This window comes from Triturus cristatus, chromosome 2_1 (genome assembly GCF_964204655.1).
Source record: "Triturus cristatus chromosome 2_1, aTriCri1.1, whole genome shotgun sequence".
Classification (NCBI taxonomy): domain Eukaryota; kingdom Metazoa; phylum Chordata; class Amphibia; order Caudata; family Salamandridae; genus Triturus; species Triturus cristatus.
Genome location: NC_140581.1, coordinates 667,664,500 through 667,736,588, shown reverse-complemented (window position 1 = coordinate 667,736,588; position 72,089 = coordinate 667,664,500). Strand labels below are relative to the sequence as shown.

The 72,089-nt window shown below is 44.5% G+C and overlaps 1 long non-coding RNA gene across 1 annotated transcript; it reads left to right on the top strand.

Annotated features, from left to right (window-relative positions):
• The first annotated feature begins 26,553 nt into the window (after positions 1–26,553).
• LOC146865731 (uncharacterized) lies at positions 26,554–68,128 on the top strand. Its single transcript, XR_014976689.1, has 3 exons — positions 26,554–26,650; positions 65,111–65,149; positions 65,248–68,128. It is a non-coding gene; the product is annotated as an uncharacterized LOC146865731 (long non-coding RNA).
• Positions 68,129–72,089: the final 3,961 nt, after the last annotated feature.

The window sequence follows — 72,089 nt, the reverse complement described above, 5'->3', positions numbered from 1 at the left end:
GGTGTACTGTGTGACCTGAGATCCATGCTTAAAAGAATAGAGCAGCAGATAAGTTCACTAGATAGAGAAGTATTGGAGAGGCCTGATCAGATGCAGCAAGGCTGCAGATTTCGGCTACTGACTGAATTCAATGAGAGTGTGTAAATGCGCTACAGCACGCCAATATGGCGAGGGTGAATGACCTGGCCGTACTCTGGCGAGACTACTGAGACCTGCGACAGGGCAGACATGTATTGCAGCGTTTCATTCCGCGCAAGGGTGGCTACACAATGGCACCCCGGATATTCGAGGTGAATTTCTGAGGTATTATTCCCAGTTATACACATCGCGTTTACCGCACGGGGATGAGAAACAGAAGTCATATTTGGCTGAAGTGGCCTTAGAGTGGCTAGATAATGCCATGTGGCAATTTCTGGCGGAGCCCTTCTCGACTGAGGAAAGCATAAGTGCTATCGATGCCATGACTGGCAAGACAGCTCTTGGTTTAGATGGATACACTGGAAACTTCTGTAAAGCTTATAAGGCTATACTCGCTCCACATCTCCTGGAAGTTTATAATGAGGCCCTAGAGCGACGGGTACTAACTCCAACCCTTTGCGAAGCCGTGGTCATTTTGCTCCCAAAGCCTGGTAAAGACCCGCTTAGCTGCGGCTCCTTTAGGCAGCTATCGCTATTAATTCTAGATTATGAGATACTGGCCAAAATGATTGCTTACGTCTAGCATTACTGCTCGACTGGATAATCTCACCGGTGCAATCAGGTTTTGTACCACACAGGTCCACCGCTTTGAACCTCCATACACTGTTCGCTACTATCAACAGGATAGACCCCGAGGTACAAGTGGCGGCTGTACTTTTGGACACGGAGAAGGCCTTTGATTCTCTCGAGTGGCCCTTTTTCCTAGAGGTCATGAGGAAGATGGGTATTCCAAAGGGGTTTGTAGACCTTACATCCCTACTCTATGTCTCGCCCACGGTTAGAATCTGTCTGAATGGCATACCCTCCTCTCAATTCACATTGACGCGTCGCACCTGGCAGGGATGTCCACTTTCTTCATTATTATTTATTATAGCCCTTGACCCCCTCGTTCGACAACTATAAGAAAAGCATTTACATAGAGGTCAACAATTTAACACTAGACCACTACTCATTATATGCGGATGGCGTCATACTGTATGTACGCAGGCCACAGGACAATTTAGTTCCCCTTATCAGGGAAATTATTTGGTTTGATGGACATTCCGGGCTAGGTATTAGTTGGAGCACTTTGGCAGTCTTTCCGTTGACACCCTGCACAGGCAGCTGGAAGTGTGAGTATCCGTGGGCTTGATACAGCGATACCACCAGATATTTGGGGATTAATATTCACTTAGAAGCTGAACAAATGATCCGCTTAAACTATGGCCCGCAATACATATGCTTGAACAGCAGGTTGAGCTCTGGATTAGGCTTCCCATCTCGCTGCCTGGTAGAGTGGCAATTATAAAGATGATGGTAGTCCCCATATTTTTATATCTATTTCAAAACATACCCATCCCCCTCCCCAACAGTTTTTTTCAAGCACTTTGTTCTCATCTAATCAGGCTTCCATGGGGTGGTAAGAAAGCGTGGGTCAGCTGGGATACCTTGACACTACCCTACAAGAGGGGGGTTTTGGGGGTTCCAAAACTACATATCTATTATTTGGTGGTGCAATGTAGTTTTTCGCGATCATGGTATCATCCTGATGCACGGCTGCCCTACTCAAGGTTAGAAGCAGACCTAGTGCACCCTACACCATTAAATGCTATTCTGCCTAAAGGCTTCCCCAGAGACCCGCAAGATATTCAGACTGTTTCTGCAACCTGCTGGGCTTGGAAGAAGTTAGCGCAAATGACAGGGGGATGGTCCCTTTATTCCTCGGCAATACCTCTTGTTAAAAACCCATGGCTACCCCTCACTGAAGAAAAGCATGTACAGCGCACGCTCACCACTTATTCCTTAGACACCAGTGGAGACCTTTTCCCAGGGGGGCGCGTCTTTCACAGTGCAGAGGATGCAAGATTCAGCGAAGCACCCTACATGGACAAATTTGTCCTCAACAGGCTCCGATGTGCGTTGAGAGAGCAAGTTGCAGAATTTCTCCTAGAACCAGAAACCTATTTGCCTCTGACGATTCTGATTACCAGTGTCGAGGGAGATCATCTAATTTCGAGCCTATATAAGGCATTTATGAGACTCGTCCCCGCCAAAGATACTAAAATAGGGAATGCTTGGGAACTGGACATAGGGCACCCAATTGATGATTCTTAATGGTCCTTTTGTGGCACACAGATTAAAGAAGTGTCTCTAAATAGCAGGCATTAGTTGCTCCACTTTCAGTTTCTGTGGAGAGGATATCTGCCACCAGCCAAACTTAATTCTATCGACCCCTCAAAACCACAGATATGTCCCAAATGCGGAGCACCTTATGCGGACTTTGCCCACAACGTGGACCTGTGTAAAAATAGGGACCTATTAGACTGCAGTGTATGCTATCCTTACTATCATGACTGGCTTAACCTTACACCCTACTCCAGAGGTAGCCTTATTGGGGTATGTCCGCAACATTCCCAAGCAGTTACGCAGATACACATCCATTGCGCTACTACTAGCAAAAAGAGAAAAAGTTCTATGCTGGGGAAGTAAGTTCGACCCGACCACTAAGGCATGGTTAAATAGTCTCATCTAATGCAACACAAATAGTGACTTATATGCAACCACATTACCCAGAACATCCAGACCTAAAAATATTTGGGACCCCTTGAAATCCTATTTATTAGGGATTGAGAACTCCACCTCATCATAACCGTCACCAGGAACAGTCCCTTCAGGAGTGGGATGATCCCCTCCACTCGACCTCACAAACAGGAGGCTTACATACCTTTTGACATACAATCCGAAGAGGGGTTGCATGAATGTATATGGAGGTAGAGTGGTGCTATTGAAAATGGTAAAGAACCTGCCGTAATGTGTATTATACAATACGTATCATAAACATTGTATTATGAACATGTACCTGATGCTTGTTTGAATATGACAAAATGGTAAATAAAGTTTAAAAAAAAAACTATCTTGCCCTGTGTGTCTTTCATGCTTTTAATTCTCTGTGCTGCATCTTTGGAGCGGAGTCTTTTTGCAAGACATCGCCCAGTGGCCTCCCCAAAGTCATAATTCTCCTCCTTAATTTCTATTAAATAGATATCTCCTTGCTCCAATATAAATTGATTTTAGCTTTACTACGAGCAACCTCAGTTTGTAGCAGAGTGACATCTGCTTCAGTCTGTATTCCCCGCATAAGATTTTCTTGCGCTGACCTGAGTTTCCCATGTAAATATTGAATCTCCATCCTCAGTTGTCTCTGTTTGTGCAGTCCCAACCTCAGGACCTCTCCCTGAACCCGGCTTTAAGGCATCCCAAACATAAGCATGTGAGGTCGAATTGCGATTGATTCCTAAAATTGCAGAATCCACTCATTCATATGATTAGTGAATGTTGTGTCTTTTAGGAGCTGACGATCAAACGAGAAAGATCTTAGAGGGGAAACAGTGTTACTAATCAGGATGTCTATGACCAGTGGACCGTGGTCTGCTATAATTCTTGGGTAAGCCTGTATTTTAGCCCCCGAAAGTAATGCCTCTGAGATAAAAAAATAATCTAGCTGCACTAGTTTATTATGAGGGTGAGAATAAACACTGAAGCCAGGGTCTGGGCCCCATAATGTGGGCCATGTATCGATCAGCCCATGGTCCTTCATCATGTGATATAGTGCCCTAAAATCGTTAGGTTTCCTGCCCTTATAGAACTTCCAACCTTTCCGCAGATCCTGGCAGCCCAGATGTATATTAAAGTCACCACACAGAATCAATGGGTTAGGCCATGATGCTTGCTCTAGATTGAGTCGCTCAAATACTATTGCCTCGTCCTAATTGGACCTATAGACTGAGTACTTGGTAAACATAAATGTCCCCCTTAAACATTCAATGACACCAACCAACCATTCTTGTCTACAAGTGTTCTACCTGTGTCCTGGATTCCACGATTAGCCAAAATGGCTACCCCCCGATTCGTGGTAGACTGTGTGCAGGCCAATAATGAGTAGCCTACTTTATTCAAGATCTTCCGTTTACTCCGAGGTATATGTGTTTCTTGTAAGCATACCAGGTTGGGCTGGATCACACGTAATTCTGCAGCCACCTGTTGCCGCTTCCCATTAATATTTTACTCACATACATTAAAGGAAAATATGCGCAGTCTAGATGGTAACATCTTATCCCCATCATAGATTGCTAGATCTCTCTAATTACTATATCTGCCACAAAGTTTCGCACATCTGCGTACCTCTATCTTCCACTTGCTATGAATTGCATTTTTTTTTCCACCCAACCCCCTTCCTCCTGCCACCCAGTGCACCCTAATCCCCCATCTAAACCCTCCCCCTCCCCCGCCCCATCTCCCCACCCCATCTTTGTGATGCTGACAAGCAGCCTCGTACCAACCCCCCACCCAACTTGGAATGAGGCAATAGGACCAATGGTCCTGGTGATAAGTAACCAATACAACCCAGAGGTCCTCCCCTGGCACAAGTAGCTTAAAATATCCACCTGCATAGTGAACCACAGTCCCTTAGTAAACAAGCATTGGCATAGCCAATAGGTCTCGCCTTTGGGGACCTTATAAGTGTTTAGCCACGCATCACCTTATCCTGGGTGCTGTGCCCCAGGGATTGAAGAGCTATGCCAAGAGCACATGCTGGTATTGTCAGGCCACACTAATAGCATGAAAAGTTTAAAAAAATAATAGTCCCAGAAAAAAAATACATGTCTTGGCCGCCCTTATCATGACAGTGGGCATATTGGAAACGCGAGTGGTAATAGGGGAAACCAGTGTTTCTTCTGTAGTGAGATTGTACATTAAATAAGAAACCACTGGGTTCTAGATGCAGGTGGAACTGTAGTAAGGACTCCCTTAATACGTACATACATTGTTAAGTTAGCATAACCACGTCAGAAGTTAGAAAGCCATCTTGCTGCTTTTGCACACGACACTGCGTTCACATGTTATTGCTTAAACGAACTGCTGACTCGAGTTTTGCCTCACACGAGAGCAATCTGTTGTTACCATCCCGAGCTCTGCGAAGCGACCTTGGTCTGCACACGATGTGACAAACAGTCTGAGTTGTTAGACAATGCATGTTTTCCACTCTAGGTTGATCGACCCACTATTTAGTCATAACACACGAGCAGCTGCACATACCTGAAAGTTGGTGCTTTTAATATCACGGACATCATGTTTATTATTCAGACCGAAGACGAGCCTTCCTGCGAGAAGACTCCTGATGCTCCTGTGATGTGATTTCACTAAGCTGATCTTTGAGGTATGGGGTCCCCTATTCAAGCCTAAGAGACCTTCTGTTAGTCTAATAATAATATTAGCTTCTTAGTAAAGGGAAGGTGGTAGTATCCACTGTCATTATAACATGATCACCCCTTTTATATTCTATGGAATTGTAACTATGCTGATGGTTTTGATTTTAATCATTTGTCTGCTTGTATTAGCCAAAGTACTGCATATTAGGACACGTGGTCTATAAAAATAAACTCTTTTTATTTTCACCGTGTCTCTGTTGATTCTTGTTGTGGACTGATGTGAGAATAATATACGAACAGGTATTTCCGATTCCCACCATTCCTGAGTATGTACTGAGTCGCTTGTTCTGGGTTGTCTTTTCATTGGGACCGCCGAGCTAAATCTCGGATAACGAATGGGACACTTATGCTAGCCGGATACTGGGTTCTGGGTTCTGAGGTGAGTTTCTGGTACACCACAACTCACTGAGGTCCTGGGGTTCTACACATAGTTCTGTGTATAAGCAGAATCCCTGCAACATGGCGCACCTAACGTTTGGTCTATGAGTTGAAACGCCTTAGTAGTGCTCGCGTTTGTCCACAACACCCTCATTCTTGTTTCCGGATAACAAGTCTGACGGATTTAAAACCTACCTAGGTCTATTGATATAGGTTCTTTCAAGCTTGATAACTAAAAAGGTTATTGAACCCTTGTGCTACTGATAGTTTCGAGTGTGTGTTGTCCTAATGTCGGTGGATATTGCGGCGCATAGCCGTGCAGCTCTGAAACGTCATTTGACGCAGTATGGGGTGCCGGACACTGGTATGAACGTCATCTTTGTGGTGGGAGCCGATGCGGCTCATCCCTATGAGTTGTTCTACTCTTGGGTGACGATTCCGGCGGTGGGGGATGATGACACCTTTCATTCTTACACTGCCGCTGCCGTGCCAGCGAACTATACGCCGTATAGGACACAGGAAATACCAATATCTGCTTGGCAGCATCTTATTTGGTTTAATGGCGCCCTTCCCCATGTGGTTATACCGCCGAGAATGGGCCCTTTATCAATTGCAGGGGCCACTTGGCCGGTACTAGCCGGATTTACGCCTCATCCCCGTTACCTCACGGTGACGGTAGCTGAGTTGCGTGTACTACACACTGCCCTGATTACGGTATATAGGGCGTTAGTGCAGTATGTGTCGCGCAATATGCAGGCGGGGGCACCTGCTGTTGCGGGACAGCCTACTGATCATCACGCGGTGGTCATTAGTCCTGTTATGGTTAATTCTGTTATGGGCAAGCGCCCCCAAAATAGGGATGATTTCCCCTTTTGGCTTGCTGAAAAATTTGACCAAATAGAAGCGGTTTACCCGAATACTACTCCTGTGGAGAAACACAGGATCCTCACCATTAGTTTGCCTAAAGACTTGGTCCCCCACATAGATGATTGTGTAAATTGGGGCAAGGTCTTTGCAGCGACGTACGCGCAGTGCTTTGGCACTCCGTCTATGTTGCAGCTGCCCTCCGTTATTAAAAGAGTTCAAGAGAACCATGGTGCGGAGTCTGCGATAGAGTTAGGGATGCGGCTCCTCGGTCAATTTGACCTGGTGGCTACCATGATAATTGGAAACCTAAAGGGTGATGCTTTGCATTTCCAGGTTCGTAATGAACTGAAGCGAGTTGCTGAGGAGGACAAGCCGCAGGAATTTGCGAAAATAATCGCGGAGGCATATCGGGATTTGGGTCGTAGCTCTTTAGGAGTTAAGCCTGTCATAAAGAATCCCGATCTAAAGCAGCAGGGTAAGGCAGAAACGTCTGGTAAGGAAGAACGACCCATTTTTCCAAAACAAAAATGGCAGTTTAAACAACAGGGAAAGCAGCAGCAACAGAAACAGGGCTCTCGGCCTGCCTCTCCCGTACAGTCAAGTAGTGAACGCACTTATGATCTGCGCGATCGTGCTGCTATTAAGTCTCCTGATAGATTTCAGGTTTCTGAACAGCGCTCTCCTCGTTCTTCACAGGAAACATCGGCTACACAGTCCGGTGGCGGAGGCGGTGGCAAAGGTCGGGGTGCTCCACAACAGCGTGACCAGCCCCGACAGACTGAGGGTAAAGGCAAGCAGGACGAATTTGCACGACAAAGACCTCCGTTTCAGAAGAAGAAAGTGGCGGCTCTGACGGCAAGGTATGCCTCAGATAGTGCGGACACAGCTTCGGAACCGGACATGGGCGCTGACGCTCCTGGACAGCGCAGCGGAAATTACCATAGTCCGTCAAGCTCTGCGTCCATTTCTGGCGGTGACAGCAACTGATATCTCGGTTACTGTTGAAACAGCTGACACCAGAGTGGCTCCCCCTGACAGACTTTATGAAATAGTCTTATTAATTGAGGGTGACATACAACGTACAATAAAAGGGATTTTTTGGGATAATCTGACCACCACCTATGATATCCTCCTAGCGGAGGCAGATTGGCCCCCAGCTTTCATTTTAGAGGCTCCTAGAGGGGAGGAAGTAATCCTCCCGTCCTTTGCGCACACAGTGCCTAAGGACCAAGCTGAAGTGTATGCTGGGGAGTGGGCGCTTGCGCTTGCGCCGGCGGTGTATCGTACTCAGGTGGGATGGGACAGATTGTCCCCCTGCCATGAGATTCCATTGCGGTCTATGCCCCAGCCCCAACCTCAATATCCTATGCGTCGTGAAGCGAGACCCCACGTCGCGGCAATCCTTGAACAATTGGAATATCAGGGTGTTATTGAAACATGTGTGTCCCCTATGAATAACCCTTTATTCACTGTAACGAAGCCTGACGGCTCGTACCGTTTAGTTTTGGATTACCGGCACCTAAACTCCCATTGCCGGATCTGCGCGGTACAAAATACACATAGCTCGGCTTTGGTCGACAGTCTCGTGCGTAAAAGATTTCGAAAGAACGACAATTGACATTTCCAATGGCTTTTTTAGTCACAACCTGTCCACACTGAGTAGCCAGTGGACAGCGTTTACTTCGGGCGGCAAACAAAAACAGTTTACAGATTAGCCATGGGTTACAAAAATAGCCCTGGCGTCTTCTCTGCTCGCGTGGTTTCTCTCTTAGAAAGAATAGACCCCGACGCATACTCCTATGTTGACGATATCTATCTTACGGATGATGAGCTGATGCCGCATCTGTCTCGAGTCGACAATATTATCGTGAGTTTTGCTGACTATGGCTACAAATTCAATTTTGCGAAGTCACACATCGCAGAATATACGGTGTTGTTTTTGGGCTACGAGCTCAACAATGAAGGTAAGGGGTTAGCCCCCCACTTTCTGGAAAAGTGTGCACGCTTAAGTGCTCCTACGACACTGAAGAAATTACAATCTCTGCTGGGTTTTCTGAATTTCAGCCGTACGTACATTCCTGATTATGCCCAGCGTATCAAGCCGCTTTACGCCTTGGTACAACCTTCGTTTTCGAAATCTAGCTGGCAGCTAGAACACTCTGCAATTTTACAGTTTTTACAGGCTGACCTTCTTGCTTCACAATACTTGCTGACACGTGATAACCGCACTAACATGGTAATAAGAATAGTACCAGGCGCCGTGGGGTTCACGTATTCGACGTTTAATGAGGGCGACACAGTCCCCATTGCGTACAAATCCCACTTGTACACCTCTGCTGAATTACGTTTTTCCACGGTCGAAAAAGTTCTGACTGCTGTGCAGATGGCGATCCTCAAGGAACGCGCACTGTCGCATGGGAAACAGATTCTGGTTGTAACACCATATCCTGCCTTAGAGGCAGTGACTAAAGCAAGTGTACCAAATTCTAAAGCTTTGCATCCGCGGTGGATACAATGGGCCACAACACTGACGTCGCCAGATGTCACTTACATCTTTGATGCCTCATTACAGACTCAAGAGTACTTGCAGTATGAATTCGTTCATCCGGCACCTCTGTCTTTGCGCCCGCTCGAAGAATACCATTGTGTCATATACACTGACGGGTCTGCGCAACCCGCTATTGGATCGAAGCACGCTTATTCAGCGGCTTGCGCAATTGTCGTAGGTACATTCGTAAATGGTGAATTCCAATCTGATGCAGTGCATACGCAGTCATTGGGTGATTGTACCGCACAATTGGCGGAGCTTCGGGCTCTGGTGCTTGCACTGGAGTTTGCTGATCCCCGAGTCACTACTCTTATATTGAGTGACTCCTTCTACTGTGTCCAGTCCTACAATGACAATTTACACTTCTGGTCTCAGAATGATTACCGCGACACTAAAGGTAGCACAATTAAGCATAAAACGCTTTGGGTTCGGGTGGCAGACTTTAAAGACCGTCTCCCTCTCGTGAGTGTTATTCACACTCTTGGTCACCAGCGGCTTGGTGTCCATGCTGTCGGCAACAGCTTAGCTGACGAGGCAGCGAAAACAGCAGTGGCTACATACTTAGTGGCAGCAGTTACAAGATCCAAAAGTAAGATTGATGATGACATCTTGGCAGCTATTGCTGCTACAGAGAAGGGAGGTGATTACCCGAAGGGTTTTCCCTCTCGGTATATTTATCATTTAAGTCCTGATAACGTCCCATTAGTGAGGATTAACGACGTTGGTGATAGAATTATTCCCAACGCGGACTGCAGACCAGCACTGATCTTGGCTGCGCACGAGGGGTTGGCGTCAGCCCACGCCGGTGTGTCAGCTACAATATCTCTGCTACAACAACGTTACTGGTGGTTTGGTTTATATAAACAAGCGCGCGCTTATGTTCTTGATTGTGACATTTGCCAACAGATTAAACCTTCTACTGTTGCGCGCCCACCACAGACACAGCTGTACATCTCTAATAAGCCATTTGGTTGTGTTTATTTAGATCACTGCGGTCCTTTTTCTTCTGATACTGCGTACAAGTACATCTTGGTTGCAGTGGATTCGTGCACACGTTTTCTATGGGTATGGCCACAAAGGAGTGCTGACTCGCGGACTGTCATCAGGGATTTGCGTGTCTTTGTGGGAACTTTTGCGTGTGGTACCTTCCATTCTGATCAGGGCCCTGCGTTCGCCTCTAAGGCTTACAAGGAGGCTATGAAAAATTTGGGGGTCCTTGTCAAATTTTCGTCTCCCTACCGACCTGAGGGTAATAGTGTGGTGGAGCGAATGAACCGTGACTTAAAGCAATCATTGACAGCACGTGTTTTAGGCACGGGCCGGAACTAGCTAGCCCATTTGTATAACGTCCAACGTGCACTAAATAATCTCCCTAGAAGGTCTCTGGGTGGGCGGACCCCGTACATGATGCTCTTCGGAATCAGAATGTTTGTTCCAGACCTTGATGGTCTAGACATTGCGGCGTCGACCGCACCCTTTGACGTAGATGATCACTGTGCTGTTTTGCAGACTCTACAAGAAGCCAGAGACTCTCTTTCGAAAGAACATTTGCCCTCCACATCTGAGGCTGAGGTTCAGATTCCGGTAGTCGGCTGGCTACCCCGAGTTGGAGATCTGGTCCGTGAGAAGGTGGAGAACAAGAAGGAGTTCGGCCCCTCTTATCGTGCACCAGTTCCAGTGCAGGGTACAAGAACAGTCATTTTACCTCCACTTCCTGGTCGCAAAGAAAACAGGTACATCTCTATTGACAATGTCAAACTTCAGCGAGTGGCCGATACTTCTTAGTATGACTCCGGCAGTTTCATGCCAGACGATGCAAAGACATTCAATGTTGGTTCCTGCTTCTACCACCTTGTCTGATGTTGCCATCGAGATGCATTCAGTTACTGATCCCTTGCTACTACCACCGGCTGGTGGTTTGCCCGAAGAGACTGAGTATGCTTATCCTACACGTGGACCCTCGCCTGTCTTACAATCTACAGCGCTTGGCCAGTCCCGTTTTTCCTTTGACACTAACTCTTTGCCCTCAACTCCCCCATCAAACATTGCTGTTTTTGTAAGTTGGTTTAAGAAACATTTTTTGATAGCCCCTTGGACATACATCTGGTTGATGCTTTTTGGTATTTTTTTGTTCATGTCCATTGGATTTGTTGTAGTTTTCTTTCGTTTGGTGGATGGCCATTATCTCAAAGAGAGATCGACAATTAGACTTATCAATGGAACTTTGGCCCCCCACTCCTCATCCCACATCATGAAAAGGGACGAGACTTTTGTGAATATTACTGCCTGGCCCGTCATGGATGGAATCGCATGGGATGCAGTTAAATTTCAAATTCATGGGCCTACAGAGGTCATTAATGTGCCTAATGTATTTCGTGTTTCTATGGGTGATGTAGTTAAACAGAACATACGTTCTGATGATTGGGATGTACACGCCATTGAAGCACTGTTTTCGGATTTGAAATATTATGCCGCCTTTGATGCAGAGGATTTGTATGTCAATGCGGCTAATTATGCAGAACAGTATTGTTTTCAACATTATGGCAATCACTTCCTGCATAAAGCAAATACGTTTAGAAATTTTGTAAATTTTACACAGTGGGAACACTGTCCCACCCCCTCGTTTGGCAGTTCACATACATTAGTTGATAAGTTTACTTATTTTACTGATTTCGGTGTTTCAGCCCCGGCATCCTTTTATTTTAAAGTTAAGCCTGAGTCTGCCTCCAAGGTTAGACTGACACACACCAAATTGCTATATTCTAAGTCCTTTATGGATGAGTTGTCAATCAAAGGTTATGATCTATGGAAGGCTACTATTGATCTTAAGTCGGTTTGGGGTTCCAAACCGTGGCAGGTTCAGGGAACTGAAGCTTTACACCGTGCCTGTCTAGTACCAAATCATATGTTGTTTTTAAATGCAACCATCTTCCAAACCACCTGTTTCGGACTGGCCACTTCTAAAAAACTAAATTCGCCTTCTGTGCCGGATCTGGGTGCTTACCCAAATTGGAATAATCACACAGATCTGTCCCTTCCTGCTTTGCAGTTATTAGTTTCTAATTCATCTTTTAATATTTCGAAATTTAATAGTGAGGGATGGTTAATTTGGCAAAGCAGTTCTGATACCTGTCAACGCCGTTTTCTAGGACTGAAACCGGGGTATACTCAAGATCGCGTGGACCCCCGGTTTGAGTCGTCACATACAGTAACTACATACTCTGTAGGGAAATTATGTCAGTCCTGGCTGCGACATTCCACCTTGGCATCTGTCAAAGTTCATTTATCAAAGTTACATGACAAAATAGATTTGAATGATTTTGTTAAAGGTCCTGTGGGTGGCAGATCCAAGAGATGGGCGTATGCTATTTACAACGAAGTATGGAAACTGTCGCAAATTGAGGCAGCTTCAAGATTGAGAGCTATTGATCAGGCTAATATGGAAAAAGTATTAGCAGTTATTGATAACAGCATTAACACTCTTTCTTCTCGCATTTATACATTAGATAATATTGTTTCTTCAATTGTGGATATTGTGCAGGATGATATGTCTGTGTTATATCATGGTCAAAACCAGTTGCGTTCTGTTATGCAGTTTGCATGGACATTACAAACATTGAAGGCAGGGAAGGTCCCTTGGGACTATCTGAATACAACATCGCTATTTCTTCCCTTTAACCTTACTGACAAACAGCAGTTCATGTCCATGAAGGATGCTACATATTCCTTGCTACATATTGAAAAATTGGAGCCGTTACCTTTCTCTGTAGCGGAAGTCGACTCCGCTGTGTGGCTCTTACACGGATTGATAACTCTACCGTTCGCACTTTTTAAGTTTACCTCTTGTATGAAACACTATGCTCTGGGTAGATATGAACAGCTGGGTACCGCTTTCATACATGAAGTCTGGTCCCTCCCCTTTACGTATAGATGTACAAGGGACGGTACTGAGGTTTATCTGAAGGGTGAAGAATGTACAACGTCACCTGATCATTCTGTTGTATGTAGGCACATTCAATTACACGGAGCTTGTAATGTACACGCTCCGAATTTGGCCTGCGTCCTCAAAGGTATCCCGGTACCGGTGATTACGCCATCTTTCACGCTGCTTGCAAACGGTAGTTATTTAATTTTAAACAATGAAGCTTGCTGCGGGATGTTAGTAGGGATCCCGTATATAGTAACTGTATCACAGAGGGTTGTCTGCTGCAATAACGTCCTGTTTCCACCCCGCATGGGAGGCTGGATGCTTCCATCTGGCCTTCGATTCCAAACTTGAAAGCAGAGTTCAACAAGATGAGCAGAATAAGAGCGCTATTGTCCCAAAAGGAGGTGCCATTGACTTCCTCCCGGGAAACATTTGTCCTTCACGTAGCAAATACGCGCACCGAGGTACAGGCGCTTTTGAATACTGACCTCCCCCTGCATTTTGGAGCTTTGATCCAAACAATTTTCAATGCCTCGTCCACGATTGGCCTGGCTCATTTTTTTAAACTTGTGGGCTCGGGCCTCGTGACCTCTTTCCAAACTATTTTTGGTGTGATTCCGGCATTTTTTCATTCTATTTTCTCCAGCGTCTTTGGAGGTGTCCCGTTAATTCTGGCTCTAGTGGCAGGTGTGCTACTTTTACTTTTCATCTTGCGGAATGGCTGCTCTTTCTGTGCCACACGACAGCCTGTCCCGTCTGCAGCTTCTTCGTGACAGGATGCTTGATTACTATGGTGTCCTGCCGTTGGCGACTTTGAGCCTGGCATATGGATTATCCTTCCGGCATTCCTACTTCACCTGCGTGCAACCTGTCTTCAACTGCCTAGATTGTCCCTTTGAATGGCCTATGGATTTGTGCTTAACCAACATGGTGTCTCCGGACCCGGATTTTGATCGACTGATGAGGCCCTTAGTGTCTCACGAGTCTGCCTGTTCTGGTGTTCGGATTATGGCCTGCGGTGCGGCGCATGGTATCCTGGGTAATTGTGACATCGTGAGAGTGGCATATGACTTCTTGGATATGAGTTATTTGGAAGTACACGCTGGTTGCCCTCTGATGGTGCTAGAGGCTCCGCTAATAGAAGAACCCGTATGTTCCTTTTCTTTACTTAACTGGATGGCTGAAACCTTCAGTGGCCGTGCCAATGATTTTCTGCTGGAAGCAGTGGCCACATATGCTGCATGTACTTTCATGGATTGAGTGAACTATCGTCCGCTGTGTTTTCCTCACGTGTCTTGAACTGTCCCTGTACGTCTGCACTTCTGCCCGGTGAGGCGTTTTTTCATTTTTTCACCCCCCACGGCACGTTTGAGGTTTTTTGTTTTTTCTTTCCATTTTTGGTTTTTTCCTGTTCGGACTTTGCCTGAACTGATCAATGTTTTTTAAATTGGATACGCCTTGTTCTGCTCTGTTGCGCTTGAACTCTGCGTTCTCTCTTTTCTTGCATACTAAGTAGTGCTTCGATCAAGGGGGCATGTAGTAAGGACTCCCTTAATACGTACATACATTGTTAAGTTAGCATAACCACGTCAGAAGTTAGAAAGCCATCTTGCTGCTTTTGCACACGACACTGCGTTCACATGTTATTGCTTAAACGAACTGCTGACTCGAGTTTTGCCTCACACGAGAGCAATCTGTTGTTACCATCCCGAGCTCTGCGAAGCGACCTTGGTCTGCACACGATGTGACAAACAGTCTGAGTTGTTAGACAATGCATGTTTTCCACTCTAGGTTGATCGACCCACTATTTAGTCATAACACACGAGCAGCTGCACATACCTGAAAGTTGGTGCTTTTAATATCACGGACATCATGTTTATTATTCAGACCGAAGACGAGCCTTCCTGCGAGAAGACTCCTGATGCTCCTGTGATGTGATTTCACTAAGCTGATCTTTGAGGTATGGGGTCCCCTATTCAAGCCTAAGAGACCTTCTGTTAGTCTAATAATAATATTAGCTTCTTAGTAAAGGGAAGGTGGTAGTATCCACTGTCATTATAACATGATCACCCCTTTTATATTCTATGGAATTGTAACTATGCTGATGGTTTTGATTTTAATCATTTGTCTGCTTGTATTAGCCAAAGTACTGCACATTAGGACACGTGGTCTATAAAAATAAACTCTTTTTATTTTCACCGTGTCTCTGTTGATTCTTGTTGTGGACTGATGTGAGAATAATATACGTACAGGTATTTCCGATTCCCACCATTCCTGAGTATGTACTGAGTCGCTTGTTCTGGGTTGTCTTTTCATTGGGACCGCCGAGCTAAATCTCGGATAACGAATGGGACACTTATGCTAGCCGGATACTGGGTTCTGGGTTCTGAGGTGAGTTTCTGGTACACCACAACTCACTGAGGTCCTGGGGTTCTACGCATAGTTCTGTGTATAAGCAGAATCCCTGCAACAGAACTCAACGGATCTGTTTGCAGCAGGCTTTAAATATTTAACAGGTTCCTGAGCTTGGACCAGGACCTCAAACATTGTGAATTACAGACCTTGAAATTATGACTACTGGTCACACACTTCACTTTTCCAAGCCCCTCATACAATCCAGCTGAGTATCTGCAGTTTTATGAACTATGGGCAAAATTTGCCAGGGTTAAAGTGAAAACAAGTTTTTTACGATTCCCTAGGAATGTGCGAAACTGCTTAATATTTTTCAAGAAATTCGATATACATTTCACAAAATAACACTTTTTGAGCGAAGATGTTTGTCAGTGCCTTGCATCATTTTCCACGCGAGTGCACTGTTTGGTTGTAATACATAAGGCATTAACACACTTGTAAAGACCTGAAAGTAATTTATATCAGAGATGCAGGATGACTTAATCACACGATTGCTATTTATTTACTGTGCTTCAATAAAACTAGGATTATTACTTACCTTAATAAACTGTTGTTTTCCCGCGCAGATTTGCAGTAGGCATATTAACCCACTGAGCTATCTTACTGGAACTAGCATGGCAGAGACAACAGAAGTCCAGGAGGCTTAGCATACATTAATAGCTGGAGGTTCTTCAGTGTATGGGTTTCAGCTGTTTCCCAGATAGGGGGCAATTAGTATGATATTTCAGTCTAAAGCCAGGTTTAGCCTTACGTGCGTAAGAGGTTGGGAAAATGGAGTACAAAATTGGATAATATAGAGCACATATTTGCAGCACACAAAAACAGAAGCTCAAAATAAAAAGCTATATAAGAACAGTTATTTTGATTATTACAGTACAATACATCAAGAAGAGCACAAATCAAATGAACGAAAGTGGGCAGGTTATGGTTTGAAATAAGTCAAAGACTTTCCCTCCCTGTAGCCCACAATAATCGAGTAGCCCTCCACAAGACCTCAGTACAGTCCAAACAGTTGAACATAATAGCCTGCCATTACATAACCCACACCAAAAACGTGTATTTTCCCCACCATCTTTCTGAATTTTACCTTAGACTCAGACTTAACATCTAGCCTCTCTCAGCAGACGAGCCCAAAGTGAAAGCGACGGTGATATTAAATAAATAAAGGTGCTTAGCCGTGCCGTGTTGGGAGGCGGGAGAGATCTGAAAGCGCCCGTGATGCTAAATAAATGAAGGCGCTTTCCCAGGCTGTGTTGGGAGGTGGGAGGGGCCTGAAAGCACCGGTGATATTAAATAAATAAAGGCGCTTTGTCATGGTGTGTTGTGAGGCGGGAGGGATCTGAAAGCACCAGCGATGTAAATAAAGGCACTTCACCATGCTGAGGTGGGAGGGGTGGTCTAAGTTAATAAGGAACCAAGTGCTGGCACACATGGTCTCAAATATCCTGCCTTGTTGCGATAGGTGCTCATAATGCGGACATATTCAAAAAAATCTTCACCTTGTCAAGAAGTTTCTGTCCTCTCCTTCTGGAAAAAGCAGCAAGGACAATCGCGTGTGTTAAAAAGCAATGACTCATGAGGTTTTGTTTCCTCTCCTCACTCTCGTTCCTCCTGTGTCCAGCTTCGACACAGTGCGACAGGGTAAGGGCATTGCCTGCTTGGGCTCTTTTGGGCCTGGAAACGGATTAGGGCCAGGAACACTGCGTCGCCCTTCATTTTACATAAGTAATCTGTTGGGAATAAGTGCCCCTCTATGCATCCCATAGCTGCACACTGCTGGATAGTTGATCATGGGTACAGGACATAAGTATGAGGAAAGTAGTACTCGTCTGCTCCGGGACATGCACTCTTAATGCCGAGAGACGGAGTGTGTGTCTATTCCAAAAGATGCACCATCAATTCCTCTCCACTGAAACACCAAACAGCGCAGCTACTGCTAGTGACAACCTAAAACCAAGGACTGTTTGAGTTTAACCCTTCTTGTGCGAAAGTAAAGTGAGGAAGCGTATACTCAGGCACAGCCTTACCCGTCATTATGGGGGACAGCACAAGTCCACCGACGCTTCGCTCTTCTGAACTTAAGCAAAGCAGTGAGCTTAGCCAACCGAAAAGCAAAACCATGAAGGTGGCTGAGGTGACATGAAGTACCACCGACACTGTTTCTGACTGTACATGTCAAATCACTAGCAGCCAATCAGGGGGCAGCTCGGCGCTTTCTGACAAGCGGGAGGTGGTGGGTAACGTAACGCCAAGAACACTGCTGGATGCCAATCAATAGCAGCCCCGAAATGGAAGCCGTGTTCCCCCAAACCCATCCCCCTTGTTATAAAGAGCTGACGACCGCCAAGTTAGTCAAAGTCCCGGAAGCGAGGTGGCCTCTTCGGAGGCAGCATTGACGTATTGATGGGGACAGGAAGAGACTGTTGGCGAGACAGCTTCTGGAGGTTAATGGGCGCGCACGCACTCCTGTGCTTCATCATCCACAGCCGGACAGACTTTATCGGAAAGTTGGAGATGGAAGTACAAAATCGTAGGAGCTGCAAATAAGAAAATTGTGTTTGGGTATTAGCAGAACATTACATTTTTTTACACTCAAGATACAGTCAAAAGGTGGCAAAAAGTAAATTTATTCCATAAGTGCTATAGCGGGAAAGTTGGAGATGAAGCAAAAGTGCAAGATAAGCAGTTAAGAAGGGAAAATAAAACAAGTGGCCGTGCGGCCGAAAGTGATCGCGATTGTGATAAAACCTCAAAGCGGCCGCTAAAGTGAAAGTAATCGCGGGTCAAGCACGGTGCGCGCGCCCGCGCACATGCACTGTAGCTCTAGGCTGGCCTGGTAGCACTTTTTGGAGCCCTCTCAATAAGTCTCGCCAGACCAGCGCATGCGCTGGGTCAGGCGAGACCTAAAAACGACTTAAGAAAATAGTATCTAAGAAGACATAGATAAACCAAAAAGCCAAATACAGATATAAAAAACACAAAAACAGAGAACATATGTCTCCCCTTAATTCCTATGAGATAAACTGTAGATATTCTTTCGCCTTCACTTCTGAGGTAAAAAATGGAGTACGCTCCTTATATATCACCTTCAACGTAGCCGGGTTAAGCAGAAATGCTTGCGCCCCTTGCCCTGATTTAAGGGGATAAACTGTATTAATTGCCATCGATTTTCCACAAAAGTCTGGTCTCACAAAGAATTCTGACCCCTTCTCCATCCTCTTTTTATCAGGGCATGCATGTTCGTACACTGCTTGGCGAGCCAGAAAGTTATTAACAGATATCAAAATTGCTCTGGGTCTGGTGGTATTTTTTCCTGGCTTTACACATTGTGCAAATTGAAATCTGTGCTCTCTTTGTATCTCTTGCTTCCAATCCCACTTTGAAAGCTCAGGGAAAGCCTCAGAAAAAAGGTCGACAACAAACTTACGTGTATCTTGACCTTCCATGCCCTCAGCAACCCCCAAGATTTTCAAATTATTACGCTGGAGGCAATTGTCATGATCTGTTAATTTCCTTTGTGTGTCCTCTTTGGATGCTTGTATTGACTCTGTAATTGCCTTTTGAGCTGCTAGCTCATCCTCTAAGTTAGAAATTCGTGCTTCTGCCTCGTTGAACCTTTCCGCTAATTTGGAGCAGGATTTCGCAATGCGTTGGATCGAGTTTTGTAACTTACGGCATTCACCTTGGGTCCGCTGACTATCCGCACGGGTTTCTTCTCTGTGAGCTATGATGGTTTCATAGATCACCGCCAGCGAGATATCTTCAGGTTTTTCCACTGTGCATTCGGTTGGCTGTTTGATTACACCCCCCTTGTCTTCCCTTATTTCGGCCGAGAATGAGTAGTCCCATATCAGGGTGTCACTCACCCCATCATGAGTAGCATCTTCGCCATGCTCAAACCTCTTACGTACTGTCCCAGGGGCAGTTTCCAATGTATCTGTCCCTTGAGCTTGATCTTCAGGGTGTAAGCTACTTGACTCACTATGCCTGTTGCTCAGGGATCCCCCTCCCTGAATCCGGACCTAAGACTAAGCTCAATTTCATCTCCAGATGAATCCGAGGGGTCCGACAGATAAATAAGTAGTCACCGAAATCAATATCTTTAGTAATGCTTTGTATACTGGTGTCATCATTCCCCCTCGGCTCATCTCCTAGTTCATCCATATCCAAAAGGGCATCTTTCTGTACCCCTTTAATCGAGGTGCTGCTCCGAGAAGTGTTAGGTCCTGTATATTTCTTTTTTTGCACCATGGCAGGGGTCATAGCCATGGCCAAAGCCCTTGAAGGAGTATCCTCCGTTTTACTTGTCTGACCCTTGGACTATCCACCAGTAGAATGATTCATGTTGTTCTCATCTTTCCCTTGACTTAAGGTAGAGTTTACCAATTTACATGTACCTCCTACTGACACCCGAGCCTCTTTCTGTGGGTTATGTTGTTTTCCCCTCTCCCAGGTAGAAATAAAGAGGGGATATTGCGCTTACCGCTATCTTCATTACGAACTTCTCCTCGTTTTTCTCTTCTGTTTCTCCAGTATTGCTAGTGGTGCCATTCTTGCCGCTCCATTGCTGTGGTAGACCGGCTTTAGCAGTGCTTGATGTATCCATCGGTGTACAGGGATTCCCTCATGTAGATTTTGGAGGCATCGAAGCTGGAGATCCAGACAGATTGGCTCCGCCCTCAGCTCTGAAGCAGCTCACTGCTGTATGCTGGGAATACGGAAGCCGAGGAGAACGCCAACCAGAGCTGAGGAGCCGTAGCACCGTAAGTCAGGAAGCCACCGAGACACACCACAACATGCCTCGCTGGGTCTCAGGGTAAGTTTTATCCTTTCTGGGGTACGGAGGTTGCGAGGAGGGCTGCAAGGAGGGCGGATTGCTACTGAGGGAGGAAGTTCTGGAAGCATTAGATGTGCGATCGACGAGCGGGAGCCATCTTGCTGTCAGATAAAGAAATCAATAACATTGGATTACAAGGTTGATCACAATGTACGAGTTAAATGTACAAGTTATAAAAGAAGAAAGTATTAGTTTAAAGACGTAGAAAGGAGTATGATCAGTACAAGGGAAGGAGTAGAATCAGTACTAGTATGGTGCAAAAGAAGAGAATGGAAGAAAGTAGCCGATAATAACAGGGGATAGGTAGTAAAGTGCCAGCACCATTTGCAGAGTTTTTTTAATGACTTATGCAATTTAGTGGCGTGAATTGGGAAAAGAGTTCCAAGTTTTAGTAGCAAATGCAGAGAACAAGCTGGGTGACAGAGATAGTAGGGACACAGTGAATAGGATGACATATTTTGCTAATGTACTTAAATACTTAGGAAGTTTGCTTACGTCTGGCATTACTGCTCGACAGGATAATCTCACCAGTGCAATCAGGGTTTGTGCCACATAGGTCCACCGCTTTGAACCTCCGTACACTGTTCGCTCCTATCAACCGGATAGACCCTGAGGTACAAGGGGCGGCTGTACTTTTGGACACGGAGAAGGCCTTTGATATTCTCGAGTGGCTCTTTTTCCTAGAGGTCATGTGGAAGATGGGCATCCCGAAGGGGTTTGTAGACCTTACGTCCCTACTCTATGTCTCGCCCACGGTTAGAATCCGTCTGAATTGCACACCCTCCTCTCAATTCACATTGACGCGTGGCACCTGGTAGGGATGTCCACTTTCTTCATTATTATTTATTATAGCCCTTGACCCCCTCGTTCGACAACTACAAGAAAAGCATTTGCATAGAGGTCTACAATTTAACACTGGACCACTACTCATATCATTATATGCGGATGACCTCAAACTGTATGTACGCAAGCCACAGGACAATTTAGTTCCCCTTATCAGGGAAATTATTCGGTTTGGTGGACATTCCGGGTTAGGTATTAATTGGAGCAAGTCGGTAGTCTTTCTGTTGACACCCTGCACAGGCACCTGGGAGTGTGAGTATCCGTGGGCTTGGTACAGCGATACCACCAGATATTTGGGGATTAATATTCACTTAGAAGCTGAACAAATGATCCGCTTAAACTATGGCCCGCAATGCATATGCTTGAACAGCAGGTGGAGCTCTGGATTAGGCTACCCATCTCGCTGGCTGGTAGAGTGGCAATTATAAAGATGATGGTAGTCTCCAAATTTTTATATCTATTTCAAAACATACCCATCCCCCTCCCCAACAGCTTTTTTCAAGCACTTTGTTCTCATCTTATCAGGCTTGCATGGGGTGGTAAGAAAGCGTGGGTCAGCTGGGATACCTTGACACTACCCTACAAGAGGGGGGTTTTGGGGGTTCCGAACCTACATATCTATTTTTGGTGGTGCAATGTAATTTTTCGCAATCATGGTATCATCCTGTTTCTGCAACCTGCTGGGCTTGGAAGAAGTTAGCACGAATGACAGGGGGATGGTCCCTTTATTCCTCGGAAATACATCTTGTTAAAAACCCATGGCTACCCCGCAATGAAGAAAAGGATGTACAGTGCACGCTCACCACTTATTCCTTAGACACCTGTGGAGACCTTTTACCAGGGGGACATGTCTTTCACTGTGCAGAGGATGCAAGATTCTGCGAAGCACCCTTCATGGACAAATTTGTCCTCAACAGGTTCGATGTGCGTGGAGAGTGCAGGTTGCAGAATTTCTCCTAGAACTAGAAACCTATTTGCCTCTGACGATTCTGATTACTAGTGTCGAGGGAGATCATCTAATTTCGAGCCTATATAAGGCATGTATGACACTTGTCCCCGCCAAAGATACTAAAATAAGGAATGTTTGAGAACAGGACTTAGGGCACCCAAATGATGATTCTCAATGGTCCTTTTGCTGCACACAGATTAAAGAAGTGTCTCTAAATAGCAGGCATAAGTTGCTCCACTTTGAGTTTCTGTGGAGGGGATATCTGGCACCAGCCAAACTTAATTCTATTGACCCCACAAAACCACATACATGTCCCAAATGCGGAGTGCCTTATGCAGACTTTGCCCACGACGTGGACCTGTGTAAAAATAGGGACCTATTGGACTGCAGTGTATGCTATCCTTACTATCATAACAGGCTTAGCCTTACACCCTACCCCAGAGGTAGCCTTATTGGGGTATGTCCGCAACATTCCCAAGCAGTTATGCAGATACACATCCATTGCGCTACTACTAGCAAAAAGAGAAAAAGTTCTACACTGTGGAAGTAAGTTCGACCCTACAGCTAAAACCTGGTTAAATAGTCTCACCTAATGCAACACAAATAGTGACTTATATGCAACCACATTACCCAGAACATCCAGACCTAAAAATATTTGGGACCCCTTGAAATCCTATTTATAGAGACTGAGAACTCCACCTCGTCACAACCGTCACCAGGAGTAGTCCCTTCAGGAGTGGGATGATCCCCTCTCCTCCACCTCTCAAACAGGAGGCTTACATACCTTTTGACATACAATCTGAAGAGGGGCGTTGCATGAATGTATATTTAGGCAGAGTGGTTTTATTGAAAATGGTAAAGAACCTGCCGTAATGTGTATTATACAATATGTATCATAAACATTGTATTATGGACATGTAACTGATGCTTGTTTGAATATGACAAAAAGGTAAATAAAGTAAAAAAAAAAAAACTATCTTGCCCTGTGTGTCTTTCATGCTGTTAATTCTCTGTGCTGCATCTTTGGAGCGGAGTCTTTTTGCAAGACATCGCCCAGTGGCCTCCCCAAAGTCATAATTCTCTTCCTTAATTTCTATTTAATAGATATCTCCTTGCTCCAATATAAATTGATTTTAGCTTTACTACGAGCAACCTCAGTTTGCAGCAGAGTGACATCTGCTTCAGTCTGTATTCCCCGCATAAGATTTTCTTCCGCTGACCTGAGTTTCCCATGTAAATCTGGAATCTCCACCCTCAGTTGTCTCGGTTTGTGCAGTCCCAACCTCTGGACCTCTCCCTGAACCCGCTTTAAGGCATCCCAAACATAAGCATGTGAGGTCGAATTGCAATTGATTTCTAAAAATTGCAGAATCCAAATGATTCTTATGATTAGTGAATGTTGTGTGTTTTAGGAGCTGACGATCAAACGAGAAAGATCTCGGAGGGGAAACAGTGTTACTAATCAGGATGTCTATCATCAGTGGACCGTGGTCTACTGTAATTCTTGGGTAAACATGTATTTTAGCCCCCGAAAGTAATGCCACTGAGATAAAAAAAATAATCTAGCTGCACTAGTTTATTATGAGGGTGAGAATAAACACTGAAGCCAGGGTCTGGGCCCCATAATGTGGGCCATGTATCGATCAGCCCATGGTCCTTCATCATGTGATATAGTGCCCTAAAAACGTTAGGTTTCCTGCCCTTATAGAACTTCCAACTTTTCCACAGATCCTGTCAGCCCAGAGGAATATTAATGTCACCACACAGAATCAATGGGGTAGGCCATGACGCTTGCTCTAGATTGAATCCCTCCAATACTGTTGCCTCGTCCTAATTAGACCTATAGGCTGAGTACTTGGTAAACATAAATGTCCCCCTTGAACATTCAATGACACCCACCAACCATTTTTGTCTACCAGTGTCCTACCTGTGCCCTGGATCCCATTTTTAGCCAAAATGGCTACCCCCCGATTCGTGGTAGACTGTTGTGTGCAGACCAATAATGAGCAGCCGACTTTATTTAGTATCTTCCGTTTACACCAAGGTATATGTGTTTCTTGTAAGCATACCAGGGTGGGCTGGATGACATGTAATTCTGCAGCCACCCGTAGCTGCTTCCCATTAATATTTAACTCACATACATTATAGGAAAATATGCGCAGTCTAGATGGTAACATCTTATCCCCATCATAGATTGCTAGATCTCTCCAATTACTAAATCTGCCACTAAGTTTCGCACATCTGCGTACCGCTATCTTCCACTTGTTATAAATTGCATTTTCTTTTCCACCCAACCCCCTTCCTCCTGCCACCCCATGCACCCCAATCCCCCCTCCAAACCCTCCCCACCCCATCTCCCCACCCCATCTTTGCGGTGCTGACAAGCAGCCTCGCACCCACCCCCACCCAACCTGCAATGAGGCAATAGGACCAACGATCCTGGTGATAAGTAACCAACAAAACCCAGAGGTCCCCCCCTAGCACAAGTAGCTTAAAATATCTACCTGCACAGTCCTTAGCAAAAAAACTACTTAAGAAAAAGGTAGCTATGAGACATAGATAAACCAAAAAGCCAAATACAGATATAAAAAACACAAAAACAGAGAACATATATCTCCTATTTATTCGTATGAGATAGACTGTAGATATTCTTTCGCCTTAACTTCTGAGGTAAAAAAACGGAGTACACTCCTTACATATCACCTTCGACGTAGCCGGGTTAAGCAGAAAGGCTTGCCCCCCCTTGCCCTGAAATAGGGGGATAAGCTGTCTTAATTGCCATCGCTTTTCCACAGTCTCTTGACAAAAGTCTGGTCTCACAAAGAATTCTGACCCCTTCCCCATCCTCCTTTTATCAGGGCATGCATGTTCGTATACTGCTTGGCGAGCCAGAAAGTTATTAACAGATATCAAAATTGCTCTGGGTCTGGTGGTATTTTGTCCTGATTTTACACTTGGTGCAAATTGAAATATGTGCGCTCTTTGTATCTCTTGCTTCCAATCCCACTGTGAAAGCTCAGGGAAAGCCTCAGTAAAAAGGTCGACAACAAAGTATCACGTATCTTGACCTTCCATGCCCTCAGCAACCCCCAAGATTCTCAAATTGTTGTGCCGGAGGCGATTGTCAAGATCTGTTAATTTCCTTTGTTTGTCCTCTTTGGATGATTGTATTGACTCTGTCATTGCCTTTTGAGCTGCTAGCTCAACCTCTAAGTTAGAAATACGTGCTTCTGCCTCATTGTACCTTTCCGCAAATTCGGAGCAGGATTTCCCAATGCGTTGGATCGAGTTTTGTAACTTGCGGCATACAACTTGGGTCCGTTGACTATCCGTATGGCTTTCCTCTCTGTGAGCTATAATGGTTTCATAGATCACCGCCAGCGAGATATCTTCAGGTTTTTCCACTGAGCATTCGGTTGGCTGTTTGATTACACCCCCCTCGGCTGCCCTTATTTCGGCCGAGAATGAGTAGTCCCATATCAGGGTGTCACTCACCCCATCATGAGTAGCATCCTCGCCATGCTCAAACCTCTTACGTACTGTCCCAGGGGCAGTTTCCAATGTATCTGTCCATTGATCTTGATTATCAGGGTATAATCTACTTGACTCACTATGCTCGCTGCTCAGGGACACACCCCTGAATCCGGACCTAAGACTAAGCTTGATTTAATCTCCAGATGAATCCGAGGGGTCCGAGAGAGAAAAAAAGTAGTCCCTGGAATCAATATCTTTAGCCATGCTTTGTATACTGATGTCATCGTTCCCCCTCAGCTCATCTCCTAGTTCATCCGTATCCAAAAGGGCATCTTTCTGCGCCCCTTTAATCGAGGTGCTGCTCCGAGCAGTGTTAGGTCCTGTATATTTCTTTTTTTGCACCATGGCAGGGGTCGTAGCCATGGCCATAGCCCTTGAAGGAGTATACCCCGTTTTACTTGTCTGACTCTTGGACTATCCACCAGTAGAATGATCCATGTTGTTTTCATCTTGCCCTTGCTTAAGGTAGAGTTTACCAATTTGCATGTACCTCCTACTGACCCCCAGCCTCTTTCTGTGGGTTATGTTTTTTTCCCCTCTCCCAAGGTAGAAATAAAGAGGGGATATTGCCCTTACCGCTATCTTCATTACGAACTTCTCCTCATTTTTCTCTTCTGCTTCTCCAGTATTGCTAGTGGTGCCATTCTTCCCGCTCCGTTGCTGTGGTAGACCGGCTTTAGCAGTGCTTGATGTATCGATCGGTGTACGGGGCTTCCCTTGTGTAGATTTTGGAGGCATCGAAGCTGGAGATCCAGACAGATCGGCTCCGCCCTCAGCTCTGAAACAGCTCAATGCTGTATGCTGGGAATACGGAAGCCGAGGGGGACGCCAACCAGAGCCGAGGAGCCGTAGCACTGTAAGTTGGGAACCACGAGACACACCACAACATGCCTCGCTGGGTCTCAGGGTAAGTTTTGTCCTTTCTGGGGTACGGAGGTTGCTAGGAGGGCTGCGAGGAGGGTGGAGTGCTGATGAGGGAGGGAGTTCTGGAAGCGTTAGTTGTGCGATCGACGAGCGGGCGCCATCTTGCCTCCTCCTGAAGCAGCTCTTGACAATATATTTGCTAGTCTTGTATATTGTGGATTTGGCCCAGGGAGCAATTTAAACATATTGCCTATTGTTACATTTATATGGCATGAATTTACATTATTGTTTCAAATTACATGATTCATATAGCGAAGTAACAATAGGCAATAATGCAAATGACTACATACTGAAAGGATCCTCTTAAGACAAGTGAAAATAACAAATGCATAATGATTCATGGATCATCTTGCTGCCAGCTAAAGAAAATATCAATAACATCGGATTACAAGGTTGATCACAATGTACGAGTTAAATGTAAAAGTTATAAAAGAAGGAAGTATTAGTTTAAAGAGGGTAGAAAGGAGTATGATCAGTACAAGGGAAGGAGTAGAACAGTACTAGTGTGATGCAAAAGAAGAGAATGGAATAAAGTATCCGATAATAACAGGGGATAGGTAGTAAAGTGCCAGCATCACTCCAGGAGGGAATCGGATGGGTCCACATTGGATGTGTCTTTTGAAGATAAGCCATTTGCAGTCTGTTGTTTAATGACTTATGCAAATTAGTGGCGTGAAGTGGGAAAAGAGTTCCATTTTTAGTAGCGAATGCAGAGAACAAGCTGGGTGACAGAGATAGTAGGGACACAGTGAATAGGATGACATATTTTGGTAATGTACTTAAATACTTAGGAAGTTTGCTAAAAACGGCCTGCTCACCATGACTCAGGTCAAATGAGAACATATGTCTTATGTCAAGACACGTTTCTCTCTGGATATGCTGGCCAAGGGACATTAGCAGGGTTGCTGACAACACAATTAAAAGGAAAAAAGAAAAAGGTATATATGAATGTGAGAATGTGATCACAAGCGAGAAAAAATATGATGTGCTGACAAATGCCATTCTAGGTGCTTTGACGATTGATCAAATTGTCGTTGAAATGTTCCATGAGATAATCGTCTGAATCATGGGCATATATGCATGGCGGATGATGAGCAGTATAGGTGACTAATGTGAAATCTAAGTGTTTCCAAACATGCAAAGCAGTGAAAATGTTGTATATGGTTATGACATAAAACCATGATTTTGACAAATCAAGATAAATCCTGCAGAGGACTTAAGCAAATAGAGTAGGACAAGGTAGCTATGGTTGTCCAGTCTATATCGTTAGAGAATGCTGTGAATGTAAAAACAATACAATTTATCTGGTGGTGTGTAGTTCAGTTAGTGTAGCCTTAATTTGAAGTCTCATAAGGGCAACCCTGTCATGCAAAGGTCTTCCGAGCAACACCATCACTACATAAAGCTGATAGGTGTGACCAGATGTGCTCATTTGTGGTCATTATTTCGAAAAGAATGGGCCAGATGTACGTCCCTTTTCTCCTTCCATTTGCAACCGACAAAAAGGGTAACGGCATGTACAAATGCTATTTTGCGAAGTCACTGACTCGCACAATAGCATATGCGACTCTTGCTTTTAGGAAGGGGCGTCTCTTCCTAATAGCGAGTCACCATGCCATGTACTATTGTTTTGCTGAAAAAAGCTCGCAGTTTACCACCTCCTTCAAGCAGGTGGTAAGCCACCCGCAAATGAGAAGGGGTCCCAAGGGACCCCTTCCCCTTTGTGAGTATTTGAGAAAATATTTTTTAAGTGCAGGCAGTGGTCCCTTAAAAAAGATTAAACTGAAAGTGTCATCTTTCTTTTTTAAATGCATCCTGTTTTCCTTTAAGGAAAACGGGCTGCATTTAAAAAAAAATGCTTTATTAAAAAAGCAGTCACAGACATGGTGGTCTGCTGAGCCCAGCAGGCCACCATCATTGTGAGTCTTAGCCATTTCTAATGGGGTTGCAAATTGCGCCTGCCTCATTAATATTAGTGAGGCATGCAATTTGGGAACCCCATTAGGAATCGCAAACAGTGTCTGAGACACTGTTGTGCATCCCGATTTGCGAGTCGTAAATTGCACGTCGTAAATGTGACGCAATTTGCAAGTCGCAAATTGGTAGGTCGTACATCTGGCCCAATATGTGTAAGCCAGCTTTTTCCATCCTTTAATGTCATAATAGCCTTACCATTAAATCCCATTAGATGCACGCTTAAAGCCAGCAAACACCTACATTTCACCCTCGAGTTCCAGTTCTCACAGGTAATGCTGTTATCAGGAGAGTGAGTCCACCCATTATTAGCAAATCGCTTCTGTAAAACAAGTAGAATTATATAGGCGACACAGTAGACTTATTGTGTGTCTTTCTAAATGAGCAGAATGATGTGTGGCAATAGCGAGCAGTGGACTCTGATATTTACTGGTCTGCAGAAATCATCTCACCTTGCTGCACTGCCCATGCCAAAGTAAAAATTGCAGAAATGCGCCGTATTTAAGCAGTACGGTGCATTCCTGTCCTTTCGCCCTTCACTGGCAGCCTAGCGACATGGTGCAAGGGTGCTTCCGTTGCATGCAGGATTGTTTTTGTGCAGGAAGGGGCTGAAGAATGCTACACACATAGAAAGAGGAAAAAACAGGGAGAAATAAACATATTTCTCATTGTTAAATCTGGGGCAGCGTCAAATTCCATGGTTGTTGCATTGGAAAATCCACTGCAACACCCATGGAACGCCTCCTGGGTGCAGAGTAAGGCGGCGCAGCGAGATGTGCTGCGTCGCATTACTCATGATTTATGAGGCCGCTCAGAGCCATGCAGAGTAGCTTTGCGTGGCTTTATAAATCGAAATGAGAGCCCTGCTTCACACATGTACCACTTTACGTGATGCAAAAGTGACGCAGGGCCCTCATAAATAAGCCCCTAAGGGCCATATGAAGGACCATTTCATTTTGTGAGTCGCAAAATGAAATGTACTAATGTGTCTCAGACACATTTATCGATTCTCCTGGGGGTCATAAATGACCTGCCCCATTAATATTAATGAGGCAGGTCACAATTTGCAAACCATTGGGAATGGGCAATAACACAGTGACGGTGGCCTGCTGGGGACAGCAGACCACCATGTCTATGTTTGCTTTTAAATAAAGCAACTTTTGTTTTTTAAATGCAGCCCGTTTTCGATAAAGGAAAATGGGATGTGTTTCAAAAAGAAAAATGATAGGTTTCTGTTTCATTTTTTAAGGGCAGGCATTGATCCGTAGGGCCACTGCCTACTCTTAAAAAAAGTTTTTGCTACCATTCACAAAAGGGAAGGGGTCCCCTTCGTACCCCTTACCATATACGAGTGGCTTCCTACCTACTTAGGTAGGTGGTAATCTGTGATTGTTTTCCAACCGCATTTCGGCCCTTGCGAATTTCTAGTAGGGAGGGACACCCTTCGCATGCCCCTTCCTAACATAGCGACTTGCACGCCCTATTTTGCAAATCGGTAACAGTTACCGACTCGCAAAACAATGTTGGTACATGATAAACGGTGTTCTAGGTAACTAGTCACAATATCGAAAAAAAATGTTGACTGGACAGAATAGCGAGTTTTTGATATCGAATGGACAGAATATTGAATTGCAAACATATAGTAGTGCAGAATATCGAAATGCAGGTAAGAAATATCGAGTTCCACAATATCGAAGTTAGTAATATCGATTTTTTTGTGTGTGTTTTAAGTGTTAGTATATGTCGTAAAAGTATGTATAATTTTTGTAATGTATGTTTGAATTTTATGTTAATTAATTTTTGTGTAATTTATTTCTGTAGCAGGTTGTAGGTTTATAGGGGAATAGGGTGGGAAGTAATTTAACTGAAATAAATTAATTTTTATTGTATTACTGAACAATTTAATATTTACTCCCAGATCCTTCTTATCCCAGCTGCCTTTTTCTGTAGTGTTCGCTCCCAGATTAGTTAAGGACAAGGTCAAAGCATTGTGGTCACTTTCTAAATGCTTGACCACTACCATATCATGTACTAGGGGATAAAGGCTAAGTGCAACCAGGCAGTAGTCGATCCTGCTGGCATGGCCAGGTCTATTATAGGTTACCTCCCCTTTTTGGTCTGATTTTGTTCTCCCGTTAGTGGCTCTTAGGTAGTGTTGTAACGAGAGGCCCTACACCTGACTACCTCTCTTAGTCCACATAACTGGGGGGAGATCCAGCTGAGGGACCTGCCAGACCTTATCCCATTCCTCGGTCAGATCTCTAGGGGTCGATGCTATGGGTTCAAAAGTACAATTTAAGTCCACTGCTACCAGGACTCTCACGCCATCAATGGTTTCCGATAGCATATGGTCTAAGAGTTTAATAGTATTAGTATCTTCGGAGCCCCGATTAACTCTATTGTAAACATTATAGATCCTGATTTTTAAGTCACCACAAGTACTTAGATCTACAGCTAATATGTCAGGGGAGTCTAAATGCACCAATTTTATTTTTAGACCAAGGGTGTTTCTGATCCAGATCGCCAGGCCTCCCGATGGCCTCCCCCTCTCATACCTAATGGCATTTTGCCCATAGGTAGAGAACCCTAATGTCTAAATATGGGTGTGCAGGCTCCATGTCTCTTGAAAAAGTATTATATCATGTGAGTCCACAAAAGACCCCCAACCGGGATCATCTAGGAGTTTAGCAATTCCTGCTACATTCCAAACCAGAATTCTTAGTTGACTTTGCTGGGGTTTTGTAATCATACAATTGATATCGCTCGCTGCGCTTTTCTCTAGTTCTATAATTGGAAAGCTGCTAGGCCCCTCTCCTCCTCCCACATTCCAGTGTACACTACTTCCCTTCCCAGTGGCAGGTACTCCTACAATTGGTTCCACCAATTTTTCTCGGGTTTCACCAGGCGGGGTCATAGGTTCGTCTGGGTGCAACAAGTCTACTCGCTGCAGTCATACAGGTGTACCTGGGCCATTTTTTTTTTCTGTTGGCCCCCACTCTGTGCAAACCCATATATCATTTGGTCCATTTCTGCCGGACATTTATATCTAATTGTAAGAGGTATTAGCATTGGGGATAGTGCGGGAGTCAATTGACATAAGACCATCAACAGGTGCCAGGGAAAAAAAGTGACTAAAACCAAATCCTTTGTGCACCCGGGGACTGTGACTCGTTTAACATCTTTTATATCATCCCTTATAATTGAGTAGCAGTGCCAGGTTTCACTAAACTAGTAGGTAACTTTGTTTTTCAATGTTTCACGGTCTTCGTAGCCATCTTTTGTCAATCAGGGTACTTTAGTTAAATACATTTCATTATTGTTACCCTGCTGGGGTCCCCTATAGATTCCATTCACTATTTTACTTTTCACTGCTGACCCTGTAGGACCAGACATACTGGGATGCCTTTCTAGTGATGCAAAATTCTCCATAGCCACCCTCATCTCCCTATTGCCCTGGAAAGAGCACGGGAGGGCCACCGTCCTATTTAGATGCGCATTGCTGGCCAGACTATTTTTCTGGTAGATGGAATGGTCTGGAAGAGGCCTTGGCCGAGGGTCATAGTGAATCATAATTGTGCCAGGATGAATAGACCTTCCTCTTTCCCCCACCAAGGGCTCTGGGTCTACAAACAACTTTGAATTCTGATAGTGTTTGGGTGAAGAAACAATGTCTACTTCCCTGGGATTTGGTTTATTAGTCCTGCCCCTTTCTGCTAGATCTTTAACCTCTTTCCTTAAGACAGCTACCTCTTCTCTCAGGGACTCAATGGTGATTTTTAGTGCCTGAAACAAATCCATGAATTTGGTGTTTCCACCGCCTAGATCAGCTACTCCACCCACCATACCTCTACTGTCCCTTGCTGTAAGTACCTCAAATCTATTGTGACATTCCACTTGGGATATATGTACTTCCTTGGGTGAGTCCTGGGTAACTCTAGATTGGGTCGATCTATTTGGATTTAAATTTGGCGTGGGTCCAGAAGAGCCGCTTCTGGGCTTCTTCCCATTTTGGGTGCTCTTCAACATCAGAGGGATTTGTATGTTCAAACTTTTTACTAGGGTAGGCATGGAAAGCGGTTCCTGCACGGGTCCAAAGTTGTGCTCAGGGCTGTTGGGATTTTCTATTTGGGGGGGAGGTACAAGAACTTCTTGGCTACTTATCTCATGGCACTCAGAGAGAATGGTCACTATCCTGTCTAATGTCTCTTGGCAGATAGCACCAGCGCCCCTCTTTTTAGAATGTGGTGTACTCTGGGGTTTGTCTTGGTCCTTCCTTTTTCCCATGGCTCTATACGACCTTAATGGGTAAATAAATTATTCAAAAAGCTTCTTGTCTGTACCCACTCTGCTCATTTACCAACAATAGATCTCAATGTCCCCCCCCCACCAGTTCCCTTAGAGTTTCCGCTAGAGGAGATTGTTCCAGACAGTCCAGGGGTCAAAAGAAAAAAGAAACAGTGCTTAAATGAGGGGCAGTCTCTCAGCAGTAGACTCGGCATAGCTACAGCAGTACCTTTGGATGTAGTGTTCTACATGAATGCAGACATGCAATCAGGAAACCCACAACGGCCACTAACGAAGGAACCAAGGGAAATGGCCCTGCCCTGCCTCTTCCTGTAGCTGATGGGCGCAGACGGGCCTGCCCTTGGCCCAGGCTGTCGGAGCCCAGAGCAGCTTTGAGTGTGCCTCCTGGCACGAAAACAGCGCGTTTGCGCCTCCCAGCGCTAAGAGTTCTAGGGGATTGAGTCCCCTAAACTGCCCAGTGCCCAGTGGAGCAGTAGTGATGTGATGATGGGCTCCTGCGCTGCGGGAGCCCGGAGTAGCTTTGAGTGCACCTCCTGGTGCTAAAACAGCGCGTTGGTGCCTCCCGGCACTAAGAGTTCTGGGGGATGGAGTCCAGTGGAGCAGCAGTGATGCGATGAAGGGCTCCCATCTGTTGCAATTACATCATAAGAGGCAAGAGCCCTGTCAGCATCGTGCACGTACTCATTGGATCTAACAACATTTCAAGAAAGGCTAGTCAGCAGACACAACAGATTCACACAGTAAGTGCAGTGCACAAGGGAATCTGTTGATGATGACATTCTGTGTCAGATGTTGCCCCACAATATATACAACTCCACTTTACTTTAGACACACATCAAAGGAGGTTCAAACAGTGAAAAACTAAAAGACTATACAGATGGATTTATAATAGAATATTGACCACAAAAATTTGGGGATGGAAATATATTGTTAAAAAAATATTCAGAAACCTAATATTGATTTTAGCATAATAGGATCGACTACAACCTTTTTGATGTAAAAATATAGAAAAAAGTGCAATATACATAATACAAATATAGAAGACAACTAAATAACAAATGAAAGACCAACTAAACAATAATATCAAAAACATCATCAATCTAAATATCAATAATAAATACATGAAAATATATCTATGTAAAGAGTAAGAGTATTATATCAAAATGTATGGAATATACACATATGTATGTTTAAAAGAACCTCAAACAATCTGAGTAAGCATCTACCAGAAAAGAAAAAGAAAAAAAACAACCTTATATCAAAATGTAACCAATGAAACTGAAGAGAAAAACAGTTAGCAAATAGGAACAATTTCCTACATAAAAAAGAGTATAAGAATGAACACGTTCAACAATCTCCTACACTTGTAGCCACCACAGCAGCAGAAACATAGGGGTCTATTAGCATGGCGGTCGGAAAATCACTCCGACCGCCATGGTAGCGGGAAAACACCGCCCGCCAGGACCGTGGGAAAACCGTCTGTCCAATTATTATGCTCTGCAGTGGAAATCCGACTGCGGCGGTCAGATGGAGGCGGTTAACATTATGGCGGGCGGTGCTGCTGCAGCACCGCCGCGATGTCCAAACAAGCATGTCCAGCATGTCCCTGCACTGTGTTGCAGGCACTGCACAGTGCCTGCCACCTGGTACAGGGACATGACCCCCCCGGTGCACCCACACACCCCCCAACCCATTGGGGGTCCGCAATGGACCCCCGGAGTCATTCTCCGCATGCCTTTCCAAGGCGGTTCCACCACCGCGGAAAGCTGGCTACCGCCGGCGGTGCTTGGCCCTGATCCGCCACAATTGTAGCGGTCCAGCTCCGCACGCCAGGCAAGCAGGCGGACTGCAACCGGCGGAAAAGTGGCGGGTGGAAAATCACACCGGCGGTGGCCAGGGCTTCGATGGCGGGCGGATGTCCACCGCCGGTCCGGCGGTTGCTGCCACCCGCCCGGCGGAGGACATCCTCCCTCCATCCTAATGGACCTCCTACTGTTAGAAACTAAGTTACTGGTTGTCTGGAGTGTGAGCCCTGGTCAAGCAGCAACCACAAAAAAATTAACCTGTGCTCAACCCCCTGGTAGATTGGCACAGAGCAGTCAGGCTTAACTTAGAGGCAACGTGAAAATGATTTGTGCAACACTTCAAACAGTAAAACAAAGAAAACATCTCACAAAAAGGTTAGTGAAATAGAGCTTAATATAATAAATTAAAAAAGACAAAAATGACAACAATTCAATCAGTAGACCCGGAGTTATTTTAAACAATAAACTGCAATATAGCGTATAAAAGCATAAAGCACCAACCCCGGCTATCTGGTCGCGCTGGACCGGGTCAGGCAGATCACGATGCAGTGCGGGTCAGATACAGCCCCAGATTGGTCCAGCTAAAGGTTTACCCTCTCAGGGTTTGTGCTAAGAGTTCTGTTTGCATTGGAAAGGGCCGCAGGCAGCAAGGTGAGCGTCACTGATGGTAGACGGCGTGGCGCGAGGGGCAGGCTGGGAGTCGCAGATGGGCACCTGAAGCCTTGTGTTGGCGGTCCTCCACTGTGATCAGTGCTTTTTGTTCGTAGAGAAGGTCTGGCGGCGGATCGTGCTGATTTTCGGTGCAAGCGGCTCGATTCCAGTGCGAATGGGCCCGTTCGCGGTTATAAAGAGACCAGAAGCTTGATTTAAGAACCCGCTGAGCCACACCAAGGGTCCAGGACCTGAGAGGCACCACTTAGGGGTCAGGAAATCACTGTATGTAGGTCCAGGAGCTGTATGGAATCCTGTTATGTCCCTGATACCCAGATCAGAAGGCCAGAAGACTAGCTACTGTTAATGAGTGATTCCATTTTTTAACATATATTAAGTGAGTGGCTGTATGACTGTGTATATCTGTGTGTGAGTGGATGTGTGAGAAACTGTTTGGGTATGTGAGTGGCTGTGTGAATGGCTGTATGGGTGAATAAGTGGGTGTGTGGGAATCTGTACGGGTGAATAAGTGGGTGTGTAAGTAGCGGTATGGGTCTGGAGTGAGTGTGTGAGTGGCTGTATGAGTTAGTGAGTACCTGTATGGGTGGATGAGTGGGTGTGTGAGTGGCTGTTTGGGTTGAATAAGTCGGTGTGTAGGTAGGTGTTTGGGTGAATAAGTGGACGTTTGAGTAGGTAGAAGAGTTAGTGAGTGGCTTTTTGAGTAGCTGTATCGGTGAGTGGCTTTGTGATTGGATGAATGGGTTAGTGGCTATTGGAGTGGGTGTTTGGTTGATTGGAGGGTGTATGAGTAGCTGTATGGGTGAGTGAGTAGACTTGTTAGTGCTTGTATGGATGTGTGAACGGGTATGTAAGTGGTTCTGTGGGTGTATTGGGTGGCTCTGTTGAGAGGCTGTATGAATGAGTGACTGGGTGTGTGAATATGTCTATGGGTGTGCGAGTGGTTGTGTGGGTGTTTGAGTGGGTGTGTGAGTGACTGATTGGATGTATGAGTGCGTTTGTGGGTGTGTGAGTGAGTTTGTGTGTGAGTGAGTGGTTCTGTGGATGATATAATCAGTATTGTCATTTGAGATGTCATCAGGGGTGGGTCCTCCGCTGTTGTGGAGTAGCATCGCCCCACTGCTGCTACCCAGCAGAGGCAACAGTGAAAAATAAAATTATAAGAAAAATATTTTATAATCATTTTATTTTTTGCCGTTGCCTCTTCTGGGGAGCCAAGTCACAGAGCGGGCAGGGCCATCCTCCTGATCTTCAGAAGGAGGAGTTGTGGGCCGGCTGTTTTAGGCAGGACAAACCATCAGATGCACTTACCATTTCTCCACCCGGCTGTGTTGTACAGCTTGGTAGAAAAAAGCCACAGGCTCCCAGGCACTGTATGAGTGGCAAACCAGGGCGCTCAGACCAATCCCAGGAATTCTCTAATCCTGGGAGTCGTATTCTGGGAATAGTATTCCCCGCATGAGAGAAGCACTGGGATTGGTGACTTACCTGACACTGTGTCCACTCCATCTTCCTCCTCTCCAGATCCTCGACTGGGGCACACTGTGCAGACTCCCAGATACCAATCCCAGAGCTTCTCTCATGCTGGGAATTCCCTGAGTGGGTCTGTGAGTGAGTGAGTGAGTAAGTGTCTAAGTGGGTCTGTGAGTGAGTGAATAAGTGTCTGAGTGGGTCTGTGAGTGGGTGTGGGAGTGTCTGAGTGGGTTTGCCTGTACCTCCAAGAGTGTGTGTCAGTCTTTAAGTGAATGCATCTGAATGAGTCTATGAGTGGGCACGTGAGTCTCTGAGTGGGTCTGTGAGTCAGTGTATGAGTCTCTGTATAGATCTGTGAGTGGGTATGAGAGAGTATGAGTTGTTCTGTACGTGGGTACAGGAGTGTCTAAGTGGGTCTGTGAGTGGGTGTATATGTCTGAGCGGGTCTGTGAGTGGGTGCATGAGTGTCTGAATGGGTTGTGAGTAGCTGTGAGAGTAAGTGGTTATGGGAGTGAGTGCATGAGTTTCTGAGTGTGTGTGTCAGAGTATCTGAGTAGGCCTATGAGTGGGTTTGAGAGTGTCTGAGTGGGTTTGCGAGAGCCTCAATGAGTGCGTGAGTCAGTCTTTGAGTGAATACATAAGTGCCTGAATGAGTCTGCAAGTGGCATGTGAGTCTCTGAGTAGGTCTGTGAGTGGGTTAGTGAGTCAGTGTATGAGTCTCTGAGTAGATCTGTGAGTGGGTATTAGAGAGTATGAGTTGTTCTGTAAGTGGGTGCATGAGTGTCTAAGTGGGTCTGTGAGTTGGTGTACATGTCTGAGTGGGTCTGTGAGTGGGTGCATGAGTCTCTGAATAAGTCCGTGAGTAGCTTTGAGAGTGTCTGAATGGTTCTGTGAGTGAGTGCATGTGTTTCTGAATGTGTGTGTGAGTGTCTGAGTAGGTCTGTGAGTGGGTATGTGAGTGGGTCTATGAGTGGGTGTGTGATTATCTGAGTGGGTCTGTCAGTGAGTGTGTGAGTGGGGATCTAAGTGTCTGTGTGGGAGCATCAGTAGCTGTGTGAACGACTGGGCCACAATGGAATCACACCTGCCCCTTTTATCCAACAAGAGTCCACAGTTTTGCACAAAATATCTTCCCAAGTGGAGTACTTTCTACTGGTTAATTACCTTGTTGGGTAAATTTCCAGTACGTATTCTACACTATGGCTGCATAATGAACCAGGAGGAAATGTCACCAGTGACCTTGTGTGCGTTTTGACAATGTGATTGCCCCTCATACGTCTTTATACAAAAATCTGTGATAACACAAATCTTCCTGTAGATACAACAACGAGACTACAAAGAGGTAAATCTTCGCCAAACAAGGGTCCTTCTTCTTACCTATATTAATTAAGTGCTTCTTTGTTTGGTGGAGATGTTCTTATATTGCTCGTCATCAAGAACAGCTCATCAAAATCGTCTGCAAACGTACTGGGTGCCTCTTGTTAAGCTGTCTATCATCCTGACAAAGGGTGGCAAGACCTTCCCATACTATTAGGTGGGCGGGGCCAAACAGGCGAAGCTCCCAAGTGATTTGTACATTTCAATGCACAAAGTAATTTAAAGGGAGAACCATGGACTCTACTCTTACCAGGTAAGGACAAGAAAGAACCTACTTACCACAGTCACTACAGATTGCACTTCAATAGATAAACGATGCATTTAACTCCCAAAAAGCAAGCAGGCCAGGAACATGTGTCCTTTATAGAAGGGGAGGAGGCCGCATGACCCCCATCCCCCTTGCCCAGCCATAAATTAATGGGGAGGGGGGCCATGCAGCCCTCCTCCCCAGGCCTATTTTGGTCCTGGGGACCCCATCCCCAGGAGCCTGGTCAATTATTAGAAGGAGAGGGGGCCATGCAGCCTCCCTCCCGGGGCCAATTTTGGCTCCAGGGACTTCATCCCCGTGGCCCACCCATGGATTAATGGGGGAGGGGGGTGTTGGACCCGGCCTCGTGGTGTGGTCCCGAACCCTCCTACCAGACCAAACGGGGCAACCCCAACCCTTCGGGGCCCCCCGAGCTTGTACCCCGCTACCCGCACCAGCCTTCGCGACGAGGCCCGCCCGGGCCTCGGTCCCTGCGAAGCCCCAGCATCAAGGCGCCAAGACCCGACCCAAGGGGGTCGAGTGGCCACTCCACAGATCCCGGAGGAGGGGAGTTTTGATGGGGCCTCCCGCCGGCCCCCGACACCTGGGCCAGAACGCCCTCCGGCCTCCCTGGGCGATGGCTCCACCCCCCGCTGGGGGTCTGGACTCTCTCATCCCGGCCCCTCCGGCCCCCCAGGCGCTAGGGTCCGGACATCAAAGGGCTCCAGCCCTATATCTGGGGCCGCCCACAACCAGGACGGCAGTTGTATCCTGGAGTCCAGAGCCCTGCTGATCGGATCGCGGCTGACCCTACGGAGAGAGACTCATTGCCTGGAACTGAGAACTCGAGCCCTGCTGACTGCGTCGCGGCTCCCCCTTGCTGAGAAGAAGACCCTCACAGAACATCGGAGCCCTGCTGACCTCGTCGCGGCTCAACCTCGCTGAAGCAACCACCTGAGCCCTACTGACCTCGTCGCGGCTCGACCTCACCGAAGCGACCCCTTGAACCCTGCGGACGACGTCCCGGGCTGATACTGAGACTGTCCCGCTACCCCCGTTCCTAACCAAACCCTGAGACTCTTTTGGATCCCTTGATCCGCCTGTAAATATTGCCACGGAGACCTACCCTTAATTCTGATAAACAACTTGTGAGCATTGATACCCTGGTTGTGTCCCTTTGTGGTGGGAGGGGATTACTTGGCTGTACGATCCTAGGAGAAGGACCTCGCCCAGGAGGCTTCTCAGCGGCGCTCGGCTGCTTCCTTACGGAACGGTGCCTCTCGGGGTGGTCAGTCCGACACCATCTGACTCCCCGTAGGTCGCCCTTCTAACAGGGGCCACACAGTCCTACTCCCCAGGCCTATTTTGACCTTAGGGACCCCATTCCCCAGGTCACAGACAACACGTGTCTCAGACGCAGAGATGTCATATCTTACCTGACGATAGGTGACGTGGAAGTATAGGGTGTCTTTCCCTGACTCCCACTAGCATTGACTTTATGCACACGGTCCTGATGAAGCGCACAGGGATCCACTAGGGACCAATGGTTTGCATGAAACATGTCGACCACCACTCACTCTTAGTACACCACACACTTTTGTTCACAGTTTGAGAGCAGGTGGGAACACACTAGTCCCTCCCTTTTATTTAGTCTGAAGGAGAGCCTCCAAACCATATCACCTTTTTAATTTACCTCAAGGACCCTTTATTAAACTTATCTAGGTACCGAGAGCTAATTTTACCTTCACCTTCACCCACTTGCTTGGCCCACACACCCACATGCACAAGTACGGCTCCTCCTTAAAAGATCTCCAATAAAGAGCCCTCTTGGAGGGCCCGTGAGGGACTACAGCACCACCCTCATGAGGAGCACCGCCCAATGATGATGCTTTACACTCGCAAGAGTGTGTGAGGGCACAAAGATATTAGGAGGTCTACCCCCACTTCAGGCACACTCAACTGTCTTTTGGAGACACTCACAAGTTACTCATAACCATAGTTCGGTTGTAGAGTACTTGTTCTCTTTTCCTTTAGGAACTGTCACCAATTTGTTATAACAATAGACTGGTTTCCCACAGGGTGCCCGGTATAATAGGAGCGCTGCGTCGTGTTTCTGCTCCTAGTAACTTGCCTCTTTCCAGTGGCTTCCTCTCCACCTTAGCATCGTAAATGCCAGTCCATCCGGTAGCTCAGGGAGAATCAGAGGACCAGAGATGCCCTGATAAGCAACAGCAGGCGCTGCTCTCTCCAGCATGCCATACTTGCCCCACTCTTACAACCACCGATGGAAGCGCTACCTACCTCCTGCTGGGCAGTTCCCGTCAGTGCACCAGCGTCAGCTGTGGCCTCACCGTGAGTCGATTTTCTCTCGTCCCAAAGAGCGCCCGCTGTAGGACGTGACCACTACCTCGCGTTGTTGAGGGACCAGTTCAGCTATGTCACCACGCCTCACTCCGCTATATGCCAGGCACCAGCTCTCAATTGTGGAAAGACCGGGACTCGCAGCATTCATATCTCTGCAAATTTGGGGTCGCACTGTGTCGTTTTTCGGCTCACCAGTGCCTGCTGTGCTTCCGGTGGCCTCACCTCTGCTTGGGTGACGGATTAGTGGGTCGGATTGCGAGAATTGGTTGGGGTTGTTACGGAGTTAGCTTATCCGGCGGCCATTTCTTTCTTTGGCGAAGCCACGTCCCCCCAAAATACACTTTTTGGATGTCCGATTTTTCTTGGCCTCCACTTGATGATCACCCCAAAACTGTCCATGCACAATAGGACCCAGGGACACACTTTTTTTGGAAAATTTTGTGAAGATTCTTCAACTGGCGACAAAGATATAGGCAAGTCCAAAAATGATTCTCCTATAGAAAAAAATAGGTCCATATATAGATGTATAGATAGATAGATCTTATAAATGAATAAAATAAATAACATATACTTTGAATTTGATTATAATTCACAACCCCAAAAAGTTCCAGACTGCCATGCACATCACATACCATATAGGAAGGCCCTTTTTACTGTTAAATGGCTGTACTTATTGTGAAGAAAGTAACACCAACAAGAAAACACATTGGACAGTTACAAAATACTACCCCAATGGATGTTGTATATAATACAGTGGGAAATGTCAGAGAACGCATCCATCGCCAAATATTACTGAGGTGTAATTAAGAAAAGAATTACAAGTCTTAAGGAAAGCCAGTACCAGTTCCTGTGTATCTATAGGAACTATACTTAAAGGTAATATACTGCATGATCCTGAGAAAGCAACATAACAACTATTCATAAGAAGAGTAACAAGATAAAGTACAAGGGCTTCAAGACCTCTAAACATAGACATAGCAGACAACCTTAAAAACACCTACTAGCCAATATTTCATATTATATACCAAAAGTAGTTAAAACAATTATGTTTGCCACTATTAGCAGCTTACTAACACTCACCCAAAGCACAGACTAGATGATGAATGAATGATCTCCCGCAACAATCACACACATTGATAAAATTCACCAATGGTAGTACAGCATTATTGATTGTCAAATAAAAGCCCTACTCCCTAGCAAACTAGTAGCAACATATCATGAACTCTTCTTTTTTTTTTTTTAGTTCAGAAGAAAAGTTTATTAAAGGTAAAGAGGTGGTAATATACAGTACATATTACTGATCAAAAAATAAATCATCATATACATATTCCAGCATAAATATACGAGTGAGAAGAAAATTTAAAAACACAGCAAAAGGATAGTCAAGGAGAACACAATGCATATATAGTTGAAAACTAGAAAAACATCAAGAGAAATCAAGGGGGTTTAAGTACTTCCTGCTGAGATGGGATTGATAAAGAGTGTTTCAATGCACATTTATCAAAAAATGTTGTGACAGGTAACCATAACTGAATTCGCTTCATGGCCATTTGTAAAGGAAACAGAAGAAATGTATCCAGTCTGTGATTATGACATACATCATACCACCAAGCTTTGTAAGAAATCTTCCTGAAATCTTTCCAATTTCTCAATATCTGCTGAAAAGCAACTGCTATTAGTAAATCAACAATTCTGACATTAATTTCGTAGCTATCCCAAATTGGGGAAAGGCTTCCCAAGAAAATGTCCTTTGCAAAGAATGGGACATTGGTGCCAAAAATTAAGGTAATTTGAGACCAAACCTGTTTCCAAAACTTATGTACAAGTGAACACTAAAAAAGCCTATGAAACAAATCAGCATCAGGAGATGCGCTAGACCAACAAGTAACCTGTACAATGGAGAATCTTTTATTTAAGGTGTGAGGAGATAGTAAAAGCCTATTGTATGTATAAAACAGCGTTTGTGTTAAACTAGCTGTTCTGGAGGTTTTACGTATCTTAGCCCAAATCCTATTCCACATTGACAGGGACCATACTACACTAAAATCTCTCTCCCAAGCGATTTCAGTCGTAGATTTTTGTCTAGGTAGACCCTTGGATTGGAGAAGAGTGTATAAAGTAGAGGCTTTAGGTTTAGTACGTAAAAGAGTGGACAAGTCAGTAGGCACATCAGTGGTATGGGAATTATTAGAATCACTGGTAAGCCTAGTGTATACGTCAAGCACCGTACGACGGAGAAAATGGTATTTAGAAATCAGAGCGGCATGCAAGTTATAAGTCTGTCGAAGCAAAGGAAAATAAACAAATCCATTAGTCGAAAATAATTGATGGACCCAGATCAAACCATGTTGCCTCCATGACTTCCAATATAAGGGTTTATTGTTTATTAATAAAGTTGTATTATGCCAAATGGTGGACGCCAAAAAGGACTCAAGAGTATCAAAAGTTAAAGGGAGTAAAGGGGAAAGAAGTTTGGAAGTAAATTTAAATAGGGGAGTAGATAACGTTTGGGGTTTACGGGAAAAAGAGAGATATTCTTGAAAGGAAAAGGGGGACAAAAAGGAACTTTCAACTGATGCCCATAAGGGGCAATCATCTGTGGGGTCAAGCAGCCAATATGCTTTCAAAGTGAATTTAGTAAGGTAAGATTTCACACTTATCGGTATTCAGTTTATACCCTGAAACCAGTGAAAAGGATTGAACTTCCTTGAGAAAGGCAGGAACTGATTCACTAGGGTTGGAAATAAAAAGCAAAATATCATCAGTGTGTGCTGCTAGTTTGACATTAGTCATCGGGGTCTGAAAACCATGTGTTTTGACGAATCTTTGAGAGAAAGGGTTCTAGGGCTAAATTAAAAAGAAAAGGAGAGGGGGGCAGCCTTGACGCACACCCCTACCGAGGTCAAAAAATGTGAGATGAGACCATTAGCACAAACCGCAGCGCATGGACTAGAATACAGAAGTGAGATCAGGGCTGTAAACTTAGGACCAAAGCCAAACAATTGAAGGGTATAAAATAAATATTGCCATTCAACTCTATCAAATGCTTTTTCCGCGTCAAGCGCTATAGCAGCGAGAGAATGTTTTAAATGCGGAGCTTTAGATAAAATATTAAAAAACAGTCTCGTATTATCATTAATGACTCGCCCTTTCACAAAACCGGATTGCTCCCTGCCTAATATATTTGGTAAAATAGGGTCCAAACGTAAGGCCAGTGCCTTAGAATTTCTTTTATAGTCTATATTGACCAGTGAGATGGGTCTGTAATTCTTGCAGTGTTTAAAATGTTTGCCTTCTTTAGGGATTAGACATATATGAGCCTCTGAGAAAGAGCATGCTGATTCCCTCAAAGAGTTAAAGGAATTAATCAGAAGGTGTAATTTAGGTAATAATAATTTAGAGAAGTGGAGGTAAAATTCGACAGTGAACCTGTCAGGCCCAGGTGCCTTATCTTTTTTTAAGTGTTGATGTTCTTCTAAGAGTTCTTGTTGTGTTATGTCTGTTTCTAAGGACGACAAGTCGGGAAAATTTTGCTGAGTTTTATGTATGGTTGAGAAGAATTGTGAAAGCATATGGCTAGTGGGATTCGTTTCAGGAGCATATAATGATTTGTAAAAAAGTGCAAATTCATTCAACATTTCCGTGTCATTTAATTTTAAGATAGAGTTTCCATCAAAAATAGAATCGATATTCAGTTTATTGTGTTTGGTTTTAAAATAGTTGGCTAAAATTTTACCCACCATAATATTTTGCGCTGGACTTCAGGTGGTAAAATGAGGCTCTGTCAGTAGATTCCTTATTGAATTGCACTTTTGCTTTTATAAGGGCATCAAGAACATCTTTTGAATTGGCTAAGAGTTCTAGGGGATTGAGTCCCCTAAACTGCCCAGTGCCCAGTGGAGCAGTAGTGATGTGATGATGGGCTCCTGCGCTGCGGGAGCCCGGAGTAGCTTTGAGTGCACCTCCTGGTGCTAAAACAGCGCGTTGGTGCCTCCCGGCACTAAGAGTTCTGGGGGATGGAGTCCAGTGGAGCAGCAGTGATGCGATGAAGGGCTCCCATCTGTTGCAATTACATCATAAGAGGCAAGAGCCCTGTCAGCATCGTGCACGTACTCATTGGATCTAACAACATTTCAAGAAAGGCTAGTCAGCAGACACAACAGATTCACACAGTAAGTGCAGTGCACAAGGGAATCTGTTGATGATGACATTCTGTGTCAGATGTTGCCCCACAATATATACAACTCCACTTTACTTTAGAGGTCCAGAGCACAACACACATCAAAGGAGGTTCAAACAGTGAAAAACTAAAAGACTATACAGATGGATTTTTAATAGAATATTGACCACAAAAATTTGGGGATAGAAATATATTGTTCAAAAAATATTCAGAAACCTAATATTGATTTTAGCATAATAGGATCGACTACAACCTTTTTGATGTAAAAATATAGAAAAAAGTGCAATATACATAATAAAAATATAGAAGACAACTAAATAACAAATGAAAGACCAACTAAACAATAATATCAAAAACATCATCAATCTAAATATCAATAATAAATACATGAAAATATATCTATGTAAAGAGTAAGAGTATTATATCAAAATGTATGGAATATACACATATGTATGTTTAAAAGAGCCTCAAACAATCTGAGTAAGCATCTACCAGAAAATAAAAAGAAAAAAAACAACCTTATATCAAAATGTAACCAATGAAACTGAAAAGAAAAACAGTTAGCAAATAGGAACAATTTCCTACATAAAAAAGAGTATAAGAATGAACACGTTCAAAAATCTCCTACACTTGTAGCCACCACAGCAGCAGAAACATAGGGGTCTATTAGCATGGCGGTCGGAAAATCACTCCGACCGCCATGGTAGCGGGAAAACACCGCCCGCCAGGACCGTGGGAAAACCGTCTGTCCAATTATTATGCTCTGCAGTGGAAATCCGACTGCGGCGGTCAGATGGAGGCGGTTAACATTATGGCGGGTGGTGCTGCTGCAGCACCGCCGCGATGTCCAAAGAAGCATGTCCAGCATGTCCCTGTACTGTGATGCAGGCACTGCACAGTGCCTGCCACCTGGTACAGGGACATGACCCCCCCGGTGCACCCACACACCCCCCAACCCATTGGGGGTCCGCAATGGACCCCCGGAGTCATTCTCCGCATGCCTTTCCAAGGCGGTTCCACCACCGCGGAAAGCTGGCTACCGCCGGCGGTGCTTGGCCCTGATCCGCCACAATTGTAGCGGTCCAGCTCCGCACGCCAGGCAAGCAGGCGGACTGCAACCGGCGGAAAAGTGGCGGGTGATAAATCACACCGGCGGTGGCCAGGGCTTCGATGGCGGGCGGATGTCCACCGCCGGTCCGGCGGTTGCTGCCACCCGCCCGGCGGAGGACATCCTCCCTCCATCCTAATGGACCTCCTACTGTTAGAAACTAAGTTACTGGTTGTCTGGAGTGTGAGCCCTGGTCAAGTAGCAACCACAAAAAAATTAACCTGTGCTCAACCCCCTGGTAGATTGGCACAGAGCAGTCAGGCTTAACTTAGAGGCAACGTGAAAATGATTTGTGCAACACTTCAAACAGTAAAACAAAGAAAACATCTCACAAAAAGGTTAGTGAAATAGAGCTTAATATAATAAATTAAAAAAGACAAAAATGACAACAATTCAATCAGTAGACCCGGAGTTATTTTAAACAATAAACTGCAATATAGCGTATAAAAGCATAAAGCACCTACCCCGGCTATCTGGTCGCGCTGGACCGGGTCAGGCAGATCACGATGCAGTGCGGGTCAGATACAGCCCCAGATTGGTCCAGCTAAAGGTTTACCCTCTCAGGGTTTGTGCTAAGAGTTCTGTTTGCATTGGAAAGGGCCGCAGGCAGCAAGGTGAGCGTCACTGATGGTAGACGGCGTGGCGCGAGGGGCAGGCTGGGAGTCGCAGATGGGCACCTGAAGCCTTGTGTTGGCGGTCCTCCACTGTGATCAGTGCTTGTTGTTCGTAGAGAAGGTCTGGCGGCGGATCGTGCTGATTTTCGGTGCAAGCGGCTCGATTCCAGTGCGAATGGGCCCGTTCGCGGTTATAAAGAGACCAGAAGCTTGATTTAAGAACCCGCTGAGCCACACCAAGGGTCCAGGACCTGAGAGGCACCACTTAGGGGTCAGGAAATCACTGTATGTAGGTCCAGGAGCTGTATGGAATCCTGTTATGTCCCTGATACCCAGATCAGAAGGCCAGAAGACTAGCTACTGTTAATGAGTGATTCCATTTTTTAACATATATTAAGTGAGTGGATGTATGACTGTGTATATCTGTGTGTGAGTGGATGTGTGAGAAACTGTTTGGGTATGTGAGTGGCTGTGTGAATGGCTGTATGGGTGAATAAGTGGGTGTGTGGGAATCTGTACGGGTGAATAAGTGGGTGTGTAAGTAGCGGTATGGGTCTGGAGTGAGTGTGTGAGTGGCTGTATGAGTTAGTGAGTACCTGTATGGGTGGATGAGTGGGTGTGTGAGTGGCTGTTTGGGTTGAATAAGTCGGTGTGTAGGTAGGTGTTTGGGTGAATAAGTGGACGTTTGAGTAGGTAGAAGAGTTAGTGAGTGGCTTTTTGAGTAGCTGTATCGGTGAGTGGCTTTGTGATTGGATGAATGGGTTAGTGGCTATTGGAGTGGGTGTTTGGTTGATTGGAGGGTGTATGAGTAGCTGTATGGGTGAGTGAGTAGACTTGTTAGTGCTTGTATGGATGTGTGAACGGGTATGTAAGTGGTTCTGTGGGTGTATTGGGTGGCTCTGTTGAGAGGCTGTATGAATGAGTGACTGGGTGTGTGAATATGTCTATGGGTGTGCGAGTGGTTGTGTGGGTGTTTGAGTGGGTGTGTGAGTGACTGATTGGATGTATGAGTGCGTTTGTGGGTGTGTGAGTGAGTTTGTGTGTGAGTGAGTGGTTCTGTGGATGATATAATCAGTATTGTCATTTGAGATGTCATCAGGGGTGGATCCTCCGCTGTTGTGGAGTAGCATCACCCCACTGCTGCTACCCAGCAGAGGCAACAGTGAAAAATAAAATTATAAGAAAAATATTTTATAATCATTTTATTTTTTGCCGTTGCCTCTTCTGGGGAGCCAAGTCACAGAGCGGGCAGGGCCATCCTCCTGATCTTCAGAAGGAGGAGTTGTGGGCCGGCTGTTTTAGGCAGGACAAACCATCAGATGCACTTACCATTTCTCCACCCGGCTGTGTTGTACAGCTTGGTAGAAAAAAGCCACAGGCTCCCAGGCACTGTATGAGTGGCAAACCAGGGCGCTCAGACCAATCCCAGGAATTCTCTAATGCTGGGAGTAGTATTCTGGGAATAGTATTCCCCGCATGAGAGAAGCACTGGGATTGGTGACTTACCTGACACTGTGTCCACTCCATCTTCCTCCTCTCCAGATCCTCGACTGGGGCACACTGTGCAGACTCCCAGATACCAATCCCAGAGCTTCTCTCATGCTGGGAATTCCCTGAGTGGGTCTGTGAGTGAGTGAGTGAGTAAGTGTCTGAGTGGGTCTGTGAGTGAGTGAATAAGTGTCTGAGTGGGTCTGTGAGTGGGTGTGGGAGTGTCTGAGTGGGTTTGCCTGTACCTCCAAGAGTGTGTGTCAGTCTTTAAGTGAATGCATCTGAATGAGTCTATGAGTGGGCACGTGAGTCTCTGAGTGGGTCTGTGAGTCAGTGTATGAGTCTCTGTATAGATCTGTGAGTGGGTATGAGAGAGTATGAGTTGTTCTGTACGTGGGTACAGGAGTGTCTAAGTGGGTCTGTGAGTGGGTGTATATGTCTGAGCGGGTCTGTGAGTGGGTGCATGAGTGTCTGAATGGGTTGTGAGTAGCTGTGGGAGTGAGTGGTTATGGGAGTGAGTGCATGAGTTTCTGAGTGTGTGTGTCAGAGTATCTGAGTAGGCCTATGAGTGGGTTTGAGAGTGTCTGAGTGGGTTTGCGAGAGCCTCAATGAGTGCGTGAGTCAGTCTTTGAGTGAATACATAAGTGCCTGAATGAGTCTGCAAGTGGCATGTGAGTCTCTGAGTAGGTCTGTGAGTGGGTTAGTGAGTCAGTGTATGAGTCTCTGAGTAGATCTGTGAGTGGGTATAAGAGAGTATGAGTTGTTCTGTAAGTGGGTGCATGAGTGTCTAAGTGGGTCTGTGAGTTGGTGTACATGTCTGAGTGGGTCTGTGAGTGGGTGCATGAGTCTCTGAATAAGTCCGTGAGTAGCTTTGAGAGTGTCTGAATGGTTCTGTGAGCGAGTGCATGTGTTTCTGAATGTGTGTGTGAGTGTCTGAGTAGGTCTGTGAGTGGGTATGTGAGTGGGTCTATGAGTGGGTGTGTGATTATCTGAGTGGGTCTGTCAGTGAGTGTGTGAGTGGGGATCTAAGTGTCTGTGTGGGAGCATCAGTAGCTGTGTGAACGACTGGGCCACAATGGAATCACACCTGCCCCTTTTATCCAACAAGAGTCCACAGTTTTGCACAAAATATCTTCCCAAGTGGAGTACTTTCTACTGGTTAATTACCATGTGCTACCTTGTTGGGTAAATTTCCAGTACGTATTCTACACTATGGCTGCATAATGAACCAGGAGGAAATGTCACCAGTGACCTTGTGTGCGTTTTGACAATGTGATTGCCCCTCATACGTCTTTATCCAAAAATCTGTGATAACACAAATCTTCCTGTAGATACAACAACGAGACTACAAAGAGGTAAATCTTCGCCAAACAAGGGTCCTTCTTCTTACCTATATTAATTAAGTGCTTCTTTGTTTGGTGGAGATGTTCTTATATTGCTCGTCATCAAGAACAGCTCATCAAAATCGTCTGCAAACGTACTGGGTGCCTCTTGTTAAGCTGTCTATCATCCTGACAAAGGGTGGCAAGACCTTCCCATACTATTAGGTGGGCGGGGCCAAACAGGCGAAGCTCCCAAGTGATTTGTACATTTCAATGCACAAAGTAATTTAAAGGGAGAACCATGGACTCTACTCTTACCAGGTAAGGACAAGAAAGAACCTACTTACCACAGTCACTACAGATTGCACTTCAATAGATAAACGATGCATTTAACTCCCAAAAAGCAAGCAGGCTAGGAACATGTGTCCTTTATAGAAGGGGAGGAGGCCGCATGACCCCCATCCCCCTTGCCCAGCCATAAATTAATGGGGAGGGGGGCCATGCAGCCCTCCTCCCCAGGCCTATTTTGGTCCTGGGGACCCCATCCCCAGGAGCCTGGTCAATTATTAGAAGGAGAGGGGGCCATGCAGCCTCCCTCCCGGGGCCAATTTTGGCTCCATGGACTTCATCCCCGTGGCCCACCCATGGATTAATGGGGGAGGGTGGTGTTGGACCCGGCCTCGTGGTGTGGTCCCGAACCCTCCTACCAGACCAAACGGGGGCAACCCCCACCCTTCGGGCCCCCCGAGCTTGTACCCCGCTACCCGCACCAGCCTTCGCGACGAGGCCCGCCCGGGCCTCGGTCCCTGTGAAGCCCCAGCATCAAGGCGCCAAGACCCGACCCAAGGGGGTCGAGTGGCCACTCCACAGATCCCGGAGGAGGGGAGTTTTGATGGGGCCTCCCGCCGGCCCCCGACACCTGGGCCCGAACGCCCTCCGGCCTCCCTGGGCGATGGCTCCACCCCCCGCTGGGGGTCTGGACTCTCTCATCCCGGCCCCTCCGGCCCCCCAGGCGCGAGGGTCCGGACATCAAAGGGCTCCAGCCCTATATCTGGGGCCGCCCACAACCAGGACGGCAGTTGTATCCTGGAGTCCAGAGCCCTGCTGATCGGATCGCGGCTGACCCTACGGAGAGAGACTCATTGCCTGGAACTGAGAACTCGAGCCCTGCTGACTGCGTCGCGGCTCCCCCTTTCTGAGAAGAAGACCCTCACGGAACATCGGAGCCCTGCTGACCTCGTCGCGGCTCGACCTCGCTGAAGCAACCACCTGAGCCCTGCTGACCTCGTCGCGGCTCGACCTCACCGAAGCGACCCCTTGAACCCTGCGGACGACGTCCCGGGCTGATACTGAGACTGTCCCGCTACCCCCGTTCCTAACCAAACCCTGAGACTCTTTTGGATCCCTTGATCCGCCTGTAAATATTGCCACGGAGACCTACCCTTAATTCTGATAAACAACTTGTGAGCATTGATACCCTGGTTGTGTCCCTTTGTGGTGGGAGGGGATTACTTGGCTGTACGATCCTAGGAGAAGGACCTCGCCCAGGAGGCTTCTCAGCGGCGCTCGGCTGCTTCCTTACGAAACGGTGCCTCTCGGGGTGGTCAGTCCGACACCATCTGACTCCCTGTAGGTCGCCCTTCTAACAGGGGCCACACAGTCCTACTCCCCAGGCCTATTTTGACCTTAGGGACCCCATTCCCCAGGTCACAGACAACACGTGTCTCAGACGCAGAGATGTCATATCTTACCTGACGATAGGTGACGTGGAAGTATAGGGTGTCTTTCCCTGACTCCCACTAGCATTGACTTTATGCACACGGTCCTGATGAAGCGCACAGGGATCCACTAGGGACCAATGGTTTGCATGAAACATGTCGACCACCACTCACTCTTAGTACACCACACACTTTTGTTCACAGTTTAAGAGCAGGTGGGAACACACTAGTCCCTCCCTTTTATTTAGTCTGAAGGAGAGCCTCCAAACCATATCACCTTTTTAATTTACCTCAAGGACCCTTTATTAAACTTATCTAGGTACCGAGAGCTAATTTTACCTTCACCTTCACCCACTTGCTTGGCCCACACACCCACATGCACAAGTACGGCTCCTCCTTAAAAGATCTCCAATAAAGATCCCTCTTGGGGGGCCCGTGAGGGACTACAGCACCACCCTCACGAGGAGCACCGCCCAATGATGATGCTTTACACTCGCAAGAGTGTGTGAGGGCACAAAGATATTAGGAGGTCTACCCCCACTTCAGGCACACTCAACTGTCTTTTGGAGACACTCACAAGTTACTCATAACCATAGTTCGGTTGTAGAGTACTTGTTCTCTTTTCCTTTAGGAACTGTCACCAATTTGTTATAACAATAGACTGGTTTCCCACAGGGTGCCCGGTATAATAGGAGCGCTGCGTCGTGTTTCTGCTCCTAGTAACTTGCCTCTTTCCAGTGGCTTCCTCTCCACCTTAGCATCGTAAATGCCAGTCCATCCGGTAGCTCAGGGAGAATCAGAGGACCAGAGATGCCCTGATAAGCAACAGCAGGCGCTGCTCTCTCCAGCATGCCATACTTGCCCCACTCTTACAACCACCGATGGAAGCGCTACCTACCTCCTGCTGGGCAGTTCCCGTCAGTGCACCAGCGTCAGCTGTGGCCTCACCGTGAGTCGATTTTCTCTCGTCCCAAAGAGCGCCCGCTGTAGGACGTGACCACTACCTCGCGTTGTTGAGGGACCAGTTCAGCTATGTCACCACGCCTCACTCCGCTATATGCCAGGCACCAGCTCTCAATTGTGGAAAGACCGGGACTCGCAGCATTCATATCTCTGCAAATTTGGGGTCGCACTGTGTCGTTTTTCGGCTCACCAGTGCCTGCTGTGCTTCCGGTGGCCTCACCTCTGCTTGGGTGACGGATTAGTGGGTCGGATTGCGAGAATTGGTTGGGGTTGTTACGGAGTTAGCTTATCCGGCGGCCATTTCTTTCTTTGGCGAAGCCACGTCCCCCCAAAATACACTTTTTGGATGTCCGATTTTTCTTGGCCTCCACTTGATGATCACCCCAAAACTGTCCATGCACAATAGGACCCAGGGACACACTTTTTTTGGAAAATTTTGTGAAGATTCTTCAACTGGCGACAAAGATATAGGCAAGTCCAAAAATGATTCTCCTATAGAAAAAAATAGGTCCATATATAGATGTATAGATAGATAGATCTTATAAATGAATAAAATAAATAACATATACTTTGAATTTGATTATAATTCACAACCCCAAAAAGTTCCAGACTGCCATGCACATCACATACCATATAGGAAGGCCCTTTTTACTGTTAAATGGCTGTACTTATTGTGAAGAAAGTAACACCAACAAGAAAACACATTGGACATTTACAAAATACTACCCCAATGGATGTTGTATATAATACAGTGGGAAATGTCAGAGAACGCATCCATCGCCAAATATTACTGAGGTGTAATTAAGAAAAGAATTACAAGTCTTAAGGAAAGCCAGTACCAGTTCCTGTGTATCTATAGGAACTATACTTAAAGGTAATATACTGCATGATCCTGAGAAAGCAACATAACAACTATTCATAAGAAGAGTAACAAGATAAAGTACAAGGGCTTCAAGACCTCTAAACATAGACATAGCAGACAACCTTAAAAACATCTACTAGCCAATATTTCATATTATATAACAAAAGTAGTTAAAACAATTATGTTTGCCACTATTAGCAGCTTAATAACACTCACCCAAAGCACAGACTAGATGATGAATGAATGATCTCCCGCAACAATCACACACATTGATAAAATTCACCAATGGTAGTACAGCATTATCGATTGTCAAATAAAAGCCCTACTCCCTAGCAAACTAGTAGCAACATATCATGAACTCTTCTTTTTTTTTTTTAGTTCAGAAGAAAAGTTTATTAAAGGTAAAGAGGTGGTAATATACAGTACATATTACTGATCAAAAAATAATTCATCATATACATATTCCAGCATAAATATACGAGTGAGAAGAAAATTTAAAAACACAGCAAAAGGATAGTCAAGGAGAACACAATGCATATATAGTTGAAAACTAGAAAAACATCAAGAGAAATCAAGGGGGTTTAAGTACTTCCTGCTGAGATGGGATTGATAAAGAGTGTTTCAATGCACATTTATCAAAAAATGTTGTGACAGGTAACCATAACTGAATTCGCTTCATGGCCATTTGTAAAGGAAACAGAAGAAATGTATCCAGTCTGTGATTATGACATACATCATACCACCAAGCTTTGTAAGAAATCTTCCTGAAATCTTTCCAATTTCTCAATATCTGCTGAAAAGCAACTGCTATTAGTAAATCAACAATTCTGACATTAATTTCGTAGCTATCCCAAATTGGGGAAAGGCTTCCCAAGAAAATGTCCTTTGCAAAGAATGGGACATTTGTGCCAAAAATTAAGGTAATTTGAGACCAAACCTGTTTCCAAAACTTATGTACAAGTGAACACTAAAAAAGCCTATGAAACAAATCAGCATCAGGAGATGCGCAAGACCAACAAGTATCCTGTACAATGGAGAATCTTTTATTTAAGGTGTGAGGAGATAGTAAAAGCCTATTGTATGTATAAAACTGCGTTTGTGTTAAACTAGCTGTTCTGGAGGTTTTACGTATCTTAGCCCAAATCCTATTCCACATTGACAGGGACCATACTACACTAAAATCTCTCTCCCAAGCGATTTCAGTCGTAGATTTTTGTCTAGGTAGACCCTTGGATTGGAGAAGAGTGTATAAAGTAGAGGCTTTAGGTTTAGTACGTAAAAGAGTGGACAAGTCAGTAGGCACATCAGTGGTATGAGAATTATTAGAATCACTGGTAAGCCTAGTGTATACGTCAAGCACCGTACGGCGGAGAAAATGGTATTTAGAAATCAGAGCGGCATGCAAGTTATAAGTCTGTCGAAGCAAAGGAAAATAAACAAATCCATTATTCGAAAATAATTGATGGACCCCGATCAAACCATGTTGCCTCCATGACTTCCAATATAAGGGTTTATTGTTTATTAATAAAGTTGTATTATGCCAAATGGTGGACGCCAAAAAGGACTCAAGAGTATCAAAAGTTAAAGGGAGTAAAGGGGAAAGAAGTTTGGAAGTAAATTTAAATAGGGGAGTAGATAACGTTTGGGGTTTACGGGAAAAAGAGAGATATTCTTGAAAGGAAAAGGGGGACAAAAAGGAACTTTCAACTGATGCCCATAAGGGGCAATCATCTGTGGGGTCAAGCAGCCAATATGCTTTCAAAGTGAATTTAGTAAGGTAAGATTTCACACTTATCGGTATTCAGTTTATACCCTGAAACCAGTGAAAAGGATTGAACTTCCTTGAGAAAGGCAGGAACTGATTCACTAGGGTTGGAAATAAAAAGCAAAATATCATCAGTGTGTGCTGCTAGTTTGACATTAGTCATCGGGGTCTGAAAACCATGTGTTTTGACGAATCTTTGAGAGAAAGGGTTCTAGGGCTAAATTAAAAAGAAAAGGAGAGAGGGGGCAGCCTTGACGCACACCCCTACCGAGGTCAAAAAATGTGAGATGAGACCATTAGCACAAACCGCAGCGCATGGACTAGAATACAGAAGTGAGATCAGGGCTGTAAACTTAGGACCAAAGCCAAACAATTGAAGGGTATAAAATAAATATTGCCATTCAACTCTATCAAATGCTTTTTCCGCGTCAAGCGCTATAGCAGCGAGAGAATGTTTTAAATGCGGAGCTTTAGATAAAATATTAAAAAACAGTGTTGTATTATCATTAATGACTCGCCCTTTCACAAAACCGGATTGCTCCCTGCCTAATATATTTGGTAAAATAGGGTCCAAACGTAAGGCCAGTGCCTTAGAATTTCTTTTATAGTCTATATTGACCAGTGAGATGGGTCTATAATTCTTGCAGTGTTTAAAATGTTTGCCTTCTTTAGGGATTAGACCTATATGAGCCTCTGAGAAAGAGCCTGCTGATTCCCTCAAAGAGTTAAAGGAATTAATCAGAAGGTGTAATTTAGGTAATAATAATTTAGAGAAGTGGAGGTAAAATTCGACAGTGAACCTGTCAGGCCCGGGTGCCTTATCTTTTTTTAAGTGTTGATGTTCTTCTAAGAGTTCTTGTTGTGTTATGTCTGTTTCTAAGGACGGCAAGTCGGGAAAATTTTGCTGAGTTTTATGTATGGTTGAGAAGAATTGTGAAAGCATATGGCTAGTGGGATTCGTTTCAGGAACATATAATGATTTGTAAAAAAGTGCAAATTCATTCAACATTTCCGTGTCATTTAATTTTAAGATAGAGTTTCCATCAAAAATAGAATCGATATTCAGTTTATTGTGTTTGGTTTTAAAATAGTTGGCTAAAATTTTACCCACCATAATATTTTGCGCTGGACTTCAGGTGGTAAAATGAGGCTCTGTCAGTAGATTCCTTATTGAATTGCACTTTTGCTTTTATAAGGGCATCAAGAACATCTTTTGAATTGGATGTATAAAAAGAATGTTCCAGTCTCTTAATATCTTGAAGTAGGGATCTCGAGCGTTTGCGAGCAATGTTACGCTTCTTGGCCACATAGCTGAGAATAAAATCTCTCGCTGATGCCTTAAAGGCGTCCCAAATAGTTGAAAAAGGTAAGGAGGTAGTGTCGTTCAAGGATAGTCGTCAAAAAAGGTAAAAAATGAGGAAGAGAATGCAGGATCTAAAAGAAGGGAGTTATTAAATCTCCATCTTCTGGGCGCATTAACTTTTGGTAAAATATCCAAATCAATCGAAATGGGGGCATGATCAGATTACAATATAGGTCCTATTTCAGCATTCAAAAGTGCTTGTGAAATATTGTGGGAGACAGAAAAATAATCAATGCGTGTTTGGGAATGAAGCACAGGAGAATAAAAAATATACTCTCTGGTGGTGGGGTTACACACCTCCAAGCGTCCAAAAGTTTGTGCTGAGTGATAGCATGGATGAAAGATTTATGTGGTTTGTTAGGAATGAATGAAACTTTGGAATTCAATCAACAAAGGGATCAAAAATCTGATTGCAATCCCCTGCTAGGATAAAATTATCTTCCATTCAGAGGGCCATCTGCTGGGCAATTGAAGACCAAAAGGAGGAATCACCACCAGTAGGATCGTATACATTGAAAAAGGAGACTGGAACATCCTTCAGCGTCAATTTAACATGGAGCCATCGGCCCTCTGCATTAGATTCCTTTGATATAAATTTACAATCAAGTGATTTTCGACAAAGCATCATAACCCCATTGCGTTTGCCATCACCGTTGGAATAAAATATTTCCCCTACCCAGCCTTGTTTTAGTTTTAATGACTCATTCTCCGTTAGGTGAGTCTCCTGCAAGAATACAATATCAGCATTCAACTTGACTAAATGGGTCATAACTCTTTGTCGTTTGATGGGGGAATTCAGCCCTCTAATATTCCATGATACTAATCTCATCGGCATAGTAGTTCAAGAGTAAAAATAAACAAGGAAAAGGAACAACTCCAAATCGATTCAATGAAATAGTCAGAGAGGACATACAAGGGAATAAAGATCAGAAATATGGTTACCAGGACTCAAGTGTAAGAGAAAAGACAAGAAGAAAGTAGAGAAGAAAGATAAACAATTCTAAAAGGAAAAGTCAGAAAGCAGAAGGAAATATAGCTGGAACTGTGAATCAGAGGAAAATGATAAGAAAATGAATATGAGATGAGAAGAATAAATAACAATAAAAGCTGAGAAATAACCACCTCAGGAGAAAGATCGAAAAGAGAACAGGATAAGATACGCAAAAAGAAAAGGACTTAACAACATCCAAAAGGAGAATAAAGAGAATAGATAGAAGAGAGATAAACAAAAAGAATAAGAAAACAAAAAGAATGGGAATATAGGAGGATAACATACCTAGATAAGGAAAAACCAGGTAGAGATGGGGGAGGGGGGTGGAACCACATGTAATGGACGATGCATCCAGGGGTCAGCAAAGTGGAGGACCGGGAAGACATCATAAAACAAAAGTAGGGAATCTGTGGCAACAAAGCAGAATCAATATTAGAATACTCCATGAGAAGGAACATTAACAATAACATTTAGGAACACTAATAAACAAAGTCTCAAAAAGAAAAACACAGAGAAAACACCTTCAGGTATGCTATTGACAGGGAAAAAACAACATTCAAACTGCCAAACATCAAGATGGGGAAAATGAGAACTCAGTCAGCATTTCAATGAAAAACCATGTCAAACATTTAAAGAGAGGAGGCAGGACCAGAAGAATCGATGATATTCGGTTTACACGAATTGATGAAGCTTTGTAAACGCACAGGATCCTCATATGTGGTGGTTTTGTTATTATATGTGACTTTAAAGAGGCAAGGATGAAAAAGCCCATATCTGGCTCCTATTGAGCATAAGTAAGCTTGCATATTCAAAAAAGCTTTGCGTCTGTTGGCAGTAGCTTTAGCATAGTCTTGCGCAAAATACAAGGAGGAGCCGGACCATGTGACTTTAGGAGATGCTCTGACCGCTGAAAGAAACTTCAACAAATCCGTATACTCGAGGAAGTATAAGATGACTCCTATGGGCCTTGGTGGGGACGTAGCGTGTGCTGGAAGACGACCTAGCCGATGTGCTCGCTGAATGTTGAGGACCGTCCCCTCTGGCATATGGAGCAACTTAGGGAGGAATGATTTGAAAAAAGTAAGAGAGTCTGTCCCTTCAAGTCCTTCTCCCAGGCCATAAATGTGTAGGTTGTTGTGTCTACTCCGATTTTCCAAGTCTTCAACTTGTTTCTGAAGCGTAGACACTTGAAAGTGAAGATGAGAAACAGTAACACAGGTTTCTTTAAAGGAGGAGACATTGTGTTCAACTGACGAGACTCTAGCTTCAAGTTGAGACCGATTGTCCGTTAAGACATGTAATTTAGTATTAGTCTCTTCCATGAATGGCCGAAGAGCTCTAATTTCCTCCAATAATAACTCCATTGACACTGGTGAAGCTGATTTAGGCAGCGATGGAGGATCCTTTTTTAAGCGTTTGGTGTTGGATTTCCCTGAAGCTGTAGACAAGGGCTCCATTGTTGTGTCAAGACTATGAGAAGATGAAGCCAGAGAATCTTCCAATTTAGAGAATTCAGAAAAAGTCTTTGAATTTTTCATAAAAATGTGTTTGGGTTTGGAGAGAGAAGGATGAGGTATTCTTGTTCTACCCACAGAATGCAGTTATCATACTCCGAGCCAGTACTAGTGTACTAGGAATCAAGCACAGTGAACAATGCGTGGAGCACAAGAGAGCACCTTCTGAAAATAACAGGGGAGACTCTTCTAGTCAGGACAGCCGTTTGCAGTCAGTCACCATGCCATCATCAAAGTACTGGTATACCAGAGATAAAAGTACACAGCCAAAAAGCAAATGAGAGCTCCAAAAGGCTGTACTGCGGCTTGTACCACCACTGTTTGAAGGAAAAAACAATATATGAAGCGAAACTCCGCAGAAAATGGTCGTGTTGAGCTTGTCAAGGACAATCCCCCTTGATAAGTATGCTGAGAGAAGAGAAGAGTAGTGGTGCTAAGGTAGGAGAGCACTGCAACCTGAGGACATGCTAAAAGGAAATGAAGATGCACCCATAATAATTCCTGCATACACTTGGGTGAAGAGATTAAGACAATGTCCAAAATAGAAGTATTCAGCAGTAAAATGCCACAGTTCCCCCTCAAAAAACTGCCAGTTAGCGTTTTTGGTGTGTTATCAGTAAACGGATTGGCACTGGTGAGCAAAAAAGATAATTCGACATTACTGTGAGGAGACGCTCATGCGCACGCTGAAATTGAGAATGGCGGCTGCGCTGAGAGCGGAGCCGCTAGAAAACTCACTTCGGTGAGAAAAACATTCAAAGGCCGTATTAGAGGTCCGCGGGGTCCTAGAACAAGCTTCGAGTCTTCAGAAGTCCGTAGGCACATCCGTCCGAGCGGCAGCAGGTCTTGAAGCGCCGAGTCTTCCCAGCAGACAGCGGAGCGTCACCCGGGTGCCGCCATTCACTCGGGCGCCAAGCCACGCCCCCCATATCCTGAACTCTTAATAGTAGTCAAACAACTATTACCAAAAATAATAATACATTTTGAGTATCCCATGATTAAAGTATTAGTTGAGGGGAGTGAGTACCCACTCCAAATAATAATCACAATCCTTGTCAAGTTTACCCACTAAAGTCACTAAATAAACCTGAGCTAAATCCCCTGGTAACTATGGCACAGAACTGAGAGTAATTATGTACTACCAAAACAGTAATAAAGTCAAAACAATGACAAAAAAACAATAATGGATTTCAGAGTTATACATTTTTAAGTTTGAAATGTAAAAATAGTGCACAAAAGCCGGAGTCAAGCAAGGTCATCTTGTTGTGCTTGACCAGTACCTAGGCACAAGTTCGGACTGACAGCGATTGAGTGCGGGTTGGATGCAGGAACCAAGTTAAACCTGGCCAGAAGTTTTACTTTTGTGCTCAGTGTCTGAAATGAAAGTCAAAAATCCTCAGCTGGGCAAAGCAGTAGGCTGTGTTATCAGATAGATGCTGGACGAGTTCTTGGTGAAGCTGTTTACTTTTGGCGAGAAAGCTCAGAGCGGAATAAATTAGAATTTTGTGCCATGTGAAGATCTCTCTCCGGCTGGATACTTTTGCCATCTTCGCCTGGTGAAGATTCATACCTTTTAACTTTGTAACTTTTTTGGTGCTCAGATTCTTCCAGCAGGGCAAGGCTTCAGGCTGTAGCTGACGATGGTTTCATGAGGCTAGATGCCATTATCAGGCGGTACCGCGGAAAAGTATTTGCTGCTGTTAAAAAGCTCAGAGCAGGAGCTATGGCAATCTTCAGCCCAGCGGCGACAACCCTTCATCCGATCAGCCACACAGGTTTGTTCTGGTCTTCTGGAGTTGTTTGAAGACAAAAAGTTTCTAAGTTCCAGGTTTCAGGATTTGTTACCTTGTTGGGGCCTAAGAAGGCTCTCACCTAGGTCTGGGTCTTGGAAGGCTCCCAAGCCATAACGGTCTGCATCTTGGGTTGGAGATATTGTGCATGGCCATCAACAACTCGGTGGTCCAAATACACCACTGCATCCTGCCCTATCTAGCACTCACTGCCCTTGATAGTCAGGCCTGCCTGTTGTAGTGCCTGAAGCACTTCCTTAAGATGGTACAGGTGGTCATCCCAGCTGGAGGTGAGGACAGCAATGTCATCCTGGTAGGCTGCACTGACATTCTCCAGCCCTGCTAGGAGCAGGATGACCAACTTCTGGAAGGTTTCTAGGGTATTCTTTAACCTATAAAGCATCAGGCTGAACTCTCACCCCCCCTCAGTTAGGGTAATCTGCCCATACTCTGATGTTAAGTCAAAGCTACTGGAGAGCTTGTCAACACATAACTTGTCAATAAGCTCAACATCTCTAGGGATAGAGTGAGCATCAGTCTTGGCAAGAGAATTGAGGCCCCAAACAGAAACTCAGTTCTGGGGCGCTAACTGATGGTGCAGCCTTGGGTACCATTACCACTGGATATGACCTGGGACTAAAGAAGGGCTCAATCAACCCCCAAACCCAGCATCTTAGAAACCTCATCTTTGATGTTGGTTCTCACCTAACCAGAACAGCGGAACATTTTATTTTTAACAGGCATGCTGCCTCTTGAGTCAATGTCTTGGGTACACTAGTCGTGAGCCCAGGGAAAAGAAGGAAATGGAAGAACTGTCCTAGCAACTGGTGACAGCCCCTGTACTGCTCTGCCATCAGTGGGCCCGATTCACAAAGGTAAACTTAGACCAAAAGTTAGGTTTACAACTTTAGGTATTCACAAAAGTAAGTTACAAGTAGTATCTACGTCCGCACTCGGGGCGGAATTTCCGTACTCATGGTGGAATCTCTGCCCAGAGTGTGGAGATTCCACTCCGCACCTGGAGTGGAATCTCCACCTCGGCCCGGAGTGTGGAGACTGGACTCTGAGTGTGTAGTGGAGTCTCCGCACTAAGGGCAGAGATTCCTCTAGGAGTGCGGAGATTCCGCCCTGAGTGCAGACATAAAGATACTACTCGTAACATGCCTTTCTTAATACCGAAAGTCGTAAACTTAGACTTTTTGTCTGCGTATACCTTTGTGAATACCAAAAGTCATAAACTATTGGTCCAAATTTACTTTAGTGGGTGGACCCATCCTACTCATTGGAAGACAGCAGGTCTGGGAAGATTTCACTCTCCTCCTCCTTGCCACCATCTGTGGCCATGATCATTGTCAATTCAGACCTCTCAAAGTGTGGCTTCAGTCTGTTGGCATGCAGGACCCATAAGAGGTTCCTGGATGTCTGGAGGTCCAAAAGGTAGGTGACTTCCCCTTTCGTCCTCTTGATCTCACAGGGTCCGGTAAGGCTCCAGGTTCCATAGGCTCAATGACCCATACTTTTTAGCCAGGTTAGTATTCTACTAGAGTGGGTCTCTGGCCATAGCATTGCTTTATCATCTCCTAACTGCAATCAAGATTTTTAGTGGCTTCCTTCCTGAAGCATTTCATCTGAGAGCTTAACAAATAACTGTCAAGATGTTGGTCCAACATCTTGACAGTTATTTGTTAAGCTGTCCACGCACTGTTTTTAAAGTGGCATCAAGACAGCACCAGAATAAAATTGATTGTGTCTTGATAGCCATTTTTAATAGCACTTTTTCCTTTTATATTCTTGGCACTGCAAACCATCACCCCATCTTTGGCACCCACGACTGGGACTACCACATAACCACCACAATCACCTAAGTGGTTGGTCTTTATGGTTAAGTCCATAGTTCCCAGATGATGAATAGCCACCTCTGGTGGGTGATGGGAACTTAACCTTTTTGGGTAAGCCCCAGATGGTTTTTGTTTCACTCAACTGAATATATCAGGTTTTCACTCAGAACTTTAGACCCACAGTATTTTTGGTATGATGTTTGTTGATTGGGGATTTATACTGTAGTTGGTCTTTAAACCTATCCCTCGGACCCCCCCACCCACACCCTCCCTTCATGTGTAGGGTCTTTTTGTACTGAATAAACCCATTGGCCATATACTCATCAAGGTATTCTTTCAAATGCACATTTTCTTTCTCTGTAAGAGCATATATTCTGCTACATGGCAAAGTGGCTCCTGGCATTAAATCTATTTGACAATCAAAATCTCTGTGCGGGGGCAATGTATTGGCCTTTTTTTATCGAACACTTCAACGAGATCGGAATATTCCACAGGAACTCCTTCTAACAATAATACACAATTAGAATCTTTTGGGAAATCCTGTCCTTGAACTAAAAGTTTGGATACTTGGTGTTGCATACATATTGAATGACAAAATTCAGTATGGAATAAAACCGTCTTTTGTACCCAATCTATTTTAGGATTGTGCTTAACAAGCCAGGGAATTCCTAAAATTAGTCGAAACTGTGGAGCATCTATGATGTCAAAAGTGATAGTCTCAATATGCATTGTTGAGCATGTCATAGTCATATTTTCGGTATGATAATGTATCAACCTTGAGGATAATTCTTTACCATCAACTGCTCTAACGACTTCAGGGTGAAGTTTTGGTTCTTTTCGTAAATTTAACTCCTGTAAGAAACATGTATCTATAAAATTGCCTGTAGCTCCAGAGTCGATTAGAGTGTCAGTGGACCAGATTCTCCCGGCAGAAGCCTGAGATTGTAAAGTAATTTTTATACTAAGATGTTGAAAGGGTATTTCAGGTGTAATGGAGGCCAAACTAGTTAATTCACCCGACAAACTGACCTCTTGTTGTGTCGAGCACTGTAGTTTTCCGACTGTTGTATTAAGCCTGCATCGTTGGTTTTCTTGCTGAATTTATTGGGACGAGTTGGACATTCTTTTACAAAATGTCCTGCTTTTCCACAATAAAGACATTGATTTACCTTTTCTTTTTTCTTTCTCTTCTTTCGAGAGAGGTCCTTTTATTGAACCTATCTGCATAGGCTTTCCAAGATCTAACTTAGGAGTAGATTCTAATTTAAAACCAGTCTTTTCTTTAAAGGAAAATACTTTATGATCTGACTTCCCTTTTTCTCCTCTACGTTCAGATAACCTATGGTTCATTTTCATCACCAAATCACTAAATTCTTCAATATCATCTGGAGGATCCAGAATCTGTGTAATCATATCTTTTAAATCATCTCTCAAACCTTTGTAAAAAAAGAGAAACTCTTTTTTCCTCTGGCCATTCCGCCTCAATCACTAATCTATTGAATTGTGAAATATAATGTAGAAAATCAGAAGATCACTGTTTTAAATGTAGAAGCTCATGATCTGCAGATTGTACGAACACATGCTGCATCCCCTCCCAAATATGATAAAATAAATGCAATTTTAGCGGAGTCATCAGGAAAGGCCATAGGCTTGGCTATAAAATGTAAGTTACATTGATTTAGGAAGATAGTGAATTTACTACTGTTTCCGTAAAACCGTTCTGGTGGAGCCAAAGGAACTGGAACTGGAGTCACTACTTGAATTTGAGTCGGAGTAGTGTTAGAACCACTATGCGAATTTTAAAAGCCAGGCTGAAACGTAGGTGATTTAATATTGGTTTTTGAGAGCTCCAAGGGTTCGCACTGGCAACATTCGGATTTTGAATGCTAGTTTGTAAAGCAGTAATATCCCTTTGAAGCGCTGCATTCTCTGTTTGTATGTCCGCTAAAAAGGCTGCGATATCCTGCAAAGATACTGAGGTTGTTTGATCCATAACGTCTGGGCGAAATAGTATTCGTGGGCTTTGCCTTCTATCAGGTTACAAGCAATCTTAACTGTTAAGTTGCTTGGAGTTGATTTCGCAGAGACGATATGGACCAACTTCCCGTTAATCTAACTAAACCCCTGTGAGTTATTTGTTAGACACTAAGGTTGACTAGTTAGAGTTTAGGGAGGAGGGCCGGATCTGGGACGTTAGCTGTTCCTGGTTGTCGACCTGCGAGGCAACAAGGAAAGCAGATTTTTAGTGAAACTCTTTTTGACTATACTCTTTTATACCATTCTTCAGTACAACTATTAAGCATTCAACTTTCACTGTCCCTACCTGCGATCTAGCAAGATTTAGCTTCGCGTCCGTGTTGTCGTAGTGAAGAAGTCGTAGTGGAGTAAGTACTGTTGTCTTTTGATCAAAGGAGTTATTCTTGATGGTAAGGAATCGTGTTCATCTACATGAAAGGTAAACAGGTAAATAAGTTACTGATTTTACTTCTTGTTCCTTAAGTCTTAAAAATCTTTTATACATAAATTTCTACCTCCACTTACTCTGTTGTGTTTGTTGTTTCTTATGATCTTCACTACCTAAATAATAATTGGAATAAATATAATGCACCCTAAACATTGAGTAAACTAAAGCCTAATCGCTTATCTTTTAAATGAGCTAAAATATGCTATACAATACTTGTATATTCATAAGAAAATGTATTTTCTCTTTCAGATTTCAAAAGTTCAAAGATGACCTTCAAAACAAAGTCAGGTAAGTAATTAACTTGTTGGTTTTGCCGCTTGCTTGCGATGGGCGCCAAGTTTTTGAATAAGAAGAAAAATGTTCACTTAGCTTCTCTTTTCTTGCAGCTTCCCGCGTTGCCGATTTTTGCTTCGAGAGAAGTTTCCTGGGAGCGAACGAATCTTGGATCTTCCCCGTGAAGTACTACGCAATTCTTGTCAGGGAAGCGCCAGCGGAGTCCTGGAGAATGCGCTCTTGAAGCGCAAAGGAAGGCAAAGCGTCTAAGCGTCGTTGGGTGTGGCTTTTATACTCTTGCCACACTCGAACGCTTCAACTGACGCCTCGCGCACATTTCCATACACGCGCCTTGCGTCTGAACGTTTATTTTGCTATTGCCATGCCATCAAAAGGATTTCTTTACATTTTGAGCCTACGGAGTACACCAAATAATATTACAAATGACGTGACAGCAAATATTGTTCAAAACTAAGTGTCATATTACATAAATGAGTCTGCCCAGTACAGCGCTAAGGTACTATACACATATATTACATCTAATACCTTTATACATACACACTGGTGTGCAGGATGCACGGGTCAGGGGTGGGTTTTTTAAATTCAAAGACAATCATGTTAGACCATAACGTCAACACTATACTGTGTTGATCATGGGGTCATGACACATAGTCAGAAATGCGCCAGCACTAGGACGGAGCAGAATTGAGCCATATCTTTGTAAATATGTTGCAGTTCTGCTCTCTGACATTCCACAACTCAACACAGAAACATTCTTTGCTCCGTTGTGCTGAGTTGCGTCCAATGTCTGAAAATCTGCACCCAGGTCTTTGGGGATAGGGACTCTTTTACCACTCCTAATCACTTAACTGGACCCAAGGATCTTCTTTGCCTTCAGGTGCCACTCTTTCTGGCTCATCTAATGGGTCAGCGGGTCTTTTCTTCTCCAAGCCTAAGGTAAATGTTTTCTCATCTATTGCTGCCTCTGCTGCTGCCTTCCTTTCCTCAATGGCTTAGGTAACCAGTTTCAGCCTCAAATCTCTCTCAGCTTTCCTCTCCCCCAACTCTGATTGGGTCAAGCTGTGAGAGGACACTCTGCTCCTATTAAGGGCAGGCCTCTTGTGTGGCAACTGGAGCAACTTGTTGAAGCGAAGAAAAGGACAATCACTCCCTGACATGGTCTCTGGCTCCAGATTGTAATAGCTAGTGAGAAGGTACAGCAAAAAGTAAAAGCATGATCATACGTAAAAAAACTGCAGAAGTGAAAAAACCTTCCACCAAGCCAGACCAACCTTTAGGGTGAGTAGATGAAGGAAAGGAAGCAGGAAACAAAGTATAACCAATGAGTCCAATGAGGCAGCAACAGCCTAACAAGCATAATTATAATACAATTTGAAACTGTTCTGGTGTCCTTTTATAACCCAAAAAGAGAAAGTGAACATGTGATGTGAAGAAACAGAAATGAATAGCCACGTTACGTTACTTTGGGAGTTTCTATTTTACAAGGATTAAAGGGAATCCTGTTCACTAAAAAACAAAATCTGTTGTGAAATAATCATGTTCCACCTACAGGTTTCAAAATTACCTGCCAAGACATGATGCCAAGAAACTGTAGGCATTCTAATTTCTTCTGTGCGCTGCTTCTGAGATGATGCCACCAGAAACTAGGTTCACTTGATAATGCCAAGCTGCAATCACATGGCCACTGAAGAAGATGCCACGCAGCAGGACAACACTGTGGAGGAGACCACATCTGTGAAGAACGAAAGACGCTGTTGGCTGCCATGTAAGTAGGTGGTGACACTCTGCCTCCTCTTGGGAGCTCCAGGTTTACAGAGATTTGTTTTTAAGAATTGTCCAATGAGACAAGGAGTGTGATGTGCTTCTGCTGGTTCCCAGGAATAATCACAAGGATTATATCCTTTTCAATCAACGATATATTGTAGTTACCTCTAAAAATCTTGGAATTACACATTTCCTACACCTGGTACTCAGCTTGACCATGAATCATAACTGGTGGTGGTAGTTTTCTAAATGTATTAGGAAGGGGACATGAAGAGATGGTTGTGTTCTCCAGGAAGAAAGGGCTCAGTTACTAGTCTACTGATCCTAGTTATACTAAATAGACAAGAATGTTTAGGACCAAGTTTCGGTCTATGAATCAGGGATAGTATTTTTTTAGGTTTCAGAAGACTTCTTGAACTACAGGAACACAGTCCAGAACCCTGGAACTTTCAGGAGAAATTTGGTTGACTGAAAAAAGGGGAAAATCTAGTTGAACTGTGAACTGATATTGTAGACAAATTCTACAGCCAGAATAAAGGATTTCCAATTATTCTGAGATTCTGTTAAGTCTACAATAAAATATGTGGATATTATTTCGAGGGGTGGGCGATAAATTCCACTCCGCTGGTGGAGTTTGTAGAGTTTTGTTTACTCTGGGTTACGCATGTAACATGGAGTTCTGGTCAAATGCTACCAGCTGCCACATGGCTGAGTTTTTTTCTTGCAAGCAGCTTGCCAATCGTAAATTGGTGAGTGTGAGTGAGATTTACCATCCCCTAGCATGACTTTCGGTTGCTAAGAGGGCACCTGGTGAGATTTCCCCAACGCAGGCAGTCATGACTGTTTGCGTTCAGAAAGCTTCTGTTGGAGTTGAAAATCTACTCGAACTGTAGCAAAATCAACTCGAGTAGCAGTGTCCTCTGGCGCACTAGGTGGTGCTTTCCAGGCAGATTTTTCAGCGCAGAACAAGCTTCCGGTGCTGAAAATCAGCATGAGCAGTGCAATGTGCCTAATTCCACCTGTTTGCGTAACTCTGTGGAATCTCCTGGAGTTTTCATGTAACTCCACGGAATTTCATGGAGTGAAACTCTGTGAGAGCCGCCTACCTCTAATTATTTCCCAAGGTTTTGTTGGCAACCCTGAATTTAAATGAACTGTTTTCTGAGTTTCAGTCCACATTCTGAGCACAATTTTCAAAAGAACTTTATATTCTAGGCTACCATTACTTCCTTTGTTGTAGTTCTCTGGTACTCTTCTTCTCTTTATGGTCAGAGATCATAGAGTCATAGGACAGCTGAAGTGGTAATGTTTGAAGATTCTTGAACAAACCTTTCTTATACAACATTAGCTCATCACTAACATTTAGGAAACTATGATAATTGTGAAGCTGATACGGGTTGATTTTTTAAATATTTTTTGGACATATTTGAACAATAAAGTTGTGATCACAAAGGCATTAGGAGAACGAATCTCTTCTCGGGTGTCAATTTCTTTTCCTTCTGTGTATTGTCTAAAAAGACTGTCACCAATTAAATTAGATGATCCAGAAATATAGGAGCAGGAAAAATCCCACTGCTGAAAACAAGAACACCCAACAAGCTTGACAACTATTCCAGCATTCTGCCTGCTGGAGAATCTGCAGGAACCTATGATCAGTGCAGATAGATAGCTTGAATTGGGGTCCAAGAGGAAATGTCTTCCTTCAATAAAAGACTCTTTAATTGCTAACAGTTCTTCCTGCAACACAGAGTAGTATTTTTCCAAAGTATATTTCCTAGAAAAGAAGGAAATAGGATATTCAAGCTTATCAGGGCCTTCTTGGATTAGTACATTTCCAATAGCTCACTCTGAAGCATGTGTTTCAAGAAGGAAAGGCTTAGATGTGTCTTTTTGTTGAAGAATTGGGGCTTTTATGAACTCTTCTTTAAATTTGTTAAAACCTAAGGTGGCTTCCTGATCCTAATCAAAGTTTTTACACTTTTTAAGAAGATCAGTTATTGGAATTACCACATGTGAACTCTAAATGAATTTGTGATTTTTAGGAATTACAAAAATAAAGCTTCAGCAGGGGATGTAGATGGTACAATCAACCCATGTTTCTGATTTTTGTCAATATACTTCTTGGGAACCTCATTTTCAAGAGATGACAATGAAAAGATTTGACAAAAGGGAACCACAGCATCAGGAATTAGGTCAATGGACCAATCAACAGGCCATTGTGGTGGTAATTCCTTGGCATTCCAGAGAGCCCTGGTAGATTTCAGGAATCAAAGTCAGATGAGCCACCAATTGAGCTGGAGAACTTCCCTGAGAACCTGAGACAGTTATAATATGGTGTATCCTACAGTTAGCCACACAGACCTCAGAGCTAAGAAATACTGTCTTAGTGGACAACTTAATGCAGGGATTGTGTCTAGTCAACCAAGTGATCCTAGGATAAAGGGATGACCTGGAGTCACAACCAGTGCTTAATTTGAGCCGGTGATTTCTGGTGCCCAGCATCAATTGTCAACACCGGGGCATGTGACAGTCTGCCACAAGGTACTGTAAAATTTCCTACTCATGGTAATATAACAAAGAACTTGGCAAAGAATCTGAAATATGAAAAGACATCTTTATTAGACTCAAATGAGTGAGACTACGTCGCACAGAAGCCTTAGCAACTGAATGAGGCAGTCTCCAGAACAAAAACCAGTCTTCTCTTTTATACAGAATATTCCGCTTTGGGCAACACCGCCCCTGTTTTACAAGTGGTTATTCACATATTTTGGCTTCAAAGAAAAGGCAGAGTCATGATGACAATCCCACATTTCAGTTCGTTCAGCCCTCAATCATTTAACCCAGCAAGGCTCAGAACCCTCATCAGATATCAGCAGACCCCAATAAAACGGGCACCTCCTGCTCGTAAAGCAAGCCAAAAAGTAGGAAACAGAGTCAGATGTGAAAGAGATTAGTCAGGGTTCGTGTGGGAAGAAGGAATTTATGATGCCTCGGGCCCTGATGCTTATCCCAGTTGGCCGCAGTAAAAGGAACCGGCCGGACAGGGCTTACCTCGGGCAGTGGAGTCAGTTTGCACAGGTCACAGAGAAGTCACAGAAGGTGTACGTGTCCTTTAGGCCTAGGCATGGCCTTAGCACACAGCCTATGTGAGGGCAACCACAAAAATGGCTACTGTTCTAATATGGAACCCGAGGGTTCAATATGTAGTATTATAATATATATATACGGTGAATTCATTGGTTAAACATGACGAAAACAATTGTACATACCGCATTTGTCATTTGCGGTTTGTTGATACCAAAATCGGCAGGGTAGGGGCATGCGTCCTATGTGGTTCCAAAATTTTATAGTACCACAGACCCTCCTTTTGCCCTTACATAGGCAATAACTATACTCATACTAATCTGAGTCCAGGTCTATATTCATAAAGTCATGAAGATGTTGCTGTAGCATCATCCTATTACTTAGCAACTCTCTCAGGACACGTCTCCTTACACATGTAGTAGCGCAAAGGCCACATATGGCAGAACAAAATAAGGAATACCTCTATCCGTAGTAGGTGGCGTAAGATCACACACCCAACAATTAGTGATGTTCACTACTAACTAGTGTTGATGCAGAAGCTGTACAAAAGAATTGCTTACGAATTCTGATCTTTTAACCTGCTCATGTTCAGGAAAAGGGTGAAAAGAATGCAAGGAAGCAGTAGTAGGAAAGGACATAGGTTGGGAAGCGGGTGCAGAAGTCAATTGGGTAGAGAAAAACAATCCCACCCATAAATGACAACGTCATGTTTAAAAAGACACTAGAAAACACGTTATTAAGAACATATAGGCAACGGGAGAAAGTAGTGACCACTATTACAAATGAAATAATAATTTTTCACAACCCTAAGCAAAAAGCAAATCCCAAAATTATCCAGTAACATTTTTAGGGCTCCTATGCATTTCAGTAATTCTTGTATGTTCAGGTGAAACAGTGGTGACCCTCATCAATGCTCTAAGGTGAAAATACTCTTTCCACAGAAAATGGACTTTATTCTGCTTTTACTAAACAGAATAGTACTTTAAAACAATGCCAGCAAAACAATCAGTCTCCTAACACCTAGTCTATACAATCACACGGAAACCTCTTGTGAAACCAACTATGCCCAGAGTCCATTCAAAAAGCCTCTCTGGCAGGCTTCTATTGTCCATCAAATCTTCTTCTGTTGTTTTCTTTCGCATGGGCCTCTCCATTCAAGCCTTTCATGAGAAAAGTACTGCTTAGTTGGAGTGCCCTCCTGGCAAACACCCACAGCTCACTCGAAAGTCTCAATGTCTCAAGGCAGTCTACCTGTGTCTCTCCTCTGCGGCAGACACTACAAATAATATGCTCTTCATTGGTCATGGGCACAAATCATCTTGTGCAGACCCGGGATCATTCTCTGTCTCCAACACTCATCATTCGGTGTCAGAGGACGCTCAGGCTGCCCTTTCATGGGCACCAGAATGTAGTGCCTTTTGTCAATCTTGGACCCGCCGGTGCACTGCACTTCCATTGGAGCAAAGGAAAAAGAGGGGGGGGGGTGTGGCCAAAAAAATGTTGAACGCCTTCTGATGAAGCAAGTGTGATGCTTTAAACAGTTTGTTGTATAACAAGGGGACTGCAAACAGGTGGCCTGCGGTCTTTCAAAGGAGTGGCCACACGCCATGGGACAATTTTGGTCTAGAATACACTGTCATTCTCAAAAAGCAATACAAATATAAAGGCAGTAGGCAAAACAGTGTCTCTAATCTTTTCAATTGGGTTTCCGTGTGAGAGCCTCCATCATCTAAGGGTAGATAACTACACGAGAATTCCATCTAAATGGATGTCTTCACATATGGTGGCATTGTCTAATGGGGCAAACACATTTTTTTTTTCTCAATGATTACATCTAGGTGTTCCTAAATTCCTTATCTAGAACATCTCAATAGAGAAATCACATGGTACAGATTATCATGGGCATGTAGAAAACTTTCACATCAGGTGCAATATGCAATACACAGGCTAATAGTCAAATATGCAAACAAAAGACAAGAATTAGAGGGTCCTGATATTTGCATGATTAGAACACATCTGATCCCACCAAAAATTAAAGCAGCAGGAACAAAAGGGTAAAAACCACATTAAAAATAGACATTGAAAA